The sequence below is a fragment of the Henckelia pumila genome, chromosome 4 (assembly GCF_033568475.1).
Source record: "Henckelia pumila isolate YLH828 chromosome 4, ASM3356847v2, whole genome shotgun sequence".
Taxonomy (NCBI): Eukaryota; Viridiplantae; Streptophyta; class Magnoliopsida; order Lamiales; family Gesneriaceae; genus Henckelia; species Henckelia pumila.
In genome coordinates, this window is record NC_133123.1 from 229,057,873 (window position 1) to 229,129,961 (window position 72,089).

At 35.9% G+C, this 72,089-nt stretch overlaps 2 protein-coding genes and 2 pseudogenes across 2 annotated transcripts; 2 read left to right on the forward strand and 2 right to left on the reverse strand.

Moving 5' to 3' along the window:
• Positions 1–16,322: 16,322 nt before the first annotated feature.
• Positions 16,323–20,558, reverse strand: LOC140864447 (vacuolar protein sorting-associated protein 60.1-like). Its single transcript, XM_073268640.1, has 7 exons — positions 20,343–20,558; positions 20,021–20,172; positions 18,452–18,545; positions 17,396–17,467; positions 17,187–17,298; positions 16,821–16,966; positions 16,323–16,545 (listed from the first exon to the last, which is right to left on the reverse strand). Exons 1-7 carry the CDS (start codon positions 20,409–20,411, stop codon positions 16,492–16,494), a joined length of 699 nt encoding a protein of 232 aa, XP_073124741.1. The 5' UTR covers positions 20,412–20,558; the 3' UTR covers positions 16,323–16,491.
• On the forward strand, positions 20,448–22,286 carry LOC140862869 (uncharacterized; annotated as a pseudogene).
• Positions 22,287–23,051: 765 nt separating this feature from the next.
• Positions 23,052–26,715, forward strand: LOC140864616 (large ribosomal subunit protein mL101 (rPPR4)-like; annotated as a pseudogene).
• Positions 26,716–34,791: 8,076 nt separating this feature from the next.
• On the reverse strand, positions 34,792–41,070 carry LOC140862870 (uncharacterized). The gene is made up of 5 exons (XM_073265904.1): positions 40,350–41,070; positions 39,104–39,771; positions 38,643–38,766; positions 35,443–35,879; positions 34,792–35,004 (listed from the first exon to the last, which is right to left on the reverse strand). Exons 1-5 carry the CDS (start codon positions 41,068–41,070, stop codon positions 34,792–34,794), a joined length of 2,163 nt encoding a protein of 720 aa, XP_073122005.1.
• Positions 41,071–72,089: the final 31,019 nt, after the last annotated feature.

Consider the following 72,089-nt stretch of genomic DNA (forward strand, 5'->3'; position numbering starts at 1 on the left):
ATATCAACTGCATAAATGACGTAGCCCTCCCCACTTGACTCTAAGACATGACATGCCTTCAGAGCCGATACAAGTGGCATCGGAGGTCATGCACCCTCACCATAGAAGTACCAGCTATCACCCTCATCCAGATGAAACTGTACCAGACGCTAATAACAATCCACAGTAGCGTGATACATAGTCAGCATATCTATTCCCAAGATACAATCAAAATCTGCCATCTCTAGAATCATCAGATTAGCAGACACACATGACCCTCAAACTCTAGAAGTCTATCCATCACTAAACTCTTAGTTACTATCCTCTGTTCCAAGGGAGTAGATACAACTAAATCCAGGTTTAATGATACATAATGCAATCAATGTTCTTTAACAAAATGGCTAGAAATAAAGGAATGCGATGCTCCAGTATCAATTAAAAAAAGTGCAGGAATACCATATAACAAAAAGGTACCTGCCAACATGCGATCGCTTCCCTCTGTAGCCTGCTCCTGAGATAGAGAAAATACCTGCCCCTGAGTATGTGGGCGAAAACTGGAAGAACTAGGTGGTGCTGGCTACTGACATGGATGGGTAGAAGCCTTAGATCCCATCTTTGATCCCGATCCACTCGCAGTTCCCGTACGCTGAGGACAATCTCTCCGCAGATGTCCTTGCTCATCGCAAATAAAACAAGCACCAGAAGCCTTCCGACAAGAAACCAAAGGATGCTTCCCACCACAGTGAGTACAAAACTCCTCTTTTTTCTTCTTCTTTTCGAACTGGAACATACCTCGTGAACCACGAGATCCAAAAGAAGTAGAAGTAGTAGCAGAAGACGTAGTACCAGATGGTACAACAGATTGAGCTCTAGACCCAAAAAATCCACTAGGTTGTCCTGACATCATCCACTGTGCATGTCTATTGCTATTTTCCACTTGACGACACCGATTAACAAGAATTTCGTATGTTGTCGGATCACCACAAACAACAACCTGTGAATAGATATCCTGATTCAAGCCTTGCAGAAAGATATCATATTTGGACGCATCACTCTCATTCATATGGGGACTGTAGGCTAGCAGATCAATTAATCGTTGCTGATATTCATCAATAGTCATAGAACCCTGCCTCAGCGTAATCAACTCCATAGGTTGCGCCTGACGAACTGCTGGGGGAAAATAAAGCTTCTGAAACTACTGACAGAAATCCTCCCAAGTCACCCGTCCTCTCTCAGTACGTGCCTGAGCAGACTTGGCGTCCCACCATAATCGTGCTCGTCCATCGAGTACAAACTCAAGAACCTCCATTTTCTGCTCCTCAGTACATCTGAAAGCTCAAAAAACACTTTCAATTATGGCCATACAATTTCTTGCTACTTCAGGATTATAGCCTCCCATCAAAGGTTTCGGTCCTACTAGCAAGAATTTATTGATAGTGTAGTGATGTCTACCATCGTGATAATGGTGATGCCTATCATCTCGATGATGACGATGATGATGACCACCTGCCTGGCCAACACTGCCATGACTCTCATATCTTCTATCAGCCATTATCTGAAAAATATTGCACATTTAAAATCCCAAATGCGCAATTTATTAATCAAGACTAGACTAAGTCCTAAGTACTAATCCCAAAGTTTTAAGCATGCTCTGATATCATAAATGTATTGACCCTACATTGAATCGGCTACTAACTGGCAACTATGGCATGCATTTAAATTAATTAAATGTAGAATACTTAACAGAGTAAATCGTGCGGAAACATAACCCATAATTTACATAACTCTTAGTAAACAGTTCAAGACTTATTCCAGTAGTGATACAATCATATCGAATAAAGTTCAAAACGTCATACAGCTAAACAAACTATGTTGTATAGAAACCTAAGACATCTCTGGCTCTCCTAGTCCTGCCTCAAACCACCAGCTTCGTCCATACTGTGACCTGCCCCATGGAATAGGGTGTCCAAAATAACAACTACGACGTGAGCGATTAATGCCCAGTAGATAAATATGAGTAAACATATATATATTATGCATGCAATCGTGATGACTGGTATCGGGTCATCTAACAAGTCATGCTCAGTACCGGCGCCATGTGAGTGTTGTAACCTCACAGATCAACTTTTGGGTACAACCACACTCGTCTAGTACACCGGAGTAGTCAGACATACCGTCCCCGCCATCGCGGTACTCCAAGTGACAGACTATCAAGTATAGAGCTGAGCGGCTCTATATTCAGGGTATAACAAGGAATAGGCTCAATGTGTATATGCACATGACATATGAATATGAAAAGCGGTAAATCATATATCATGCCATATAATAATGTCAAATAAATGCAATATATAGATATGAATACTCGCTGGCAATCTCAGTCAATGTGTACGTACCTCTAGGCTAGTTTGAGTCTAGTAGGATCCTAGGTTCCAAGCCTATATTCAAAATTCACCGTATCACTACACAAGTTCTATAAGTCTTAACTAAGCTAATAATTACTCCCAAAACATAAATAGATTCCTGGACCATACCTTCATCCATAGTAAGCCCTTTGGAGTCGCTAGTCCCGAATGACTATAACCACACTTTGGTTATTCCAGAACCTTATTATAAACCGATAGGGCCCTCAAGTGTATATCTCACACTTATATAACTGAAGAAGGAAAACTCGGAATTCTTATTTCAAAATGAAATCGAATGAGCCCTATTTATAGGAAAATTACCGGCCATGTTCGGGCCCTTCGAACTCGGGTTCGGGCCGTCCGAACCGGCTCCTATCTTGCATGCAATCCACGTTGAGTTCGGATCGTCCGATCACTACTTCGGGTCATCCGAATTGGTTATGCTCAACACTTGTCAAATTCATAGATTAGTCATCTAGGCTCGCTGGCCGTTGGAGTTCGGGCCGTCCGATCCTGGTTCAGACCGTCCGAACGTGCCTTAGTCCCGAAGTCAACAAGTCTACTTCGGAGCCCCCGTGTTGCTAAGTTTGGATCCTCCGAAGTCATCTTCGGACAGTCCGAAATTGCTAAATCTTTGGAAGCCAAATTCTTACTTCTGCAGTCCGATAGAGCCTCGTATTTGGTTAATTACTAACCTTTAATCATGTTTAACATATTATTATCTTGAAATAGATTCTTGGTTACTACATCCTCATACATGAAAAACATGAAACTGTAAATATGAGATCACAAATAACGTATTTAAAACATTATTCGTTCTTATAATGACTAGTGCGTGGATTTCTCCCGAGGTTCTGTCCCATGCTTTTTTTTTTAACGAAATTGAGGTCATAAATTCATTTTTATGATTTTTTTTAAGGTGTTTTAAAAATTTTCAAGAGTTTCTATGCACAAATTTCAAATTTTGAAGTCAAGAATGGAAAAAAAAAATGACTCTTGTGAATCGGTTTAGTTATGTAATGCATTATATGCTAATATGTTATCACAAAAGCTATATTTCTTATGAAAAGTATGAAATATTGTGAAATTTTAATGGATGTGTTTATCTTTATTTTTGTAGTAACCCGATTTTTTTTTAAGTAATTAAGTGCTTGCGTATTTAGAATGATAAATTCTTGATCAAGGAATTCTCGGATGAGATTATTTAATAGAAAATCGGATTCAGGACGTCGGGAAGTAGTCCGGTAGGTTCTAAGGACTAGAGTGATTTGGGATGTCCAAACTTGTGAGCTAGGAAGATCGGTAGTTCCGAAGTATTCGGAAGAGGCATTGTAGTTTGGAAACAGAGGGTGATTTTGGAAGCTCCGGACCCACGATCGAAAGTTCCAAATCCATTAGTCAGAGTAGGGTGTAGGGTTTTGATTGGGTGATTGGATGGGTGACAGTTCGGAAGGTCCGAACTATGTTGGCAGCAGTGAGTTGTCCAATCCAGGACATGTGTTCGGTGGACAGGGATCAAAAGGGTGATCGGAAGCTCCGAAGATCATTCGAAACGTCCGAACTGGTGATCGAAAGGTCCGATCTTCGTCTATAAATATAGGCTAGATTTCTCATAGTTAGTGCATGTTTTAGGTGTGGATTTCGAGCCAATGTCTATTTCTTAGTGTTTTAATCGTCGTTTCGAGGGTCGGGCGTTATTGAGGTACTACGGGACTTGTAGTGGAGTTGTGCTTGAGTCAGGGTCTTCGCCATCAGTGGGCTGACGTCGGACGCATGTATTAGTCTGTACTCTTAGTAGCTATTAGTCTAGTTAAGGTTTTTAGATAAGTATTGGTGATATGTTATTATCTTGACTTGTAGGCTTGGATTGTAGACAGTTGTTTCTACTAGACCAATATTTGAGGTACGTAAGTACTGACGGAGATAGCCAGCGAGTATGCATGTTTATTTGTTGCATTATTATGTTTTGCATTATTATCTGACATGAGATGCATGATATTATTGTTCATGATTTATATGCGGCATTAGCATATCACGTCGAGCCTGTGTATTCTTTCGAGATAGTCTGTTGTTTTTAGGGCCGCTCATCCCAGTTTCTTTGTACGACTGGATACCGTATGACACTCACTGGACCGACGGAACAGCGTGTGCGGTTTTACCCAGGACAGTGATAGTCCAAGGTCATGGTTTTAGTATGTGTTGCACCACTGGATCTTCGGAGCAGCGTGCAAATACTGGAGGCGCCTGTGTTCTGAGCATGATATTCCAGATTTGATCCCAGTGTACCAGAGAATTAATTATGTCATGTTGCATGCATTATATATAATTGTGTACTCGTACTTTGTGTTCTGGACGTTAACGCTCACGTATCTGTTTTTATCTCAATGGAACAGGTTTACAGGTGGACCAGGAGTGTGATCAGCGATTAATCTATGACCAGGGCTTGGGTATCAGGGGTCACCAGAGGTTTCTAGATTAAGCTTTTATTCGGTTTTTATTGTTATTCATTTGGGTTGTATTGATTAGGTGCCCGTGATTTACCGGTTGTATTATGTCGGGTTGTTAGTATTTGATTTAAGATTCCGCAGTTATCTCTGATTATTGTTGTATAAGTTTTAATTGCATTCTTTAGTCTCTCTTAGTAGGTGATTATGGATATGGAGCGGTACATTGATATCATAATTTTTCACCATATAATATTTATTTAGTAAAATTTTGATTATTTGAACAATTGTTCGTTGAGTATGTCTTACGAGATGGTCTCACGAATTTTTGCTCGTGAGATGTGTCAACTATATCCACATTTACAATAAAAAATAATTTTTTATTGATGACCTAAATTAGAGATTCATATCACAAATTTAATTGTAAAACCTTCTCAATGGAGTTTTTGTATTATTTATTTTGTGTAATAAGTACACTTTAAAATTTTTATAATTAGACTTTCAAATTTAAATCCTAGATTTTGTTATCATAAATGATTTTATACGAGTTCATTTTGGAAGGACATTGCAGTAATTACATATCGTCACTAAAAGCAAGGTAAAGTAAGTGAGAGTTATGGCATTCGTTCGACCTTACCTTCATTCTCATCCAGCTTCTCTTTTCCTCCGACGAACGAACACATTCGTTCCATTCTCCTTATCCATGGAAAACCCACCTCAAGGTTACCGAAGAAATGTCGAGATTTGTCTCATCAAGCCATCTAGAAAGTTGGGTCGATGTTTATTTCTTGGATTTCTATTGGGTCTGTGTCTGATGATTTTTATGTGGATTTGTGTTAGATTTTTGCTGCTTCCAAGCTTGATATACCAGATGTTGGGCAGATGCCTCAGGTGTGTTTCAGATTTGGATATTATATTGATGACAATGTGGTTGGGATTTGAGTATGAGTGGTTGGAGTTTAATTAGTTTATATATTCTTTGACATTTTTCAAGTTAAGGGATTGAAAAAGTTAAACAAAAAGTCGAAAAGGTGTAGTTTTTTTGAACAAAATGGAAGCTTTTTATTCTGTCCAAAATCGAAAAATTCTGACCCTTTATTCAACGTGCTTTATGGCGTAATGCATCATTGAGCTAGTTTTAAACCGTATTGGTTAACATATGATTTCCCTCCAGAAGTCAGTGAAAAAATTAAGCAGCAATGGGGTTCAGACTGGAAAGGTCAAGCACAGAAATGGTAAGTACTTGTGCCTACTCGAACCATCATAAACTCAATTTTGAACAGTGGACTCTTTATGTTGCTGGCTGCTGCTTTCAGGGTTGAGCTCACTTAAGTTGCAGTTTTTTATTCCCAATTTTTGGATCGAAGTAGACCATAGATCAAATCTACACCTCTTTTATTTTCCCTTTGAACAGATAGGGATTCGTTATACGATCCTGATAAATTTAAACTCGAAATGCCTCCTTTTCCCCCTCTTTTCAAATAAATTACTCAAGTGAAGAACTGCTTTTATATGAAAGATCAAATAGTGATGGCAATGGTGAAGCTCATTGATATGAATCTTATGTATGAAAGGCAACACGACTACAATGAATCGCACCTCAATTCTATAACAAAAGAATTCAAAGATTTTGTCCCGACTTTGAAACAGGTAACAGATTTTGTAATCTCCACCTCTAGTTGAACCTGTAACTAGCAACAGAGAATTCACGATGAAAACAATCAAAGATTCAATTAGACCTTCAAAGAAACCTGTCTTTGACAACCAAATTGAAAATCGATTGACAAACGCCACGAAGCTATGAAACTTTGATAAGTTTGATTTTGGATAAAGCAAAAGCTTTGATAAAATTCTAGAGAGAATTTTGTATTGAATAATCAATAATCAGAAATCATAATTGTTATTAAAATAATGAATGTTGTAGTATTTACATTACAACCCAAAATATTAAAAGATAACGCAAAATAAATTAAAAAGATATCAAAGATATCTCCTAAAGTTTCCTAATAGGAATAAAAGACTTTAAAAATAACACAAATCAAAATATGCATAATATCTCGCACACACACAAACACCTTCGGTGCATGTAAAAAAGTCATGGCGAGGGCGCGCTAGGAGAGGCATGGGCGCGCCGACATTTCGCAGAGCATGGCGCGGGCGCGCGACAAAGGCAGTGCGGGCGCGCCTAGAGTTTGCAACACTTCGTCAATTTGGCATACGGCAGCGCGGGCGCGCCGTTGGTTCGTGAATCGAAAAGCGCGGGCACGCGGATTCCAGGCGCGGGCGCGCCGCAGCTTCGAACTTGATCTTCAATTTCTTCACTTTCTTGACCCCCTTTGACCTCAATAAGATTATAGCAACCTCCAAACTAACTATCAATCATTCCATCGCCCTCTCGTGAATTTATTATCAATAATTAAAGTGCTTCCTTGAACTTCTGAGCTCGGCCTCTTGTAACTGGTCCTCTTGGTAACTCCAACGGATCCCTGGCCACTTGAACAACATGTGAGCCATCCATGTTCGCATCATCCTCCCCTTCTTGCAAATGATTTGTCCTCAAATCTTGATCATCACCTACATCAAACGGAGATAAATCAGAAACATTAAAAGTAGCACTGACATTATACTCACCTGGAAAATCTAATTTGTAGGCGTTGTCGATGATGCGCTCCAATACTTGAAACAGTCCATCGCCTCTAGGTAAAAGCTTTGAACGCCGTTTTTCAGGAAACCGCTCTTTTTTCAAATGCAACCACACCCAATCACCTGGTTCAAACACAACTCTCTTTTTTCCCTTATTTGCTTTCTTTGTATATTGCAAATTCTTTTTCTCAATGTTCGCCTTTACCCTTTCATGCAAATTTCTCACAAAGTCCGCCTTTTTCTTACCATCTATGTTAACCCTTTCACTCATAGGAAAAGACATCAAATCCAACGGGGTTAAATGATTAAAACCATACACAATTTCAAATGGTGAAAAATTGGTAGTAGAATGCACACTACGATTATATGCAAACTCAACAAATGACAAACATTTTTCCCAACTCTTCAAATTCTTTTTAATTATAGCACGCAACAAAGTTCCTAACGTTCTATTAACAACTTCAATTTGACCATCCGTTTGAGGATGACATGTAGTCGAAAACAGTAGTTTAATACCAAGTTTGCACCATAATGTTTTCCAAAAGTAGCTCAAGAAACGAGTATCTCTATCAGACACAATACTCCTAGGCATGCCATGCAATCTAAAAACTTCATTAAAGAACAATTCAGCAACATGAGAAGCATCATCAGATTTATGACACGCAATAAAATGAGCCATCTTAGAAAATCTATCAACCACAACAAAAATTGAATCCCTCCCCTTCTTAGACCTCGGTAGTCCTAAAACAAAATCTATAGAAATATCTACCCACGGTTCACTAGGAACGGGAAGTGGAGTATACAAACCATGTGAATGTTGTCTAGAATTTGCTTTCTTACAAGTCACACATCTTTCACAAATTTTCTCAACATCATGCTTCATATGTGGCCAATAAAAATGTTTATGCAAAGTTTCATAAGTTTTATCCACACCAAAATGTCCCATTAAGCCACCCTCATGTGATTCTCTAACAAGTAATTCACGAATAGACGACTTAGGAATACACAACTTATCCTCCTTAAACAAATACCCATCATGCATGAAGAATTTATCTTTTGGACCATGCAAACATGACGCATATATCTCACCAAAATCAAGATCACTAGTATATAACTCTTTCACATACTCAAATCCTATTAATTTAGAATCTAGAGTAGATAAAAGTACATACCTTCGTGATAGAGCATCCGCTACCACATTTTCCTTCCCTTGCTTGTATTTGATAACGTAGGAAAAAGTTTCCACAAACGCCACCCACTTAACATGCCTCTTGTTTAGCTTTTGTTGTCCTTTGAGATGCTTCAATGATTCATGATCCGTATGAATCACAAATTCCTTTGGCCTCAAATAGTGTTGCCATGTCTCAAGTACCCTTACCAATGCATAAAACTCCTTGTCATAGGTAGGATAATTCAAGGAAGCCCCACTAAGCTTCTCACTGAAGTATGCAATTGGTCGCCCCCCTTGCATCAAGACACCTCCAATTCCTACACCTGACGCATCACATTCAATTTCAAAAGTGTTAGTAAAATCAGGTAATACAAATAAAGGAGCATTAATTAATTTATTCTTGACAATATTAAAAGACTTCTCTTGCTCCTCGCCCCAATGGAATGGAACGTTCTTCTTGATCACTGCAGTCATAGGTGCCGCCAAAGTATTGAAATCTTACACAAATCTCCTATAGAAACTTGCAAGACCATGAAAACTTCGAACTTGACCAATAGAAGTAGGCGTTGGCCAATCTCGAATTGCACTTACCTTGTCCTCGTCAACTTTGACTCCTTGGGAACTCACAACAAAACTAAGAAATACAAGTTCTTTTGTACAAAGCACACACTTCTTCAAGTTAGCATATAGTTGTTCAACTTTTAGGGTGATTAGCACAATTCTCAAATGTTTGACATGCTCATCCAAATTTTTGCTATATGCCAAGATATCATCAAAATATACCAAAACAAATTTTCCAATATAAGCACGCAACACATGATTCATCAATCTCATAAAAGTGCTAGGTGCATTAGTTAATCCAAAGGGCATAGCCAACCACTCATACAAGCCGTATTTGGTTTTAAGAGTAGTTTTCCACTCATCACCTTCTCTCATCCTAATTTGATGGTAACCACTTTTTAAATCAATTTTACTAAAGACGCTAGAACCATGCAACTCATCCAACATATCATCTAGTCTAGGAATAGGATGTCTGTACTTGATGATAATGTTATTAATGGATCTACAATCCACACACATTCTCCATGAACCGTCTTTCTTAGGAACTAACAAAACAGGCACAGCACACGGTGACATGGACTCACGCACAAAACCTTTATCTAAAAGTTCACTTACCTGTATTTGCATCTCTTTTGTTTCCTCCGGGTTTCTCCTATATGCTGGGTGGTTTGGCAATGCACTTCCGGGCACAAAATCAATTTGATGCTCAATCCCCCTCAAAGGTGGTAATCATTGAGGCAAATCCTCCGGAAATAAATCTTCAAATTCCTGCAAAAGAAAAACAACATTGCTCGGAAGATTTCTGGCTATATCACTTGTGTTAAGGAGAATCTCCTTATAGAAAATCAACACAAGTGAAGTATGCACATGTAAAATCTCTCGCAACTCACTCTTTTGGGCCATAAATATTTTTTTATCGACCTCTTTCCTCTCAATTTCTTTTTCATCTTTTTTTTTCTCAATCTTTTTTTCTAAGGTCATCTCACTTTTTTGTTCACTCTTTTTTTCGGCCTCCTCTTTATTTTTCTTTTTCAAATGGTCCTCCAACACTTGCTTTGGAGTCATAGGTAACAATACAATAGGCTCCTTTTTCAAGGTAAAAGAATAACGATTTTTAAAACCGTCATGTATCACCTTTCTATCAAATTGTCACGGCCTACCCAATAGAATATGACAAGCTTGCATAGGCACCACATCACACAACACTTCATTTACATACTTACCAATGAAAAATGGTACCACCACCTGCTTATGCACTCTCACATCCGAACTATCATTAAACCACTGCAATTTATAGGGTTGAGGATGCTTTATAACAGGCAAACTCAACTTTTCCACCAACTCATAACTCGCTACATTAGTGCAACTCCCACTATCAATAATAACACTACATACTTTGTTATTCACAAAGCATCTAGTATGGAATAAATTTTCCCTTTGATTTTCTTCCTCCTCCTTTTGTTGTACATTCAACACTCTCCTAGTCACTAACAATTATCCAACCACCGCATCATATCCCTCTTCATCGGGATCCTCCAACGCAGGCATAACATCATAATTCTCCTCCTCACTCTTAGACTCAATATCACCACCAGCATTCATAATCATAATTTTTTTATTAGGACACTGACTAGCAATATGACCAAGTCCTTGACATCTAAAATATTTAATATCTCTAGAGCGAGTATTAGTAGTTTTAGGTGTACCTTTACCCACTTGTTTTGGTGCCTCCAATTTGGTGTCAAATTTTGGCTTGGATACCGACTTGTTGTCTTCCCGTTTTGCAACGTTTGGACGCCAAGGAGTCGACGATCCTCCACCGGTAGGAAGTCGACCAGCTCCTCTCCTCTTGAGCTGCTGCTCCACCTTCATGGTCGTCTGCACCATCTCATCCAAAGCAAAACAGTGGCGAAGCTCCACTTGATCATGGATTTCTCTATTCAAACCGCACAAAAATCTGGCCATTGTAGCTTCATTATCCTCCTCAATGTTGGCCCGGATCATCGTGGTTTCCAACTCCTTGTAGTAATCCTCCACGCTTCTTGGACCTTGCTTTAGAGTTTGTAATCACATGTACATGTCACGATAATAATAGTTAGCCACAAACCGCTTCTTCATGACACGCTTCATTTCCTCTCACGTCTCAATAGGCGGCTCTCCACACCTCCTTCTAGTGGTCACTAATTGATCCCACCAGATTAACGCATAGTCCACAAACTCAACCACTGCCAACCTCACTTTCTTAAGGTCAGAATAGTGATGGCAATCAAACACAAACTCCACACGCTTCTCCCATTCCAAATACGCCTCCGGGTCAGACTTCCCATGAAACGCTGGAATTTTCATCTTAATACTACTAATATTTCCATCCTCCTTACTGCACTCCGTATGTTTTCCTCGTACTGCTTCTCGCCTATGTCTACCCCCATGTACTCTTCTCTCTCCATCCCAATTCTCATCAAAACTCTCCTCATCTCCTTCAAAATTATTCCCCTTCCTATCTTTAATTTTTTTTTCCACTACCACTACTCTCCTCCAATCTACTCATCCGCTCATGAAGAGGTTCCAACTCCGACCTCATCACCCTAGTAAATTTCCCCATCAATGCCTCCATTTGAACCTTGGAAATTCCTTGGTTCACACTTTCACTAGCATCTTTATTAGGATTCATGGTACCTGCAAGAAAAAGGTTAGTAGTAAAATTCCTCACACAAGTTCTCACAGTTCACTCCAAACGAATCACTCCAACACTCGTTTTATTTCCACTCAATTTATGTAGGCTTTTGCTTTGTGTAAAATAAAGTGAATCAAACTCTCAAGTTCACAACTTCTAGACGCTTGAAGATCGACTCTCGAAGATTGAAAAAAAAAAAAAAAAGAAGAAATTTATGGATGCTCGAATTTTGACTTGCACCCAAGGATGAACAAGAACGAAAATTGTCCAAAAGTTATCTTGCTTCTACTATATATATATATATATATATTTTTGAAGCTTTTTCGGTCTCTACTTTTTTTTTTTTTTTTGGGATAACTTGCAGCACACGACACGAACGAGAAATAGACTTAGACAAAGAATAAGAAGAAGGACGAAGAACGCGAAGAACACGAAGAATAGATAGTCACAAAGATATGAAAACTTACTTATTTCAAACATTTGCTTTGATACCAACTGATATGAATCATATGTATGAAAGGCAACACGACTACAACGAATCGCACCTCAATTCTATAACAAAAGAATTCAAAGATTTTGTCCCGACTTTGAAACAGATAACAGATTTTGGAATCTCCACCTCCAGTTGAACCTGTAACTAGCAACAGAGAATTCACGATGGAAACAATCAAAGATTCAATTAGACCTTCAAAGGAACCTGTATTTGACAATCCAATTGAAAAACGATTGACAAATGCCACAAAGCTATGAAACTTTGATAAGTTTGATTTTGGGTAAAGCAAAAGCTTTGATAAAATTCTAGAGAGAATTTTGTATTGAATAATCAATAATCAGAAATCTTAATTGTTATTAAAATAATGAATGTTGTAATATTTATATTACAACCCAAAATATTGAAAGATAACGCAAAATAAATCAAAAATATATCAAAGATATCTCCTAAAGTTTCCTAATAGAAATAAAAGACTTTAAAAATAACACAAAATATCAAAATATGAACAATATCTCGCACACACACAAACACCTTCGGTGCATGTAAAAAAGGCATGGCACGGGCGCGCCGACATTTCGTAGAGCAAGGCGCGGGCGCGCGACAAAGGCAGCGCGGGCGCGCCGAGAGTTCGCAACACTTCTTCAATTTGGCATACGGCAGCGCGGGCGCGCAATCAGAAGGCGCGGGTGCGCCGTTGGATCATGAATCGAAAAGCGCGGGCGTGCGGATTCCAAGCGCGGGCGCACCGCATCTTCGAACTTGATCTTCAATTTCTTCACTTTCTTGACCCCCTTTGACCTCAATAAGATTATAGCAACCTCCAAACTGACTGTCAATCATTCCATCTCCCTCTCGTGAATTTATCATCAATAATTGAAGTGCTTCCTTGAACTTCTGAGCTCGGCCTCTTGTAACTGGTCCTCTTGATAACTCCAACGGATCCCTGACCACTTGAACAACATGTGATCCATCCATGTTCGCATCACTCATCCAATTAAACTATTGTCGACTACAAGATCAGAGAGAGACTTAATTGAGCTACCATAGGGGGGAGAGATAGAGTAAATTGAGCTACCATAGGGGGGGTCTTGTAAGTGTAAACGAAATGGTAAATACATAGAGAAAATGGCCTGGCTAATGTATTTTCATTGAAGTGGAGCACTCATGCCATTTCTGGTTACACTGTTCCCACCCCCACCCTTCACTATTGTACTTCTGACTTCTCATAATGATATTTTGTTTGTAGTCTTTACCAAATGCTGATAACTTGCATTACTACAGGTTTCTTTTAAAATTTACCGGACAGGATGAAGAGATCAATCTTTCAGGTGATGGGACTGAGAAGGCCGAGTTTGGTGAATGGTCATGGTTGTCGCCGCAACAAATTGTTGATCTCGTTAGTTTCCTTATGAACTTAAAAAACTTTGAAATGACTATTCAATGCCCTAATGCTAGGTCCAGTAATCCAATGTTGATTTGGATTTGCGAGGTTCAAAGTAAAAAAGTACACTCAATATGACCAAATTAAAAATTGGATACTTGGATCTAGCATGTAGCATCTCATTAAACTCTTGTCATGTTAAATGGAATGTTCTCCTAAAATTTTGTTGACAGGCAGTGGATTTCAAGAAGCCAGTGTACCAAGAAGTTTTGACAGTTTTCTCTCCATATCATGAGTAGATTGACAAGGTTAACCTTATTACGGGATGGTAATATGTTCCCAATGTCGGTTTTCTATTCTGGTCAATTTGTCTGGTTGGTTCATTCACAATTTTGTTTCATCCATTTTTATGAAAAATAATTTAAAAAGTTTATTTGTAATGTGATACATCTGTATCTCCCTCCTTGCATGTTACCTGTATATATATTGTTGTGTTGATTGATTATTTGATTATTTAAATGAAATATTATGCAGTACGAGTATATTAGTACATGCTGTAACAGTGTTCGTGTTCGAAAAGATGGTGTTTTGATAACGAACAAAAATTGGAAACATAGATCATATGATATCCGATTGAGTAATGTTTTGTCATGGTCACTAGTGTCTGAGAGAGTTTTTAGAAAGCATTTCTCAATTTTTTTTAACAAAATTTTGTCATATTTTGTTTACGGAAAACTGAGAAATCTTGAAGTTCTCTCAAAGACAACCTTAGTTTAGCTGCCTCAAAACCAGTTTTTTAAATGGCACGCATTGCCGTTTATATCAACGGTATGACGCAAATAGTGTGCCTTGTTTGGGTCGAAATTAAAGGTCTGATTAGCATATTTTGATAAAAAATTTAAAACCTGAACAAGCAATGTTGGGTCTTGTACATGTGACATGGAATTTCGACACGTAACGATAAATTATTATGATTTTATTACTAATTATCTCACTTATTTTTTTATATTTCTAAATTTTTTTCTCGAATAAATTAAATAATTGTAATACGAATATATGTGTTATGCCATGAAAAAACAATAACTTTAGGTTTAAAAACATTTATCTATATTAATATCAATTATAAAAGTGTGTACAGATAATTAATGAAAATAGCACCACAAAAGTTGCTATTGAAGATGATGAGAAAATTATTTTTTTACAAACAATAAAAAATGGATGGTGAACGAAAAAATGGAAAAGAAAAAAAAGTACAAACTATAAAGGTATGTATTATTATATTTTTTCTCAAATTTTATTTTATTAAATATATCATGACATCATATTCTATATTTTTCAAAATATCTAATTTATATAAAATTATGATATTTAATAAAACTATAGTTTTCAACAACTATTGATTCAATTAGAATTTATAACACAAAATTTTTGATCAAATATTATTTACACTCATTTTATAATAAATGTTGTATAAATTATATTACATTGAATTTTACTATTGACTAAAATACAATAAAAATTATAAATTAGCGGCACATTATACTCTTCTCATCTCAACTCATTTACTTAATAACGCTTATCGATAAAAATATATTTCACACGTGCATCGCACATGCCTTTAACTAATATTAAATATATATCTAAAAGTTCCAAAACTATAGAATTAATATTTCGTAATTTAACATAATAAATGATAGTTTTAAAAATATCACATAAATACGCTAATGATGGGTTTGCAAATTTAGTGATGCTTGACTTTAATACAACACTTTCCGCAACTCAAGATGTTCTTTTAAATTTGATTGCTAAGATCATCTCCAACCCATTGCACTATTTTAGCGCAAGTTTTACATCAAAATAGTGTAATTTTTGCACCAAACTCAAAACTCATCTCCAATCCATCTACTTTAAACTTTACTCTAAAAAAAATATTCCTATAATATTTCTACTTTTTTAATTTATCTACAATATTTAATTTCACAAAATATAAATCCAAAACAATACGTTAATATAATGTTTTATTATTTTACTATTATTTTAATTAATTAAAATAAATATTATAAAATAAAATAAATTAATATTTAAATTAATTATTCTACCATTTTGCAAAATTTTTTAATTTTTTTTTGTTTTCGTTAATGTCATTAAATTAATTAAATTTAAACGATTACTTCATATTAATTTAATTAATTTACATGATGTCTTCATATTAAATATTTAAATAAAAATACAAAGATACATGGCGTAATAAAATTTCATTGACAAAGATAATAATAAACAATAAACAATAAAAAAAAAAAAGGAGGTCTGGCGCAGCACTGAATAAAAAATTTAAAAAAAAAAAAAAAAAAAAGCGCAGCACTGTAGCTGCGCACTAAATTAGCGCAGGATATGGCGCTGGATTGGAGGAAGATTTTACGTTAAAATAGTGCAAAACTCTAAAATGAAGCGTCCGTTGGAGATGCTCAAGCAACACATTTGGTATTTGAACGTAAGATTGATCATCTGGATAGAACTTGACCAGTTAGCATCAATAATACAACGTGAATTTGAGTTTTAAGACAGAATACCACATGCATTTTTTTACCCTTTCCCGTAGTCATATTTTATTCAGCAAAGTAAATTCATTAACATGACAATATATTCATCGGAAACACAAAGTTACCAATACATTGACGTTAGAAGAAGATGATAAACAATAAATTGGTTGTCTTATAAACAGGAATCGACATCATAATCTTCTCTAACCGCGGAGTGAAGCTCGAGGAACAGCTGGTAACCCTAATTCATCCTCACCCTGTCAAACGCAGAACAAATCAGTTATCTGACAATGCCCACGAATACAGAATCACAAGGCATGCCATATTGGTGATGAATTCCTAAAGCATTAATCTTTTAGAGAGAACTACTGCGAAATGAAAACCAACCATTTGACAAGGTCTATTAATTCCTCCAGCATTGTAAAATATCATTTGGGTACGAGGAATATAATTAACTCAAGGATGATGTTTCATCTCAACAATGGGGAAAATCATTGTTCTATTCTGGCTATGAGAGGAATGTGAAATTTACCTGTCGGCCGGCAGGAACAGAAGCATGCCCACTCGGTGCTGACGGCAAGTTGAGTTCTGCATCCAAATCATTGTCAGGTTGGAGATAAGCAGGCACTCCATCACCCTCAGTTTCAAACCCCATGTCTGCTTCCAGGGCATCGAGTTCTGCATGATGGAATCAAATAGTTTCAATAGAAGCAGAGTGATTAAGTAATGACAGCAATGAAATAGGAAAGTCACACAGATTTCAAAAATCATAATTTGAAAGTAGATGACGCAGTGTCTAACACCATAATTAAAGAACCGTGACGAACAAAATTCCCCAAATGGCATCTGGTGTGTTTCATGATTCTAGTCAATTGTAGAGTATAGAATTTAGTATTACCACCCATGAGTTCATCCTCATCGATGTCATCAGGTACATTATAGCTTCTACCCAGGGACTCTTGGATTTCATTACTAACGTCCATTAGGTCCATCATCTCATCTTGTAAGTTCTAAAAACAATAGAAATAACAGTGCAATATCAGAAAATGTATTTAACAAGACATCCTGAACACATAAAGGGAAAAAAATCAAGAGTGAGATACAAACATCGATGTCTTGAATTTTCACATTCTTCATCATTCCTTTAAGCTCTTTGTTTGCTGACTTCAAAGCTGACATCTGAAAGAATATAGCAAAAAGTCGTTGTTGGTTAACTTGAGCCTTCTAAAATTCCATCCAAGGCACTAAACATATTGTGCAAGTATTGACATAGAATATTAAATGGGCAGCACAAAAGGCACTTAAGAAAATATTGAAACAGATAAGCGATATAAATTCCACAAACTGTGCGTCTCTTTTGTGGCAAATGGCTGGTTGGATCCCCACCACTGATGAAGTAGGCAGCAGGGTCCATTCATGTTAAAGATATGATCTGCCTAACAAGTACTAATATTTTTCTCACAGGGTGTAATGACGAAAGTGCATTTACATGAATTACAAGAAACCAGAGTAGCCATACTGACTAAACAATAGAGTAAATCTTTGTCAGCAATTCATATCACCACGAAACTCAAATATCCGTCATACTACACAAAGACCAGCAAAAAATTAGATGCTTCAGCTTAAAATGTAAAAAATGTTCTAAGCCATAGCATCAACCAACAGATGGTAAGCTTTTCAGTGCTGGGAATTAATAATAGCACAACAATTTATATCCCTACAGGCTACACCACAGACATGTAGATACAACAATAATTCTCAATGTTCTACAATTGGTAGGTGAAAAATGTGAAGCGGTGAGAGTTTAAGAGCTACACCTGAAAGAAGAGGATTGAATGATAAAGAAGGTGCCGAGTACTGACGCTCGGTGCCCAAGGTACGTGTCCTTGTTTTTATTTAATATTGTACATTGAGGATAATGAACATATTTAAGTTTGAGGGGCTGTGTGGAAATTGAATTTTTTTTTTTGATGAGTTAGTTTGAGTTAAAGGCATGATGTTGTAAATATGTTGGCCTATGATGAAAATGATAAATCAGAAAATAAAAGTATGATTCCTTCTACCGTTTTTGCTAATCCCTATGAAAATACAAAATAAACTAAATGAACCATGTATATAATGCCATTGGAGAGCAAAACATTTTGGAATATATAAGACACATACAGTTTGCTGAGCATCTTTGATTCCCTCTGCAGCAAATGCAACTTGATCAAGGTTGAATGTCTGATTGTATAACATGTCACGCTGGCCTTCATACCTGTCCAAAAAATAGGAAAATGAACATATTAACCATTTCAACGTGAAAGTTCTGAATGAGGTCAAGTCAACCCAGGATAAATAATAATACCATCATTTCCATCGGGACTAACAGCCATGAAAACATGCAAACAAGTGAATAAGGATACACAGGAACAAGGCAGATAGACACTTCCCAAGAAGAAGATTAACATTTCTTATATTTTCAATTTGAATTTAACAGCAACATGAGTAATCACAGTAATTTTCATGGGTAGACACAATTTTCTTCACCGTGAACAGGAGAAATGTGCAAAAAGAACTTGACCTACAAGAAAAATGCCGATGCCCCTAAAGGAATAAAAGAAGGAAAAAAAGTACCTTCTCGACAAGCAAAATGTCAACTTACTTGACCATCATCAACAATCAACATTAAAACAAAGATTATATGACGATCATTGCACCTATTATAAAAAAGAGGCAGAGAACAAAAGTGCTCAAGTTTATCTTCCCTTGTTGATTCTAAAATAACCTGATGACAAGGATGAAATTTATGAATACGAGGAAGCATTGTTTTTTATTTGGCCTACAATTATACAAATTGGATATATTTTACTGATCCTTGAAAAAATTTATGAAGATGACTTTCATCAGAAGTGCCTTATTTCAGCCGCAGACCATTTTGTATTCCAACAAAACTGTTCAAATTAAACAGAAGACAACAAATTGATTCCCTCACTCTCTCTTGTAAACTTGATCCCACTTTTTATTTATTATAATCTACCTGGCCTTACCTTTCCTTATAGCAGTTATTCAAAACAAAAAACTACCCAGCGATCGGCTTTTTAAAAACAACATAGCCAACATAGCCCTTATTCTAATCTAGCTTTTGCCTAAAATCTGATAAGCACCCCAAAAAAATGCTAGCCATCGTTAAACCTTCGAAATGATTCTTCCACATAAATAATATGACTAATCAATAAAATGATTTCTCAAGTCCAACAAAATTGTTCAGGCTAAGGTTAGATTGTTTCAGTCTTCAATGAAGCTAACTCATATATTTTTGAGCAATTATCTAACTTTCAGAAACACATAATAATGTGACTAATACATTGGTTTCTTAAGCAAAACTAAAATGGGGGCATGCGGCTAATAAGATCAAATTGTTTTAATTTTGATTAAGCTAACTCATATATTCAGAAAGACCAAAATATGTATGTCCTAACGAATTCAAGTACGAAATGACATTAATATAACAAGTGGACCAAATACCGTGAAAGTGCAGGTCAACAAATCAATTAATTGTACTCGAATAACCAACTTTCAACTTCAGCATTTGGCACACCACCGAAAGAGGGTTCTGAACTACAATCATAGAAAGAATAACATGCACTATCGGTGCCATCAATTTACCGCCCGAGACGATGCTCAAGAAGGTTTTGGGAATATGATATCAAGACATATACATTAGCGTGGCTGCTAGGAAAAAAAGCTTACATTTTCTTCTGCTTAAGAACTCTCATAGCTCTAGCTTTGACAGCTTCTTGCGCAGGACCTGGTCGTGTCTTTTTTATCTGCTCTTTATATCTCGCTAGCTCAGAATCAAGTTTCTTGATCTTATCATCAACACTTTCACCTCTTTTACCAATCTGCAACAAAGATCATGAGCAGATATAACCCAACAGTTATTGAAGCCCCAAATCAGAGTACAATTTGGGACCCATAGAACAAAAAGGTAACACAATTCTCAACATAAAACGATCACAAGTCAATCATGATATACATACAAATAAAGAAGCAACGAAAGAAAGTGACAAACCCGATCGGTGGTGTCTTGAATGGATGGAGGAGGTTCTTTATCTTTCTTGGCCCCAAAAACTCTCTTCATTCTATCAATTACAATGATAGGAATTAGGGTTTTGGAATGGATCAGATAAAGATACGCTATGTGGAAGAGAAGAAGATTGTTTGGAGAGCTAAGGAAAGTGCAATTCAAGTTCCATGAATGGTTTGGTCAAATTACAATTAATTGTTTATTTCAAACAAATTTGAAATGCGAATTATTTCACAAAATACATTGGGATAGCGTCCGTCTCCAATAATACCTCAATAATAGTCATTAGTCAATATAGATTCCAAAAAAAAACAACCTCAATATTGAAATTAAATTTGTATTAATTTATAAAGATATTGATTAATCAATGAACTAATAATTTATTATTTTAAAGACTTTATTCTTTATTTAACTAATATATCATGATCCTAACATTTTTTTTAATGTATATTTTGTTTTCTCTCGTACTAATATATATATTAACTTTCATTTCAGTTTCAATTTTAATAAAAGAAGAGAAAAAACTAAAAAAAAATAACATTCCGGGCATTGTGAATTAATTAATTTCTCTTCTTGGGATGGATTCAGGTGAAGTCCATCGCCGGCCAGCATGGTCATTCCTTGTTATTGAAATCCATTTCAATCTTGGTAATCCTCCTGTTAGCCATTTTATTCTCCCAAACAAGCCCTTACAAATTCTTGAAATCTCTTCGAGAAGAGGAGGAGAAAGAGCCATCTCGCTGTGTTGTTTGGATGGCCCCTTTCCTTTCTGGAGGTGGCTATAGCTCTTAAGCTTGGTCTTATGTATCAGCACTTAAGAATCCATTTTTCAAGCTGGGGATTCGGCAACACGGGGATGGGCAAAATCTTAGATTTTGGGAGGGCTTGCCTTTGGATATGAGAAACATGGCTATTGAGCTCTACCAAACTGAATGTCCCATGGATCAGACCATTGTTATTTGCCATAGCGAACCTGGTGCTTGGTATCCCCCTCTGTTCCACACCTTTCCGTGTCCGCCCGCTGGTTATGGTCGTGATAGGGAGGACCATGTTCGAGACTGACCGGGTCAATGTGACGTTTTAATAGGATGGACTTTGTTTGGGTTCCCACTGATTTCCATGTCCATGCTTTTACTCGAAGCGGGGTTGATCCCCTCAAGGTCCGCAAGATTGTTCAGCCTGTTGATTTGGAGTTTTTTGATCCATCATCGGTGGAGCCAGTACTCGACCTGAATCCCATCGCCACTCTGGTGTTAGGCTCGAATTCAAGAAAGCCCTTTGTGTTTCCTGAGCGTTTTCAAATGGGAGTACCGGAAGGGGTGGGATGTGTTGTTGGGGTCATATCTCAAGGAGTTCTCTGGGATGGACCCTATTTCCTTGTATTTGCTGACGAATCCGTATCACATGGGAGGTGATTTTGTGAACAAGATTGTTGAGTTTGTGGAAGACTCTGATTTGGTGAAACCCGAGGATGGTTGGGCTCCGGTTTATGTGACCGATTGCCATATTCCTCATGTCGATCTGCCCAAGTTGTACAAGGCAGCGGATGCATTTGTTCTGCCTGGTAGAGGGGAAGGATGGGGCAGACCCATCGTGGAGGCCATGGCAATGTCGTTGCCGGTGATCGCTACAAACTGGTCAGGGCCGACCGAGTATATGACAGATGAGAATAGCTATACGTTGCCTTTAGCCAGAATGAGTGAAGTGAAAGAAGGAGCATTTAAAGGGCATCTATGGGGTGAGCCTAGTGGTGATAAGCTGCAGGTTGTGATGAGGCATGTTGTGAGCAATCCTAGTGAAGCTAAAGTTAGAGGGAGGCAAGCAAGGGTGGACATGATGAGAAGCTTCTCCCCTCAAATTGTTTCAAACATACTTCTTCAACATTTACAAACATATTTTTGATAATCAACGTTGACAAAAGGAGCCCTTTACTTATATCACATCATATATTCATTGCATTTGTCTCTTAAAATATGTTTTGCATGTACCAATTTTTTATGAGCAAAAACTTTTGATATTTATATGAGTTATCATATAATGTAAGTTAATATGTTAACAATTTGAATCTTCAAATATAATTGTGTTATCACATTAATTGCAACAAAATTACATGGACGGAAGTATTCAAGATGAAGAAAATGATTCTAATTATATGAAATTAATAATGGATTAAGAATGACAAATGAAATTATGTTATTATGGATTTCAAATTAAATGCAATTTTTTTTTATTTAATTTAAAGTCTTTTTTATAACATAGGATCGGGTGAAAGAACTTGCTATCATAGCATTGATATAAAAACTGATGTTGACATTTTTGAGATATAAATAATATACATTGTTTAAAACTGAATTATTTATATCTGAAACAATCGAATAAATATATAGGGTATTTATTATTGATCGAATTTGTGATATTCTTAAAAAATCCTAAGTCATCCGATTTGTGACTACTATATTTTCTGTAAAAAGAAAGCTCGACTCTTCCATTTGGATATTAATAATAATTTTTTTTTAATTAAGTGTTGAGTTTTATATTTTTTATTGATTCTAATTTAACAATTTATTTTACATTCTTTTAACTCGTTCGTCGTAGATTATCGGTCTCAAATTAAATTGATAAAAAAAAATGACTGAAAATAATAATAATAATTAGTAACAAGGGTGGGTTAATTTTCGTCGCTGTCCACCACTCTTCAGTTCACCATTGCTATTACTATTACTCTTGAGCATTTCAATTTAGGGTTTTACAAAAACGATGGCCTCTGCATTTATGCGACAGTTTGAGAAGAAACGGAGCATTTTGAAGAGGTCAAGCAAAAAGTATTTGGAAGAAGCGCTTTACAAGAACCTGTTTAAGAATGGCGGAGAAGATCAGAAGGTTAGGGAACAGCTTAATCACTTTTTGAACTCTCATAAAAGTGCTTACAAATAGGAGGTGGGCAAATCTCTCAAGCATCTTCGCACCCGCAAGCTTTATGGCCCTGCGCTCAAGGTAGGTATAATTTACTTGCATTTTGTGACAATTTTTAGTTGTTTTCTTGAATTTGCTTTTGCTATGTGGCTTGTGTCTTGTTTGTTAAAGATTGGGTTTTTTATGCATATTATGGAATACAAGTGTTAGCGAACACATCCTAGTGAAGTGGTTGGGTATGGGATGTTGCTAGGACAAATTTTGAATCTGGGTAGGTTGTTAAATCATGTTTGAAAAGCTAAAAGCTGCAAAATATTAGTCATTGCTTCTCCGCGTCTCTAGTTATACCACTACTCCATTGAGTACGTTCATAAATTGACACCTACTTTGTTTCTTTGTTCTCTATAGCTGTCAGAAACTATGGAGAAAAGGGGAATGAACAGGACAGTCAGTGATCAAGCAATTCACCTTGATCTAGTTGCAAAAAGTAATGGCATTTCCGCTGCTGAAACATATTTTATCAATCTGCCTGAACCCTCGAAAAATCATCTCACCTATGGTGCTCTTCTTAATTGTTACTGCAAAAACTTGATGACTGAAAAAGCAGTAGCTTTATTTGACAAGATGAAAGAACTTAATTTGGAGTTGACTTCCATGCCGTACAACAGCCTAATGACCCTTTACCTGAAAACGGGGCTGCCAAAAATGGTTCCAACAATCATCAAGGAAATGAAGGCAAGCGATATCATGCCGGATATTTATAGTTTATACCTACAACGTCTGGATGAGGGCTCTTGCTGCTGTGGAAGATATACCTGGGGTTGAGAAAGTTATAGATGAGATGAAGCGAGATGGTCGAGTAGCTGGAGATTGGACAACATACAGTAATTTGGCATCAATTTATGCTGATGCTGGACTATTTGATAAGGCCAACAGGGCTCTTAGGGAACTGGAGAGTAAAAATACTCGCCGAGAACTCTCTGCCTACCAATTTCTGATCACGTTGTATGGACGCACTGGATATTTGCATGAAGTATATCGTATCTGGCGGGCCTTGAAGTTAGCGTTTCATAAAACGGCAAACGTAAGTTATCTAAATATGATACAGGCATTGGTTAACTTGAATGATTACCAGGTGCAGAGAAATGTTTTAAGGAGTGGGCATCTGGTTGCAAAACTTATGATATTCGCATTGGAAATGTCCTAATTGGAGCTTATCTAGGAGAAGATTTATTCAAGAAAGCTGAAGTGCTCATGAAACTTGCCCGGAGGAGAGGATCTAAGCCTAATTCGAAATCTTGGTAACTCTGCCTTGATTACTATATGAAAAAAGGAGAGATTAAATCAGCTATGGATTGTGTCGAAAATGCACTTTCTACTGGTAAAGGGGAAGGTGATGAATGGGCTCCTTCCCCTTTGATTATCCGGGAACAGATGCAACACTTTGAACGTAACAAGGATGTTGAGGGTGCTGAGGCTTTCCTGGCAATTTTGACAAAGTCAGAGTATAAATTACAATCCGAGGTACTTGAATCTTTTGATAAGAATTTATGCATCCTCTGGAAAAAAGAGTTCAACTATGCGTCAACGGATTAAAATTGAGAAAGTGGAGTTGAGCTAGGAAGGTATGAAATTACTGAATGATCTCTGAGATCAATGAGCTATATTGAACGATATATCTGTTGTTGTTGGTGTTTACTATGAAAAGAGGTTGTGCTCTATCGACCTCTAACCTCATTCAATTGTAGTGTCAGCCTTTTGAGCTTGTTTGCATTATTTATTGTTTTCTCGTTCCCAGGAATCCAAATGTAGACTTGTGGTTGATCCAATAATTTTTTGCAACTTCAGCAATTATGACGAGTTGAAATGAAGATTGCACTTGGCTATAATCAAAGTGTTGAATGTTCTGTTGAAGTAGTTAAATTAAAGACTACTGCTGTTGAAGTTGCACTTGTCTGCTTTGTTCTTCCACTTCATCGTCATGCATGTTGCTTTTAAAACTCACATCAAGATGTTAGTTAACACAAGCACATACAGCTAAAATGACCCGTCCCTCGTTGGAATTCTGTTGAGGAATAAGAAATGTGGAATAGAAAGTTTTCCTCTCAAGGGTCTTAGTAGACGACAATGTCAATTCCTCTTATAAACTATGCGAAGCATATCTCTGCACAATTTGTCGAAACTGTCTGGGAAGATTTGATACATTCTAATCGACGAATTTTTGAATAAAGGGGCTGTAAAGTGAGAGGGAAGGAATGTGACCTCTATTTTTGTTTTTTTTTTCATTAAAATACAAGAATGAGAGGTGTCTAGCTTTGAATCATTATGGGGTTGAGCTAAATGTCCTCACTGTAGTCTATGCAGTTAGAAGCTTGGATCAGACAAATGTTTTGTGGCGGAAGGTTTCCTTGGTGATGGCTTACCCTTTCAATAATCTGCTTTGGGGTCTGAAGTGGAAAAGTTGATGGTGGGATTTCATTATTGCTGTTCCTACTTCTGAATATTAAATGTGACGAGTAAACGTTTGTTACAGAGGGAAGAAAAGAAAAAAGCTAGGAATTTAGGAAATGAAACGCTGCAAATGTGTGCTTTTAGCTTGGTCCTCTTAACTCGACAGGGATGGACCATGGTGAAGCATTATGAAAGCTAATAACAGATCATATTATACATATAGTTTATGTTGGATGTACAACACAGTCGTTGGTAGTGAAGCATTTAAGATTAACCATCGTGCAAGATCTTCATCTCGTGAGGAAGCTGTCGTCCAACTAGCCAGAATGACTGTCTACTTCATTTATTGGCATCAAGCCATTCAAGAATGCCCTTTTCTGATTCAGACAGATCTTTCTTTTGCCTAAGTTCGCCTTCCAACAACCCGAAGTAATATCTGTAGTTGCGCTTGTAATAGCTATCCAATCTCTGTTCAAATGACAAAATGGGAAAATTGAGTTGTACGGATTACTTGCATTGGGTTATGAAGATGTGCAAGATAAACGTACATGTACCTCCTTGTCATTTTTCGCCTTGTTTTCTTGCGATTTCTTCAGATATTCTGAGGAGAGAATCTGATTACAGCCTAGGAAAACCAATATTAAGAATGTCCATTCCCGAAAAATCGGAAGTTGGGAGTACCTACTATTAAGGAGGTCAGTCTGTGACTAAGTAGCAACAAGTGCAGTTGAAAGCAGAAGTAGGTCTCTCCTTCTCTCCCTTGTTTGCTTGTGCTATTCTGACTACACCGAAAGCATTCATTCTTGAAGCTGCGGACATAGCCATGAAGATAGCCAGTTCGTTGTTAGAACCACTTCTTTATGGGTTTTTTAGATCAAGTGTTGTGAGGTCCATGTACTGTCATTTCACAGATGAATTACTCTTGGTTTTCATTTTAAAATGAATTCGATAATTTTGTTGTCAGTAGTATAACACCTTTATATTTTTTTTCTATATATGTGTGTGTGTACTATTTTATAATAATTGAGATTTTTACAGAAACTGCAATTGAAGACACCAATTTTTGTTTTAAATTTTACCCTCTTCTCTTCTTCATATACACTATTTCTATCCATTATTCTACTAAACATCTCACTCTACTTATGAAACAATATACGAAAAAATAACTTCTATTTTACACACACATAAGCATGTGCACTTTTTACTAATATATATTTAAACGAGTTGAGAGTGAACCAACAATAATTTTTATAATAGTAACTAGTTATGTATAATATTATTTATTACCTCAAGATGTGTGTGTTTCTCGACTACTTTATGAAGAAAAATTTAATAGCGAAATTGTATGTTTATTCGACATTCTCAATTTTCTACCATCACGTGTTTATTGTTGTATGCCATATATGAAGTTATGGGTAAAATAAATACAATAATTTGTAACATATGAACGTTGCATGCGTGTAAAACAGTACATAAATATTATGAATTTATTTGTAATAAATATTGAAATTGATAAGAGGAGTGTAAGTAAGTTAGATGCATATTTATGGGAAAAGGTTTCAAAATTGCAAGGCTTGTATATATTAGATCAAATATATAATGTTAGATGTTACAAATTAAACAATAATGAATCAGGATTTTGAACATCGAGTAAGTTTGTTAAAAGGGAAAAAAATAATTATCACGATTGCATATTACTTTCTCGTTGTACACCACTTTTCATCTTTTCGTGTTTTTTTAGACCACATTCTCCAACAATTATACTTTTAGATAATTTTTATTAAATCAGTGTTTCCCTTGATGTATGTTTTATTTACTAACAAATACTTGTTTTAGTGATTATACTTATATATTTAAATAATACTAGCAGGATGTACGTGTGTTGCACGTGAAATTGTTTAATTTGTGTTTACTTACAGGTTATGTATTATAATGACTTAGAAATAATCCGACTTGTTTGTTAAGCGATTGATAAAATGGATTTAATATTGGAGTAAATTTAGATAATATTGATCGAATTACAATCAATCTATCAAAATTCATACAATCCAAAATAATTCTCTCAATTTATTGAGGAACATAAGGAGCATTTACATACATATTACACATTCTTGCCGTGAGAAGCTTTTTATTCTTGTTTTTGCTTTGACCTTGATTGGGTCAAGTACAATGTCATCCTTTGATGCAGTGTTTTTTTATTCTTCGTGTATAATATCTCAATAGTTCATTGTTTTTTTATATCAATCATCTTTTTTTTCCTTATCTTTGTTGTTAAGAATGTCTGCGCGCGGGAGCGTCTATATATTTTTCTTTTTTTATTTTGTTATATAATTATCCCTTGGAAATTGCATTTCTTTCTTCAATTGCTTAGTTGATTTTTGGGCACCATCAATCAATATAACTAATATATGTAAAAAAAATTAGTATTTTCGTCCTGTAAATTAATTTATTTTAGATTTTAGTCATGTAACTTGTCAAAACTTTATTTCCATCTAATAAGTAATAATATGTTTTTTTTAGTCTTTTTTTCCCCCAAAATAACTGAATCAAATTACTATGTTTATTTAATTGGCATCGAATGAAAGATTTTTTCCTGCCATTGTATTAATGAGTGTTATTTATTTATTTTTTATCTTTATTTTTCCTTAGATGAGTTTTAATATTTGTAACATGAGGTTTATTTATACAATATTAGTCACGTAAGAGATAATTGATGTCAAAAAAACAATATTCATTTGAATCAAATGATTTAAGGCAAAAGACCAAAACCAAAAATAAAAGTTACTGGATGAAAACCAAACTTGAACAAATTACACGACTAAAATACAAAAAAGACCAACTTATAGATAGATATATCTTTGTGCTATCCATCGAATTGTGAAATTTGAACATGAAGTTGTTGTCATTTTTTGCATATAGTTTAATGGATAATTGCTTTGTGTATTTGGTGCAGATCTCTTCACAGGAAAACGGAACAATTATATTTTGTATATAGAGCGAATGAATGAATGAATTAGGTGGAGTGTGTCATGCGTAACTCACGATGCTCCCATTATTTTGCAAATTAATGTAATCTTCAAGGGATATTCAATAAATTCGGTAGCAAAATTATACATGGTAATTTTAGCAACATTATCTCCAGCCTCAACCAACGACAACTTCATCGATATTCTTTCATTTAATCTTCTCCATGCTTCAACTTTGTATTTAGTGTTATTTGAAATTTTAACTTGACACAATTTAGACAAAATAGATCATTTGTTCAAAAATGGTTGACTCCCGAAAAGAACCACATCCCACATGAGTCAGAGACACATTGACTCATGCGGGATTAAATCGAGAAACGTACACGAGTGGTAGGGACCTGAGGGAGCAAGCAACATGGCCAACCCTCAGAGCATACCTTCACAATATTTCAGCAGGGATTATGCTCCACACGAGAATCGAACCCGCAACGCTGGAGAATTTCTTCCCACGTCACTTCAGACCTGACCAACTCGTCTATTTCTCTGTGGAACATAAATCATTTGTTGTCTTTATTGCTTCCTCGTCATCTCATTGAGAGTTGAGATCATGATAGCACACATCGTGATAGGATCGGTTGAAAGTCTAGAGGGGGGGGGGGTGAATATACTTTCAAGCAGTTTTTAGCTAAGTACAATGGAACTCGATTCTTTAAGAATGAGTTCAAGGTTTATCTTAGTGTCAAATGTAGTTTGGCAAACAGAATGTGTGCGGAAAGATGTCAAGCTACAGATTTAAAACACTTGGTGAAAATCAGTTTAGGAGTATGAAGTATGAGGATGAATGGTAAACTGAAATGACACAAGAAATTGTTTATGGATGTTCAAAGATTTCAAATACTCCTACGTCACCCCTACTTCCACCTCGGAAGGATTCACTAGAAGACTTTGATTTATACAAGCAATTTGCACAAACCCAATCCGATTTAGGACTTAACACTGCCTAAATAAGAACTCCTAGTATATCACCTTGGTTTCAGTACTAGACTGATTTTACAGTAGAGTAAATACAACTCGAAATCGTTTAGAACAAAGATCGACCCTTCAATGGTCAGAATGATGCTTATCAATGTGTGAGCTTTCGAGTTTCTTGATCAAGTCTTGAGCGTAAGATGTTTTTGAAATTCTTGCAGTGGCAGTGTATCCACTCTTGAACTTTGATCAAGATCCCTATTTATAAGCTTTGGTTTGCAACGGTCATAATTTCAAAATGTTCTTCAAATAGGATTCAAATTATTCCCATTGGATTTGTCACTATCATCAACGATCTCTGATGCTGACATTCTCTTAGTATCGCGGAACTATATTCTGCAGATGTGTCAGAGTACGGACTATCTTTATCTGTAAATACATTTGCGCAATCAGTTGAGCAATGGTACACTGAACATGACTGCTGATAGATTCAGTTTAGTAGGGTAAACTGCTTTATTCTCTGAGATGATCAGTTGAGTAAAGATGTACTGATGAATTCAGTTTAGCAAGGTAAACTGAGTTTTAGTCGAGGTAGACTGAATCTTTCTTTGCATTTCAGTTTAGTGCTGATGTCATCATTTCTTGAATATCAGTTTATAGTTTGGCTTTCTTTTATAAATACCAAAACTAAATTTCCCAAAAATTTCCCCCTTTTTGGTGTTTATCAAAACATTTCAGTTTGTCATATCATAAGCTTATATTCATTTGTTATGCAGATTTAATCATAGGAACTAGAACTCGTAAGAACACTTCGTAAGAACTCTTTCCCCCTTTTTGATAAACTGAAAGATATAAGAGTAGATAATATAAATTTCTTGATGTAAGAAAAGCAAATTATCGCCGATCAAAGGATGGTCTGTGAAATGCTGAACTACGAGCTGGTGGATGAGCCGCTGAATGAAAGCGTTGTAGAGCCTGAGATTCATGTTGAGCTCGCAATATATTCTGAGATAAGTCTGCTAACGAGTTCAGCTGCCGAGAGATCCCTTGGAAATTGGACTTAACTGAGTTGTGAAATGATTGAACAAAGCTATTCAAGTTGTCAACTTTTGTCTCCAAAGACTGATGAGAGTTTTGCAGATGAGACAATGAGCTAGTTGATTGAGTTGTATCTACTAGGAGCTTATCCAGTAGTGCAAGTTTTTCCTGAAGTTTTCCAAACTCAGCATTCATTGTTTGTCTCAAAAAGGAGATGTTGCTGTCTGTAGTTTGTTGATTTTCTTTAAGACTTGTGATAGTCTTAGACATGGCATAAACTAAGTTCTCAATTTGAGAAAGTGTTTGATACCAATCATCTTCAGCTGTGGAAGTTGGAGAGTGAAGTCCTTTGTCAGTGACTGAAAGGAATTCTTTGGAAAAATCTTGTTTCTGTCCTTTAGGAGGAGAGGACGGAGTAATTGCAAACATTTCAATCTTTCCTTTTCCCTTATCCAGATGAGTTGATGATTCAGGAGCTGTTTGAACAACCATTGCTAGAGTTTGAGATGAAGTCTCTGTCTCAATAGCTTTGGCAGGAGGAGATGAATCTTTGATAAATTGATCATGTGGGGAAGATTCATTCATTGGTTCTTGAAACTCCTTGTCCTGAAGATGCACTGAGTAAATAAAAGTATCATCAATTGAAGTGAGTTTAGAAGGTGCTTCCTCTGCAGCAAACTCGGTTGGAGTAGGTGTGTCCTTGAGTGGAGATGGATTGTGCAAAGGCTGAGTGACTTCCTTAGATTCTGTCATAACTGATTCGATGGGGATTGATAACTCATCTACTTGAGACAGATGTGGTTCTGAGATTTCCATCTGAGTTAAAGTGAGTGACTCGTCTGTTTGATCATGAATTGGAGAAGATTGTGCTTCCAAGAAGAGTTGTTGAGGTTCTTCAAGTTCTTTTTGAAGGAGAACGGGAGACACAAATTCTTCTGTAGCTAGCGCTGATATCATCAGAGTTGAGTTATTTTCTTCCTCAATGTGTGAGATAACTTCATCAACGTTCATAAGTTGAAGCTCGGGTAGAGCTTTATCAAAATCTGAAGGGTGTAGTTGCTGCTCGATGGTTGTATCCGGAGCAATTGAAGTTTCTTTTTGAAGTTCATCAAATGCCTGATCAATAGACTGATTGGAGGATTTAGTTGAGGCATGACTTTTCTTGTTCTTCTTGAGTTTGGATTTTGATGAGGAATGATTTTTGTGTTTCTTCCATTCAAATGCTATTGGAATCTCCAATTTTTGATCAGTTTCCCAGAATTTGACTTCTGTTTGGATGTTGATGAGATCAGTCTGTAGTTGAGTGAATACAGCTCTGTCTTCATAAGAAATTCTAGCCCGAGGATCATAATTTTGTTGGAATTCATCAAAAATTTCTCCTAGCTTCTTTATCCGCAGAAGATCATAGAAATATTTTCTTCTCATCAAAGCTTCTTGAATATTGGCAGTCTTGACTACTCTTAGCACAATCTCTTCAGTTTTGACAAACTTAGAGAGCTCAGCTTTCTTGGTGAAGTGCCTGGCTAAGGTAGAAGTCCTGTATTGATGCCAAGTATCAAATATTTCAGCAGTGCGTTTCTCAGCATATTCAATTACTTCATCCATGGTCAAGTCAATCTGTAGTTGAATGGAATTGGATGGTCTGTCAGGATCTGAGGATGAAGCGATTTGTGAACTTCCTGCTACCAATTCCAAGCCAGAGTGAGTGTATTCAACGATTTGTTTCGAGGATAGACCACCGATTGGTCTTGCTGGAGACAGAGCAATAATTGGTGAGATAGACTGCAGGGTGGATTTTTGAGTTTTAACAATAGTTCTCAAATCTTCGGATGTTGGGATTTCTAGCGATGATTGACGACTCCGAATTGTTTCAATCATCAAAGGTTTCTTTCCCTTTGGATCAGTTTTGGTTGTTAATTCCTCAGCTGTTTTATCAGTGAGATGAGTATCTTCAGTTTAGACCAAACTAGCTGGTTTAGGAATAATAGGAATGATCAGTTTAGAGGGAGAAGTCACAGCCTTTGCTTGTAACGTTCTTGTTCGCTTGGTTTGAGGCAATTTAATCACTTCTTCACTGTCAGTATCATCACTATCATCAATGACAAAATTTCTTTTCTTTTTGGTGGACTTCTTCGTTGGTGTTTTCTGCACTTTTGCGATTGTTGAGTCAGCCGATTCTTTGGATGGAAAGTTTGTGAGATATTCATGATTCAGAATTCTGAACTTGTGCAGTTGGGATGAAGCTTGGAGAGAAATTCCCAGGGCTTCGAGAAGTTGACTTGCTTGAAGAATATAACCAGAGGATTGCTTTGTAGGTGTCATCATTTGAACAAAGATATTGAACAGAATGTTACTCCAATTGATCTTTACACCTTTCATGATAGTCGTCATTACTTTAAACTTTCTAACAGTTAGCCTAGCAAAGGATCCTCCTTTGGCCAAAATACTTTTGGCAACAATATCAGCTAACATTTGATATTCAGGTTTAAGATCTCTTTTGAGTCCAGATAAAGAAATCGGTTGACTAGAGCCCGAAAATAAATGCTGCATCTCGGTGATATCAGTAGTTGAGATAATGTTGAAATCAGTGTTACCTGAGGTAGGTAAACTGAAAGTGCTGGCGAAGAATGCTTCACTGATCTGAACAGAATGTCCTCCGAGAGAAACCAATAAAATTCCATCATCGCCGAGCTTACAGTGATGATATAGTGACAATATATCGTTTTGGTAGATGCTCAACTTTTTGATATCTAAAAATTTGCGAAGTCCAGATTGTTCCAAAGCAGTGCAAACCTTGGATATCTCTGGTTTTTCCATTTCGTATAGGGATTCAAAATCAACGGCAAGAGCATTGAGAATGTAAACTGCAGATGAGGTAGCCATTGATATTCTTTCCTGTGAATCAATAGAGTAATCAGAAGAGAAGTTAGACTGAAGTTAGGGTTCCTTGAAGAACTTAGTTGTTTGTAAAATGAGATGAAAGACTTGGTCAATACGACACAGGAGTGACGTGGCTTTCAGAGGAATTTAAAATTTAAATTTAATAGTACAGTAAGGCGGGAGAAAGTACATGTATTTCCCTCTAAACACGCAACAGATAATCCTATAAAAAGGTGAAGCTTGTTATACGATAGCCATATAGAACAAATGAGTGATAATATTCCTTTGTTTGGTTTTGATCAAAATCCGTATGTGGTATGTGAAGCATGTCGTGACAAATATTTTGAATCTGAGAAGAGGAAGATTGAAGAACGTGTTTTTGAAAAAGTAATGAAGGTATGGCTAAAAATTGAAGAACTTCATATGTATAATCATGCTCAATTTCCTCCGAGAAAATTTGAGGATGCTGAGGAGATAGGTCAAAGGGCAATGTATTACATGATAGCACTGGATACTTTTGCACCCAAAGATATTTTTAAGGATAAAAATATTCTCTATATGATGCTTAGTAAAGAGTACATCACGTTGGTTCGCATTGCAACTGATGAGCTAACTGATCCTACTGTTGTTTCTCTTCGAGCATGGGTGACAAGCTGGAGTTATGAAGTTTTTCTCATGATGAGGGAGATAAAAAGTGTGTGATTGTAACCTTTTTGATTCTGAAGTTTTAATAAAAATAGGTAATTTATCTAGACTGATTTTGTTCATCAACTGATTTTTCCTAAACTGATATGGTGCATAAACTGATTTTTCCTAAACTGGTATGGTGCATAGACTAATTTTCCTAAACTTGTATGGTGCAACGTAGTTAATTGAGTGAAGGTAAACTGAACCACTAAAGGGCACGAGAAACTATGCTATTAGGTGATGATTACATGCAGTCAGTATTTCAAAGAATTTCTTGTCATAAACAGTGCCTTATTTTGTGAAAATTTATACGTGAGAGACTCTCGAAATTCCAAATACTTAAATTTAACATATAATAAATGTGAAAAAACTCTTCGATAACTGGAATTCTAGTCTATATATGTATAAAAAAAATAAAGAAGTTCAGATAAACACTAGAGTAGAAGAAATGGAGAGCTAGAAAATTGCTCATGATGATTTTATCGAAGAAAAAGTTGCTTGACTGCGAGCAAAGCTGATCCAAATGCAGTTCAGAGGTCCAGATGCACTCGATCCTGATGAGGTGCTACATCTGGAGAAATACGAGCAAGTTCTTGGAATAAATGATGCTGCATATGTCCTTGGCCGGGAAGGCATATGACTCCTGCTCTTGAAGAAGGAGTTAAGGGTGGTAACCCTTTTCCATGGCCTGGAAGAGGTGGAAGATGGCCCATTAGAGGAGCATCTTCGCCTGTTGAAAATGGCTGTGAAAATAGAAATAGATATTGTAAAAGGAGTTTATTAATAAAATGAGTTTTTATTTTGAATGTGTTGTTTTTTGATTTTTTTTTTTTCGTTTTGTTTGAAGCAAGTCTATATGATGTCCTGCAAAAGAAATTCCCCCTTAAAATATGCGTAAACCTTTTAAGATAGAGAAGAATTTATCAATACTTAAAATAACAACTAGAAAGTTAGTTTAAAGACCTGCAAATAATTCAGTTTAGGTCATACTAAACTGTTTGGACAAAATAAATAAACTAATTTTACTCTAAATTGATAAGTCCTAAAATATTTCGAAAGTAAGAAAACTTAGACTCTGGGAGAGGTTTTGTGAAGATGTCTGTTGTCTGTTGTTCTGTTGAAATGTACTCTAGTCGAATGTTCTTCTTGAGTGCATGATCTCGGATAAAATGATGCCTAACTTCGATATGCTTCATTCTTGAGTGAATAATAGGGTTGTAAGTAATTGCAATTGTGCTGGTGTTATCATAGAAGATTGGTGAATCCTGTTCTTCAATTCCATAGTCCCTCAACTGTTGTTGAATCCAGAGCAGTTGAGCACAGCAACTTCCTGCAGCTAAGTATTCATCTTCCGTCATGGAGGTTGCAATGGATGTCTGTTTCTTGCTAAACCATGAAATCAGTCTATCCCCAAGGAATTGACATGATCCACTGGTACTTTTTCTATCCAGTTTACATCCAGCATAATCAGCATCTGAGTATCCAACTAGATTGAAGGAGTTGTGCTTAGCAAACCATAGGCCAACATTTTGAGTTCCCTTTAGATACCTTAGTATCCTCTTTCCAGCTATGAAGTGGGATTGCTTAGGATTTGATTGAAATCTTGCACATAAACATACTGCAAAAACAATGTCAGGTCTACTGGCTGTTAAATAAAGCAATGACCCAATTAGACCTCGATACATTGTAGCATCAACTGATATTTCATATTTTATCCAAGAGGGATGAATGAGTTGTCAAAACACATCTATAGACAAAGGGCTACGTGTTATATGTTTTGTGCAGAAGCAAAATCGGAAGTCTAAGGCATCAAACATGCCAATTAAAGTTGGGTCAATGTATTGACATTCAAGGAGACAAGCACCCACCAACTTTACTATTCCATATTTAATGAGTCTTGGACCCTTGCTCTCATTTGGCCTATAAATAGATGTGTTGTATAAGCTTTGTAGTGTGCAATAGTGTAGAAAAGTCCTCATTTGTAAAATAAATATTGTGTGTGTGAGAATAAAAGTTTGAGTGTGCATATTTCTCAAGTTCAAGTATGAAATTTATTTTATCCTTACTCTTGAGTTTCATGTTCATGGCAAGATAAATCTTTTTATGTCAAGGTGAAAAGGTTTCATTGTTGGTCAAGTAAGATTGTTTATATTTTGTATATTCTTCTCTTTTTCTATTTCTATTTTGTTTTTCTAATTGATCCTTATTTGTAGGTATAATTTTGGAAGATTTGTTGTTATCTATTTACATCAAATGCTTGGTACCTTGAATGTGGTTACCTTGATTTGTTGTCAAATATGATACAATAAATACTACAATAATTATATACTATAAATATAAGTATCTATTTATAATAAAATCATATATATTATTTAGACGATAGCGTGACACTGTCGGTTGTTCTAAATAATATATTGTGATTTGAACTAACATTTACTTTCTCGCATCTAACTTTTACTTTATCGCAACTAACATTTACTTTTTCGCAACTAACATTTACTTTCTCGCATATAACATTATTTTTTCGCAACTAACATTCACTTTATCGCATCTAACATAAAGTCATATATTTTATTTAGACGATAGCGTGGCTCTTCCGGTTGTTCTAAATGAAATATTGTGATTTGATCTAACATTTACTTTTATGTCAATTTATATTTATGCATTTATATATATATTATGGGTACCATGTATTAAATATCGGCTGATATTAATATAGTGGGAACTATATTATATGATATACTTGTTTAAATATTTAATTGTTCTTTTTATGTTTATTCTTATTTTAGTTTCTTTTATTTATTTATATTAAGCAATCTTAAATAAACCAACAATGAACCTTTGAAACCTTGACAATTTTATAATTTATGTATTTGAAGTTTCATAATAATATTTCCATCTATAATATATCATGCTAAAATTAAACTTACAACATCCTCTCCGTGGATCGATCTCGTACTCACGAGTATATTACTTGCAGACAACCTACACTTGGGTGAATTACAATTTAAGTTGTAGCAAGTTTTTTGGTTGTGGAAAACCAATTTAACCGACTGTAAGAGCCACGCTATCGTCTAAATAAAATATATGACTTTATGTTAGATGCGATAAAGTAAATGTTAGTTGCGGAAAAATAATGTTATATGCGAGAAAGTAAATGTTAGTTATGAAAAAGTAAATGTTAGTTGCGATAAAATAAAAGTTAGATGCGAGAAAGTAAATGTTAGTTCAAATCACAATATATTATTTAGAACAATCGACAGTGTCACGCTATCGTCTAAATAATATATATGATTTTATTATAAATAGATACTTATATTTATAGTATATAATTATTGTAGTATTTATTGTATCATATTTGACAACAAATCAAGGTAACCACATTCAAGGTACCAAGCATTTGATGTAAATAGATAACAACAAATCTTCCAAAATTATACCTACAAATAAGGATCAATTAGAAAAACAAAATAGAAATAGAAAAAGAGAAGAATATACAAAATATAAACAATCTTACTTGACCAACAATGAAACCTTTTCACCTTGACATAAAAAGATTTATCTTGCCATGAACATGAAACTCAAGAGTAAGGATAAAATAAATTTCATACTTGAACTTGAGAAATATGCACACTCAAACTTTTATTCTCACACACACAATATTTATTTTACAAATGAGGACTTTTCTACACTCTTGCACACTACAAAGCTTATACAACACATCTATTTATAGGCCAAATGAGAGCAAGGGTCTAAGACTCATTAAATATGGAATAGTAAAGTTGGTGGGTGCTTGTCTCCTTGAATGTCAATACATTGACCCAACTTTAATTGGCATGTTTGATGCCGTATACTTCCGATTTTGCTTCTGCACAAAACATATAACACGTAGCCCTTTATCTGTAAATGTGTTTTGACAACTAATTCACCCCTTTTGGATAAAATATGAAATACTTATGATATTTTTACTCCAAGCTGGTCATAGTAAAAGTAAATCTGTCTCCATTTTGATGTTTGATTATTTTGATCATCTTAATGAAGTTTCTGGAATTTCTTGTCTTCTACAAAGTTGAAGATGCCTCTTTTGTGATTCTATAGGTTTTGAGATTACTCCATTATGACCTCTGTAGCTTGAGTAATTTTATTTTTACCAAACCTGTGCAAACCGTAAAATACAACATTTTAGTAAAACATTTAAATATAAACACATAACACTAAAATAATACAACTTCATAATTTTAATTAAACTTAAATTTTAAAACACACTTTTTAACAAATAAATAATTACAAATTTTAAGTTTCATCAATATTCCCCCTTCGTCTTTGTCAAGTTTGATTGATGCACCCATGGGAGTTGTTGTAACCGTGCAATTTTCCATACCAAACTTTTTGACTAATTCCTTGGTATAATTAGTTTGTCTTATAAATGTTCCACTGTCCATTTGTCGAACTTGTAATCCAAGAAAGAAATTCAGTTCACCCAACATGCTCATCTCGAATTTTTCCTGCATTAGCTTTGAGAATCTAGTGCATAATTTGGGGTTAGTTGACCCAAAGATGATATCATCAATATATATTTGAACTAATAGAGTGTGATCACCTTTCGTAAATTTGAACAATGTTTTGTCAACTGTGCCTATAGTAAATTTGTGTTCAAGAAGAAATTTGGTTAGAGTGTCATACCAAGCTCTAGGAGCCTGTTTCAGTCCATAAAGAGCTTTATTTAAATGATACACATGATCTGGGAATTGATGATTTGTGAATCCTGGTGGTTGTTCAACAAACACTTCTTCTTGGATTTTTTCCATTCAAGAAAGCACTTTTAACGTCCATTTGATAAACCTTGAAGTTCTTGAATAAATCATAAGCAAGAAATATTCTTATTGCTTCCAGTCTAGCTACTGGTGCATAAGTTTCGTCATAGTCAATTCCTTCTTCTTGTCTGTATCCTTGAGCTACTAATTTTGCCTTATTTCTAACCACAGTTCCTTCTTCATTTAGCTTGTTTCTAAAGACCCATTGAGTGCCAATGACTGATTGATGTGTTGGTCTTGGAACGAGATCCCAGACTGCATTTCTAGTAAACTGATTTAGCTCTTCTTGCATTGCATCTATCCAACAGCTGTCAGCCAATGCTTCTTCAATTTTCTTTGGCTCTTCTTGAGATATGAAGGCTGCGTGAAGAAGTTCTTTAATAATTTGTCCTCGAGTCCATAGAGGTGCTAAAGGATTACCAATAACAGAATTGAGTGGATGCTTTTTGGACCATTTCAGTCTAGTATTAGACTGATTTCCACTGATTACTTGAGCTTCTGGATCTTGACTAGTTATGTTAGTTTGGTCAAGCTCTGTGGTCTCATGGTGCTTTTCTCTAATATCCTCAATTGTGTGAGTTTGGTAAGTATCAACTGTTTGATCAATGTTAAGATCCTCAACTGCTGGATCAACTAGTTCCGGTTCAGGAGATTGAAGAGTTCTTGTAGGTGTTGAAGCTTCGTCTTCACTTCGTCCTGATTATCGTTGTCCAAATGTATTTCTTGAAATAGATCTGAGAGTTGATGAGTATTAGTTGTAACATCAATAGTAAGATCTTCATCAAAAATAACATGGATTGATTCCTCAACATTTAGAGTTCTTTTGTTGAAGACTCTGTAAGCTTTACTGATTGAGGAATACCCTAGAAAAATACCCTCATCTGACTTTGCATCAAATGCGGTCAGATGATTTTTACCATTGTTGTGAATGAAGCATTTACTCCCGAAGATCCTAAAGTATGATACATTTGGTTGTCTGCCATTCCAGATCTCATATGGGGTTTTAAAAAGTTTCTTGCATATCATTGATCTGTTCTGAGTGTAGCAAACAGTGTTTACAGCTTTTGCCCAAAATTTTTGAGAAATCTTGGAGTCAACTAACATGGTTCTCGCAGCTTCTTTAAGAGTATGATTTCTCCTTTCTGCAACACCATTTTGTTGTGGTGTTCTAGATGTTGAGAATTCATGTTTGATTCCATAATGCTCTAGAAATGAAGATAAAGTATGATTGACAAATTCAGTTCCTCTATCACTTCTGATTCTATCAATATTACTTGATCTTTCGTTAAAAAGTCTTTTAAAGATTTTTATGAGTTGAGAAGCAGTTTGATCTTTAGATTTCAAGAAAATAACCCAGGTAAAACGTGAGTAATCATCAATGATGACAAGTGAATACTTCATTCCCCGTAACCTTGTTACTGGGATTGGACCAAATAAGTCCATATGTAACAGTTCCAAGCATCGGGAAGATGAGTTATAACCCTTGTTTTTAAAAGATGATCTAACTTGCTTCCCAAATTGACAAGCTGAGCAGACTTTGTCTTTTGAAAAATCAATTTTGGGCAGTCCTGTTACTAGCTCGAGCTTACTCAGACTGGCAATTGATTTGAAGTTAAGATGATTCAGTTGCTTGTGCCAAATCCAGTTGCGCTTAGAATTGGAGGCTACTAGGCAAACTGGTTTGCTAGACTGAATATTCCAGCATACTTTATAAGTATTTTCATATCGATTTCCTGTCAAAATAATGTTACCAGAGGCATACTTAATAATGCAGTTTAACTTTTGAAATTCAACAGAGTTCCCATAGTCACACATTTGACTAATGCTGAATAAGTTATATTTGAGAGTTTCAACCAATAGGGCATCTTGAATGATAATGTTTTCGTGGATAATCTTACCCTTACCCACGGTTTTACCCTTTGAGTTGTCACGAAAGGTGATAATGGGACCATTGAATTCAACAAGCTCAGATAATAGCTCATCATTTCCAGTCATGTGTCTCGAGCATCCACTGTCTAGGTACTGAAAGTGTGGGTGCCCGGTGAGCCAACTTGTGGCTAAGGGCTTTGATGACTCTTTGTATAAACAATCTTTTGTTTAATATAATTTACACTTTTATTAATGGCAATGACTTTATCTTTATACATATTGTTATATTGTGATATACTATTGTTGTTTTGATAAAGACCTTGAATATACTATATTGTATATAAGATGTGGTAGAACATGGGGATGTCTATCATGAAACACATCTTATAGTCACTGTATATTCTAAACTGTTCCTAGTCGATTGAGCCGTCCGATAATAAGGATAAGGATCGCTCGAGTTTGAGACTAGCATTTGCGATGCAGAGTACCACGTTTCATTGGTAAGGAACATAGAGATGTTCGAAGCATGCAAATGGATATTCATAGGATGAATGATCGAACTACCCTATCCGGACTTTCCAAGTGGTTATCACTTATCGAGTGGATAAAGTCCGCGGTTTTGGTTGTACACCATTAGTCCTTCCTACTTGAAACATCATTGAGACTCTATATGCTAGTACTGTGCTTTGACTCGTTTACCGACTCTATTGGGGTCATCAGGTGTCGGGATTGGGTACAGTTACAACACATATAGGAGTCGATGCTTTGTTGTCAAGGATTCACCACATACTTGCGAGTGTGGATATCCTATGCGATCTGAGGAGATATTAGTGTGAAGAATCTCTGGCCAGAGTACATGATGTGATTTAAGAAATGGTTTCTTAGTAGCACATGCGATGTCACTATTTGATCTTCAAGATGTATTGCATAGTTATCGAATCTCGAACGACTCTCGATTTACCAATGGTTGTTGATTCGATCGGGATATATGGATGAAGGGACCGTACTGTACGCTAACCAAAATCTACTGGTTCTTGCAGGCACTATCAGTGATACCTAGGGAATCATGGGGCGATGTTGCTAGGCGCTCTTACCATGATTCGTTGGGCAAGTCGGAAATCGTTGTTCCGAGTCACAAGGAGTTGTGAGCCCACGGCTAGTTGTATCCCTGAACCATTGAGGGTCACACAGAGTAATGGATTTTTAATCCCCGTTGAGATAGTTAAATTTAAAGAGTTAAATTTAATGAACAAAGAAGTTGGACTTCTTAATTATGAGTAGAGGAGTAAGATTTCCTAAAATGACATAGGTATGGGCATTTTTGGAAATCACTGAATTCGGATTCAGAAAAATTTATCTTGACTTTAAAAGGTGCAGAAATGGTTTCTGTGCACATTGGTGAAATCGGTTTATCAATCGGAGTCATGATGAATTTTATATTAATTTCTGAACATGCGGGCTTTGCTTGTCGGGCTTGAACTTATGACTAATGGGCCCTAAGCTGTTAGTGGCCTACATTATAAATAAGTTATTGCAGTACAGAAATTACACACAACAGGTCACAAAATTTTCGAAAAACCCTAGTATTTTTCCTCTGAAGTGGCCGCCCCCTTTTCCCCTCTGCTCGGTAAAATCCAGTCTGTGAATTTTGAATTACAGTCTGGTTTAACGGATCAAATTCATTAATCTCTTTGTAGAAACTTCTGATAGATTTTCTAGTGCAATCTATCAGAGGGATTAAATATCTGTTCGTGGACCTGATTGAAGAACAGTTCGTCCATCAGTTCCAGGGATATACAACAAGAGCAGAGCAATCTGTTGGTGTCCATAATCTCGCTTCGAGATTGGAGGTAAAAATTTATAATTGTTATTTAATTTTTACACACACAATTTAATCGTAAGGTTGATACCCATTATGGAATCGTTCCATATAAAATTTTTAAACTTCCGCTGCACCGGGTATCAATCCTGATTGATCTGATCGCCGCGTTCTCCAACAGTGGTATCAGAGCCAGGTTGCTCAGATCAAGCGATTAAATTAATCGATTGTACAAAAAATTTTTAAGCCTCGGTTTTTGAAACAAAATAAATATTTTAAAATTAAAATTTTTTTTTTCGGGCAAAACCCGGGCAGCGATTGGATCGCTGCCTGGGGGGGGGGCAGCCGGGCTGCCCGGCCCGAGCCCTTTGGGGCGCGGGCAGCCCGGAAATGTCCCGGGCGGCCCGCGGGAAAAATTAATTTTTTAATTTTTAAATTAAATTTTAATATGTTAAAATTCTATTTTTGGTCCGATCGAAAATTGTTTTTGATTGGTCCACGAGGCGTCGGATCGAATTGTTCGAGTCCAAAAATTTTAAAATTGATTTTTGGATAAATTTGAATTTTTTGAAAATTTAAATATTTTATCCGTTAAATTGAATTTTGAAATTAATTATTTTTAGTACAATTGATGATAAGATATGATCTTATGGATATATTGAGTAAAATATGATTTTATGTATAAAATTGGATTTTATAGATAAAATATGATTTTATTTGATAAAAAGATAAAATATGATTTTGTATGTAAAATAAGATTTTATATATGAAATATGATTTTATCCTTTTAAATTTAAATTGTCATTGCATGTTATCCAATAAAATAATTTTGAATTAAATGTTATTGGATAAGGATGATCGATTGTCATGACCAATTTTGTAGGTGTATGTTAGGAATTTACATTTGTTTTTATTGTTGTTGGATTTATTAATGGGTCTGGTTTATGACCCAATATGAATTGTCATATGTAATAAAAGTGGGCTTGATTTATGGCCCGTTCCCACCCCTTAAAAATGTATCCCCTACTTGTCATTGTTATTTATTGTAAATACATTAGATTTAGTGGGAGATGAAGATTTGAAGACGGTGGTGGGCCCAGCAGACAATAAAGACAGAAGAAATGTAAATTGGAAGCAAAATGTAATAGGATTGCATTGCATACTGCATATTACCTAGGATTGGACTAAGACTCGTGATTGGCAACCACGGGTCGATTAGAAATGGAATCGATCATCCTATATAATATGTGATATTATTGTTGTATGCATGTTTTAGGCAAAATTGTGTGAATCCGGCAAGCATACAAAATTTTAAAAAATGAGATTTAAAATGAGGGATATCAAGATAAATAAAGGAAATTTAAATTTGTTTAAATGTTCCTACCTTTCATCAACGATCAATGTATGAGATGCTACCCGCGGATACGGTCCGGCTCATATTATTGGGGGGGCCCGTTCGTCGGAAAGCTGTACATTGGATCGACACATGTTGTAAGTTGGGTGGAACTCCCATGGGATCGGCTCATATTATTGGGGGATCCACATGGCGACCGTCCATCACAACTTAATATTGATGGATCATCTTGACATGTCACAATAAACGGCGTCATATTATTGGGCCCTTATTGGACATGAGGTAAAAGCGTGGAGGTTGCTTTGGAAGCAATTGGGCTCTACCTTTTGAAAATTATGGTTGGCTGATATTATTCGGGACCATAGTTTGTCAATTGGACTCCATGTTCTCACTAAGGAAAACAGTTTCCCGTTTTCACTAGAGGGTAGTGAAATCGTTAAAATAGTGGGAGTGAGATTCATAAAATAAATTTCGCCTATTTTATGTCTTAGTAAATTGCTTAAACAATCACTGATATTTGTCTGTTTCTTTTCAGTATTTCATAAAGATGAATTCGCGTAATCCACTTTTCTCGATCCTCGAACAAAATAAATTGACTGGCGCAAACTATACGGAATGGTTCCGTAAGTTGAAGATTGTCTTGACTTCGGAGAAGATGCTCTACGTGTTAGAAAAATCTCCTCCGAAGGAAGCACCAGCTGACATAAGTCCGGAAGAGTTAGCCAAACCTGATACATGGTGGGACCATGATATCAAGGCCAAATGCTATATGCAAGCCTCGATGTCTTATGAACTCCAGAGGCGATTTGAGGATACCGTGAATGCTGCTGACATTCACGTACAACTCAAGCAAATTTTTGGGGCTCAATCGAGGGCGGAAAGGTTCGCTACTGTAAAGGAGCTAATGACGTGTCGCATGCGTGAAGGGACTTTGGTCCGTGATCATGGGGTACGAGTGATTTGGCTCATACAGAAGTTGGTAACCCTTGATTTGGTGTTGGAGCATGAACTCAATGTGGACTTACTACTTCTATCTCTTCCTTCTTCGTTTGATGGATTTGTGGTGAATTTCAATATGAACAAGATAGAGGCCTCCCTTGAAGAGATGGTCAATATACTTGTGACATATGAATCCACATTAAATAAGGATAAACCGACTTTCTTGGTGGGCTCCTCTTCTTCTGCTAAGAAGGGGCCAAGTACAAAGGGTAAGAAACGTTCTGCCCCACCCAAGAAAATCGAACCCGAGAAGAAGTACAAGACAAAGGCTTCAAACATGGAAAAATCCAAGGATGTTTGCCATTTCTGCAAGAAGCCCGGTCATTGGAAGCGTAACTGCAAGGAATATCTAGAGCAGTTGCGAACTGCGAAGGGTATGTTCTATATTGAAATAAATGTTTCACTTAATACTACTTCTTGGGTATTGGATACCGGATGTGGATCTCACATTTGCAATGATTTGCAAGTGATGACAAGAAGTCGCAGGCTTAGAATGGGTGAGACCCAGCTGAGGCTCGGAAATGGTTCCAGAGTTGAAGCTAAAGCTGTGGGAGATATTTATTTAATTTTGCAGAACGGTTTTAAGTTACTTTTGAGAGATGTTTTATTTGTTCCGGATTTGATTAAAAACATTATTTTTCTGTTTCTATGCTTGATAGAGATGGTTATTCTTGCAATTTTGTGAATGGGATTTGCAATATTTACAAGAATGAATGTTTGATTGGAAATGGACAACTTGAAAATGATCTATATAACTTAAAACTAAAAGACGTTCCGATAAATTATGTTGATAAACCGGCAACAACAAACAAAAGGAAAATCGATAGCCAAAACCCGGCAAACCTTTGGCATGCTAGGCTAGGTCATATTTCCTCAAGGAGGATGAACAAGCTAGTGGGAGAGGGCATGTTTGATATGTCTGATATTAACTCTCTATCTACTTGTGAATCCTGCCTGAAAGGAAAAATGACTAAATCTCCTTTTAAGGGAAAACCTGAGCGTAGTCAAAATCTGTTGGATTTGATCCATACAGATGTTTGTGGTCCATTTAGAGTTGGTACTCAATATGGCCACACCTACTTCATTACCTTTACTGATGATTATTCTAGGTATGGGTATTTATATTTAATGAAATATAAGTCTGAAGCATTTGAAAAGTTCAAAGAATTCAAGGCTGAAGTAGAAAACAAGCTAGGTAAAAGTATTAAAGCACTTCGATCGGATCGAGGTGGAGAATACTTAAGTACCGAGTTTTTGGACTATCTAAAAGAGAATGAGATTCTCTCTCAGTGGACTCCTCCTATGACACCTCAGCTAAATGGTGTATCGGAGCGTCGTAATCGAACTTTTTTGGACATGGTTCGATCCATGATGAGCTTCACTGAGCTTCCACCTTCGTTTTGGGGCTATGCGCTTGAAACGGCGGTATTGTTGTTGAACAACGTCCACACCAAAGCAGTGGACAAAACACCATACGAGTTATGGAATGGCAAAGCTCCTAAGTATTCGTACTTGAGGATTTGGGGATGTCCTGCTTACGTGAAGCAGACAGTGGGAGATAAGTTGGATAGTCGATCCACCTTATGTTATTTTGTAGGGTATCCGAAGAATTCAATCGGATATTATTTCTATTATCCTGCTGAAACGAAGGTGTTTGTTTCAAGGAATGCCACCTTCTTGGAGAAGGAGTTCTTATTGGATAAGAAAGGCGAGATGATGGAACTCGAAGAAATCCGAGAAGAACCCGAAATACAAAATAACGATCCTACACCTCAGGAACCATTGATAGACACGCCTGTACCTAGAAGATCCGAGAGGACTTCTAGACCTCCTATTCGATATAGTCTTCTTCTTGAAGGGGATCAAGATGAACCCGATGTTGGATATGATCCAAGAAACTTCAAGGAAGCAATTTCTGATGCGGATTCAAATTTATGGCTTGAAGCTATGCAGTCGAAAATAGATTCGATGCATACAAACCAAGTTTGGTCTTTAGTAGATCCTCCCGATGGAATTGTTCCAATAGGGTGTAAATGGATCTACAAGAGAAAGCTTGGGCCTGATGGTAAGGTATTGACCTACAAGGCGCGATTGGTGGCGAAAGGTTATACTCAAAGACAAGGAGTTGACTATGATGAAACCTTTTCACCAGTTGCAATGTTCAAGTCCATAAGAATCCTTATTGCCATAGCTGCGTGGTATGACTATGAGATATGGCAAATGGATGTGAAGACTGCTTTTCTTAATGGAGACATTAAGGAAGAAATCTATATGAAGCAGCCTGAGGGGTACACATCCATGGGAAGCAAGCATAAGGTATGCAAGCTTCAGAGATCAATTTATGGTCTAAAACAAGCATCAAGAAGTTGGAACCAGAAATTTGATGAAACAATAAAGGATTTTGGTTTCATCAAGAACCCGGAGGAACCATGCGTGTACAAGAAAGTAGTTAGGAATGCTGTGACATTCTTAGTACTTTATGTTGATGACATCCTACTCATTGGGAATGACGTAGGGATGTTGCAGTCAACAAAGATATGGTTATCAGGTAGATTCTCGATGAAGGATTTGGGTGAGGCATCCTATATTCTTGGGATACAGATCTATAGAGATAGATCTAAGAGAATGATAGGACTCACTCAATCAACCTACATCGACACCATATTGAAACGGTTTTCAATGGATGGGTCCAAAAGAGGACATCTACCCATGTGTCATGGAGTTTCTCTATCCAAGTCTATGTGTCCCAAGACTGATGAAGAGATAGAGAAAATGACACATGTACCATATGCGTCAGCCATAGGTAGTATCATGTATGGGATGATATCTACCAGACCGGATGTAGCATTTGCTCTGAGTGTCACGAGCAGATATCAAGCTAATCCCGGTCAAATGCATTGGAAAGCTGTGAAGGACATTCTTAAGTACTTACGAAGGACTAAGAATATGTTCATGGTATATGGAGGAAGAGAACTAAAATTGGAAGGCTATACCGACTCTAGCTTCCAAAGTGACGTGGATGACTCGAAGTCAACCTCTGGATTTGTGTTCATGCTCAATGGCGGTACTGTCTCTTGGAAGAGTTCCAAGCAGGACACCACAGCGGATTCCACCACTGAGGCAGAATACATTGCAGCATCAGCTGCTGCTAAAGAGGCCGTTTGGATGAGGAATTTCGTCCAAGAGTTGGGCGTCATTCCTGAAGTTGTTGGTCCAGTCCCGGTGTACTGTGACAACACGGGTGCCGTTGCTCAGGCAAAGGAACCAAGGTCTCATCAAAGATCCAAACACGTACTGAGGAAATACCACATCATCCGGGAGATTGTGGAAAGAGGAGACATCACTGTCGAAAGAGTGGCCTCTGCAGACAATATCACTGATCCACTTACTAAGCCCTTGCCAGGACCATTATTTGACAAACATCGCGAAGCAATGGGTCTACGTAGTATGACTAGTTGGCTTTAGGGCAAGTGGGAGATTGAAAGAGTGGGTGCCCGGTGAGCCAACTTGTGGCTAAGGGCTTTGATGACTCTTTGTATAAACAATCTTTTGTTTAATATAATTTACACTTTTATTAATGGAAATGACTTTATCTTTCTACATATTGTTATATTGTGATATACTATTGTTGTTTTGATAAAGACCTTGAATATACTATAGTGTATATAAGATGTGGTAGAACATGGGGATGTCTATCATGAAATACATCTTATAGTCACTGTATATTCTAAACTGTTCCTAGTCGATTGAGCCGTCCGATAATAAGGATAAGGATCGCTCGAGTTTGAGACTAGCATTTGCGATGCAGAGTACCACGTTTTATTGGTAAGGAACATAGAGATGTTCGAAGCATGCAAATGGATATTCATATGATGAATGATCGAACTACCCTATCCGGACTTTCCAAGTGGTTATCACTTATCGAGTGGATAAAGTCCGCGGTTTTGGTTGTACACCATTAGTCCTTACTACTTGAAACATCATTGAGACTCTATATGCTAGTACTGTGCTTTGACTCGTTTACCGACTCTATTGGGGTCATCAGGTGTCGGGATTGGGTACAGTTACAACACATATAGGAGTCGATGCTTTGTTGTCAAGGATTCACCACGTACTTGCGAGTGTGGATATCCTATGCGATCTGAGGAGATATTAGTGTGACGAATCTCTGGCCAGAGTACATGATGTGATTTAAGAAATGGTTTCTTAGTAGCACATGCGATGTCACTATTTGATCTTCAAGATGTATTGCATAGTTATCGAATCTCGAACGACTCTCGATTTACCAATGGTTGTTGATTCGATCGGGATATATGGATGAAGGGACCGTACTGTACGCTAACCAAAATCTACTGGTTCTTGCAGGCACTATCAGTGATACCTAGGGAATCATGGGGCGATGTTGCTAGGCGCTCTTACCATGATTCGTTGGGCAAGTCGGAAATCGTTGTTCCGAGTCACAAGGAGTTGTGAGCCCACAGCTAGTTGTATCCCTGAACCATTGGGGGTCACACAGAGTAATGGATTTTTAATCCCCGTTGAGATAGTTAAATTTAAAGAGTTAAATTTTTAATGAACAAAGAAGTTGGACTTCTTAATTATGAGTAGAGGAGTAAGATTTCCTAAAATGACATAGGGATGGACATTTTTGGAAATCACTGAATTCGGATTCAGAAAAATTTATCTTGACTTTAAAAGGTACAGAAATGGTTTCTGTGCACATTGGTGAAATCGGTTTATCAATCAGAGTCATGATGAATTTTATATTAATTTCTGAACATGCGGGCTTTGTTTGTCGGGCTTGAACTTATGACTAATGGGCCCTAAGCTGTTAGTGGCCTACATTATAAATAAGTTATTGCAGTACAGAAATTACACACAACAGGTCACAAAATTTTCGAAAAACCCTAGTATTTTTCCTCTGAAGTGGCCGCCCCCTTTTCCCCTCTGCTCGGTAAAATCCAGTCTGTGAATTTTGAATTACAGTCTGGTTTAACGGATCAAATTCGTTAATCTCTTCGTAGAAACTTCTGATAGATTTTCTAGTGCAATCTATCAGAGGGATTAAATATCTGTTCGTGGACCTGATTGAAGAACAGTTCGTCCATCAGTTCCAGGGATATACAACAAGAGCAGAGCAATCTGTTGGTGTCCATAATCTCGCTTCGAGATTGGAGGTAAAAATTTATAATTGTTATTTAATTTTTACACACACAATTTAATCGTAAGGTTGATACCCATTATGGAATCGTTCCATATAAAATTTTTTAACTTCCGCTGCACCGGGTATCAATCCTGATTGATCTGATCGCCGCGTTCTCCAACAGGTACCATGATTCTTCTTCCCTTTTATTGATACCTGCTTCCTGCATTCACAAAGTTGAATAACTTTTGGTACCCATATCTATTTGGGTCCACGAGGGATTAATCCTTTAGGAACCCAAACCTGGAATACTTTAACCAGTTTGCCAGTTTGTGTGTTCCTATAGGTATGCACTAAGTTAGATGCTCTAGATAGTGAAGTGTAATGTGCTTGTGAAACTGTATGTTGTTTGCCTTTTCCAATATCCTTGATATTTCTATATCGCTTTTGAACTGGATGTTGATTATGGTATTGACCCCTATTTCCTCTCATGAGATTAGGTTGAGATGCATTAGTTTGTTCAGGACTTTTAGCAATCTCTGCCTTAGATTCATGAGGATTGAAGCCAATACCAAATCTTCTTCTGTTCATCTGCTCTATTTGTTGCCAAAACATCAGAATAGGTTTTTCATCTTCATGTTCCCTAACTGCTCGTACAAAGTTTATGTATTTACCTTTGCACATATTCAGTTTAGGTAGAGTGCTTGATTCACCAGTTTCCACTGTCTTACCAAATCCAAGACCAGTTTTGTCATGGGTTGGTCTTTGTGAATCATTCATTTCTGTCAACAGTCTCGAAGATTTATTCCATGATTTTATTATTTCATCCATATTATGTTTTTCGATTGTAAGATTCTTGATATCGATCTTGAGCTGTTCATTCTCAGTTCGGAGCTCAGCAATCTCTGTTTCAAGACAGCTTATCTCAACTGATTGTTCAAAGGAGAGTTCAGTTGAGTTGTCTTGCAGATCCTTTTGCTTGGCTCTAACTTCATTGAATGCTAAGGACAGTTGATGATATTCATTTACCATATCATGAAGAGCTTTGATTAGTTCTTCTCTGGTAAATTCCTCAGGACTAAAATCAAATACCTGTTCACTGGTGAATGGAGATTTATGATCATTTGCCATAAGACATTTGACTTCTTCTTTATCATCACTTTAGCTAGAGGAACCATTTGATTCCTCTGAGTCACTGTCTGTTTCTGCCCACTTGGTCTTGCTGTCCTTTGCAACCAATGCTTCATGCTTCTGTCTTGAGGTATGTCTGTCATTCCTTGAACTTTTCCTTTTGTCAAAGTTCTTTGGTTTGGGGCAATCGGCAATGAAATGTCCTGTTTTTCCACAGTTGAAACAACTTCTTGGTTCTTCAACTGAATCCTTCTTTTGTAAACTTCTTCTGTGTGATCCTTCTTGGTTTCTTCTGATAAATTTGCCAAATTTTTTTACAAACAAGGACATGGCATCACTGCTCAGTTGTTCTGCTGACTTTTCTGTTTTGGCCGGTGACTCAATTTTTACTGCAGTCAAGGCCTTGGTCAATTGTGAGGTAGACTGATCTTCCTCTCGAGTTTGTAACTCGAATTCATATGCTTTTAGATCTTCAAACAGGACATGCAGTTCTAATTTGTTCAGGTCCTTCGATTCTCTCATGGCCATTGTCTTCACATCTCATTCTTTAGGAAGGCCTCGAATTACTTTGAGAATGACTTCCCTGTTGGGATATGTTTTGCCCAATCCGTTGAGCTCAATAACAATGCTACTTACTCTTTCATCAAACTCTGTCATTGATTCTCCTGGTCTCATTTTGATGTTGTCAAATTTTTGAGTAGCTACAGATAGCTTGTTTTCCTTTGTTTGTTCATTTCCTTCACAAAGTTGGATCAATTTTTCCCAAATCTCTTTTCCAGTCTTGCATGTCTTGATTTTGCTAAAGGTATTCTTGTCAAGAGTCTTATACAAGATATCCTTAGCCACATTGTACAGATTTGCCTTCTATTTGTCCACCGCAGTCCATTCGATTCTAGGTTTCTCAATGTATTGTGGAGAACCTTCAGAGAGGGCTACAACAGTATTGACCTTTGTGATCTCAAGAGGTCCATCAGTGATAACAAACCACATGTCATCGTCTAGTGCTGATAGATGTGCTTGCATGCGAATTTTCCAGTCATCAAAATCTTCCTTTGAGAACATAGGAATTTTTCTGAATGAAGTCATTTTGTTCAAGTGTTTTAAGAATAAGATAATAACCTGTCTCTGATACCACTTGATAGGATCGGTTGAAAGTCTAGAGGGGGGGGGGGTGAATATACTTTCAAGCAGTTTTTAGCCAAGTACAATGGAACTCGATCCTTTAAGAATGAGTTCAATGTTTATCTTAGTGTCAAATGTAGTTTGGCAAACAGAATGTGTGCGGAAAGATGTCAAGCTACATATTTAAAACACTTGGTGTAAATCAGTTTAGGAGTATGAAGTATGAGGATGAATGGTAAACTGAAATGACACAATAAATTGTTTATGGATGTTCGGAGATTTCAAATACTCCTACGTCACCCCTACTTTCACCTCGAAAGGATTCACTAGAAGACTTTGATTTATACAAGCAATTTGCACAAACCCAATCCAATTTAGGACTTAACACTGCCTAAATAAGAACTCCTAGTATATCACCTTGGTTTCAGTACTAGACTGATTTTACAGTAGAGTAAATACAACTCAAAATCTTTTAGCACAAATATCGACCCTTCAATCGTCAGAATGATGCTTATCAATGTGTGAGCTTTCGAGTTTCTTGATCAAGTCTTGAGCGTAAGATGTTTTTGAAATTCTTGCAGTGGCAGTGTATCCACTCTTGAACTTTGATCAAGATCCCTATTTATAAGCTTTGGTTTGCAACGGTCATAATTTCAAAATGTTCTTCAGATAGGATTCAAATTATTCCCGTTGGATTTGTCACTATCATCAACGATCTCTGATGCTGACATTCTCTTATTATCGCGGCACTACATTCTGCAGATGTGTCAGAGTACGGACTATCTTTATCTGTAATACATTTGCGCAATCAGTTGAGCAATGGTACACTAAACATGACTGCTGATAGATTCAGTTTAGTAGGGTAAACTGCTTTATTCTCTGAGATGATCAGTTGAGTAAAGATGTACTGATGAATTCAGTTTAGCAAGGTAAACCGAGTTTTAGTCAAGGTAGACTGAATCTTTCTTTGCATTTTAGTTTAGTGCTGACGTCATCATTTCTTGAATATCAGTTTATAGTTTGGCTTTCTTTTATAAATACCAAAACTAAATTTCCCAACACATCGTAACAAGGATATGACTATATATTCTCAATCGATTTCCTTGATCGCACATTGCAAATGATAAATATGATTTTTACATGTGAATAAATAAATAAAAAACTTGTTTTCTCTAAGTCAACAAAAAATTGTTTTCTGTTTTCTATTGTTTTTTTTTTAAAAAAAATTTGGCAATAAATTATATATTTTCACACGTTTATAGAAGATTTTGAAGATCCCCTCTACAAGACCGAACCCGAGATAAAATTTTGGTATCATCAATATCATTTTTAGTTATTGAACTTGAGATTTATTGTACTATTATCACAAGTCATAGTTCTTGTATTTTGTGAGAAGTTTGCAAAATACGTCAGCACTAAGAATGAGGCAAAAAATTTTTAAGAAAATCATGTTTAATACAAGTATTAACTTTTTTCATATGTTTCAATCATCTTCAAATTCTTCCCACACCATATCCAATTAATAAAAAATTTCCAAGGCATCTTCCCACCTTGAACATGTGAAGTGTGAACATTAAATCTTTCTGCGCGCTATATGGTCCATATCACGGAGGCAGTGAATAAGTAGTTTGATCCTTACTTACTTACTGTTTCGATCAATCATATTATTCATCTGTTAGTCTAACTCATTCTGCACTTATTTAAGTTGGTTAACTAACATCGACACACGAAAAAAAAACAGTTCAATTGACTAATATTCTCATGAATTGAACCAAACTAAGCGATACAAGAGTTAACTGCTACAGTAACATTGAGAGATCAATTTATCATAGCAGTTCACCACCCTCGAACCGATCCTATCGGTGTTTGTATATGAAGATGTGGGAAAAATGAGAGGTAGAACTTAGCCAGTGTTATTTCGTCATTAGGATTAGTTATTAAACAATCCAAAATTATATAGACTCTTCTAAGATGTTGACTGAAGGATATAAAAATCTCATGCATAATCAAAATAAAATTAGCGACCGAGACTAACTGAAGGATATAATATAAAATATGACTTAAATCATGTTGTTTGATTGTTCACTAAATTTATAACTACTTTATCACTAAATTTATGTTCTTGGAATATTTATCTTATTATTGAATAAATTTAATGGATGAGATTTTTTTTTTAAAAAAAAAGTAGTGTAAAATAAGCTAAAAAAAACTGAGAGTGACCAAAATATACACTATGAAATATGATTTAAATCTTGTTGTTTGATGATTAACTAAATTTATAAATATTTAACGTTAAGTTTATGCTTTCAGAATATTTATCATATTATTGTATACTTTGTATGAATGAAAAAAAAATAAATTAAATTAGAGTAAAAAATGAGCTAAATGCGACTTAGACCAACTGAAAGATATATTATGAAATATGAATAAAATCATGTTATTTGATTGTTCACTAATTTATAAATATTTCTCTACTAAATTTATATTCTTGGAATATTTATCATATAATTGTATAATTTAATGGATAAGAAAAAAAAATTTAAAACCAGGTTAAAATAAGCTAAAAGATGACCGAGAGCGCCAAAATGAAGACCTATGCATAAATATAAAATATAAATTAAATCATTTCATTATTGAGTAATAGAAATTTGATTTGACCCATAAAAGTTTACCTTATGGAAAAAAAACAAGAAAGAAAAATAAATTGGAAAAGTTAAAAAAAGGTGTAAAAAGGCATTTAGAGTTGAATGGTTAGTTTTTGAAGTGTCTTTTTGCCTAAATTACCAATACTTTAGAAATGGTTTTTTTTAAAATTATTTTGCAAGGGTTTTTATCCATCCGATTCGGTAAAAAGGGTATTTGTTTTTTAACCAAGGTTAAAAAAACTCGTAATAGGGGTTTCGTCTTCTACGCCGGCCGCCGTCGATATGCCTAAGCACTATAGAGCCGCCGTATGTTGAAAGACCTCACTTTCGTCTCTCTTGCTGAGTAATAAATTTTCAGTATGTATTCTTATTTTGAAGCGCAAGAAAAATGAAGGACATGCGGCCAAATATGTCACCAGATCCCAAGCGCTCAAGCACCTTCAACTCGGCCTTTCATATTTCAGGTTCTTCAATGAAGAGATGTTCTATATCCAAAATGGAGGGATGCGCTCATTTTTTTTCCCTGAAATTTTATCCATTCTTATACGTGTATCACTTGCTTGGGTTGTACCTCTATTTTTTTAAAAAAAAAATTAACGTTTGTGATATGCACTCATTTTTTACTGTAAAAGTCTTCACACTTTGTATTAAAGTTTATTTAATTTAAGCTCGTTCCATGAAATTATGAATCCTAAAAGGTTGCAAGAGAACTTCTAAGAGCTGTATTCATTCTAAACTTTTAATGACTTTTTTTAAAGTTATTGAATTTTGTAGAGTTCATGGACTTTTAATGACTTTTATAGACTTTTCTTGACTTCTTTCAAGATTTTTGTAAACTTTTGTAAACTTTTTTTAATAGAATCTTCTTGAATTTTTATGCCTAACATTTTTCATATAAAATTTTATTGCGAATTTTTAAGTTTATATATTATTTTTATTAATCTCAAAGAAACAATTAATAAACCACTATATATTTCTCTAAAGTTTTTATATCTTCTGATTTGTCTTCTTCCATTTTTTCATTTGTGTGATGTGTAATGATATTTGACATTTAAATGAACTTCCTGACATATGAAAAAATTATTTATAAAAAAGCTCTTCGAATTTAAGGAAAAAAAAATCACATGCATAATCAAAATAATTTTTTTCTCAATAAACAATTCAAAATTATATAGACTCTTCTAAGATGTTGACTGAAGAATATAAAAATCACATGCATAATCAAAATAAAATTTGCGATTGGGACTAACTGAAGGATATAATACGAAATATGACTTAAATCATGTTGTTTCATTGTTCACTAAATTTATAACTACTTATCACTAATTTTTTGTTCTTGGAATATTTATCTTATTATTGTTTAATTTTAATGGAGAAGATTTTTTATAAAAAACTAGAGTAAAATAAGCTAAAAACATCTGAGAGTGACCGAAATATACACTATAAAATATGATTTAAATATTGTTTTTTGATGATTAACTAAATTTATAAATATTTACCGCTAAGTTTATGTTTTCATAATATATATCATATTATTGTATACTTTTTATGAATGAGAAAAAAATAATTATATTACATTAAAAAAATGAGCTAAATTCGACTTAGAGAAACTGAAAGATATATTATGAAATATGAATAAAATCATGTTATTTGATTGTTCACTAATTTATAAATATTTGTCAACTAAATTTATATTCTTGGAATATTTACGATATAATTGTATAATTTAATGGATGAGAAAAAAAAATTTAAAACCAAGGTAAAATAAGCTGAAAGATGACTGAGAGCGCCCGAATGACGACCTATGCATAAATATAAAATATAAATTAAATCATTTGATTATTGTGTAAAATAAATTTGATTTGACCCTTAAAAGTTTACCTTATGTAAAAAAACAAGAATGAAAAATAAATTGAAAAAGTTTAAAAAAGGGTAAAAAGGCATTTAGAGTTGAAGGGTTAGTTTTTGAATTGTCCTTTTGCCTAAATTTTCAATATTTAAGCAAGGGTTTTTTTGACATTATTTTGCAAGGGTTTTTATCCATCCGATTTGGTAAAAAGGGTATTTTTTTAACCGAGGTTAAAAAAACTCGTAAAAGGGGTTTCGTCTTCTCTGCCGACCGCCGTCTATATGCCTAAGTGAAAGAGTGGGTGCCCGGTGAGCCAACTTGTGGCTAAGGGCTTTGATGACTCTTTGTATAAACAATCTTTTGTTTAATATAATTTACACTTTCATAATGGCGTTTACTTTATCTTTTATTATATTATTATGTTGTGACATATTATAAGATGTTTAGATGAAGACATTGAATATACTATAGTGTATGTAAGATGTGGTAGCACATGGGGATGGCTCTCATGAAACACATCTTATAGTCACTGTATATTCTAAACAGTTCCTAGTCGATTGAGCCGTCCGTTAATAGGGATAAGGATCGCTCGAGATTGAGACTAGCATTTGCGATGCCAAGTACCACGTTTCATTGGTATGGAACATAGAGATGTTCAAAGCATGCAAATGGATATTCATACGATGAATGATCGAACTACCCTATCCGGACTTTCCAAGTGGTTATCACTTATCGAGTGGATAAAGTCCGCGGTTTTGGTTGTACACCATTAGTCCTTACTACTTGAAACATCATTGAGACTCTATATGCTAGTACTGTACTTTGACTCATTTAACGACTCTATTGGGGTCATCAGGTGTCGGGATTGGGTGCAGTTACGACACATATAGGAGTCGATGCTTTGTTGTCAAGGATTCACCACATACTTTATAGTGTGGATATCCTATGCAATCTGAGGAGATATTAGTGTGACGAATCTCTGGCCAGAGTACATGATGTGTTTTAAGAAATGGTTTCTTAGTAGCACATGCGATGTCACTATTTGATCTTCAAGATGTATTGCATAGTTATCGAATCTCGAACGACTCTCGATTTACCAATGGTTGTTGATTCGATCGGGATATATGGATGAAGGGACCGTACTGTACGCTAACCAAAATCTATTGGTTCTTGCAGGAACTATCAGTGATACCTAGAGAATCATGGGGCGATGTTGCTAGGCGCTCTTACCATGATTCGATGGGCAAGTCGGAAATTGTTGTTCCGAGTCACAAGGAGTTGTGAGCCCACGGCTAGCTGTATCCCTGAACCATTGAGGGTCACACAAGTAATGGATTTTTAATCCCCGTTGAGATAGTTAAATTTAAAGAGTTAAATTTAATGAACAAAGAAGTGGGACTTCTTATATCAGAGTAGAAGAGTAAGATTTCCTAAAATGACATAGGGATGGACATTTTTGGAAATCACTGAATTCGGATTCAGAAAATTTATCTTGACTTTAAAAGGTGCAGAAATGGTTTTTGTGCACATTGGTGAAATCGGTTTATCAATCGGAGTCATGATGAATTTTATATTAATTTTTGAACATGCGGGCTTTTCTTGTCAGACTTGAACTTATGACTAATGGGCCCTAAGCTGTTAGCAGCCCACATTATAAATAAGTTATTGCAGTACAGAAATTACACGACAGAGGCTCATAATTTTCGAAAACCCTAGACTCCAGTCTTGAGAATTCGGCCGCCCCCCTCTGTGTTTTCTCTCTGAAAATCCAGCCTGTGAATTTTGAATTTGCAGTCTGGTTTAACGGATCAAATTCTTTAATTCTCTTCGTAGAAACTTCTGATAGATTTTCTAGTGCAATATATCAGAGGGATTAAACTTCTGTTCGTGGACCTGATTGAAGAATTGTTCGTCCATCAGTTCCTGGGATATACAACAAGAGCAGAGTAATCTGTTGGTGTCCATAATCTCGTTTCGAGATTCAAGGTAAAAATTTAATTGTTATTTAATTTTTACACGCACAATTTAATCGTAAAGTTTTGATATCCATTATGGAATTGTTACATGCAAAATTCGACAAGTTTAAACTTCCGCTGCACCGGGTATCAATTCTGATTGATCTGATCACCGTTCTCCAACAGTGGTATCAGAGCCAGGTTGCTCAGATCAAGCGATTAAATTAATCGATTGTACAAAAAAAATTTTAAGCCTCGGTTTTTGAAACAAAATAAATTTTTTAAATAAAAATTTTTTTTTTTCCGGGCAAAACACAGGCAGCGACGGGCTGCCCGGGATCGTCCCGGGCGGCCCGGGAAAAATTAATTTTTTATTTTAAATTAAAATTTTAATATGTTAAAATTCTATTTTTGGTCCGATCGAAAATTGTTTTTGATTGATCCACGAGGCGTCGGATCGAATTGTTCGAGTTCAAAAATTTTAAAATTGATTTTTGGATAAATTTGAATTTTTGGAAAATTTATAGATTTTATCCGTTAAATCAGATTTTATGAAATTAATTATTTTTGGCACAATTGATGATAAGATATGATCTTATGGAAATATTGAGTAAAATATGATTTTATGTATAAAATTGGATTTTATATGTAAAATATGATTTTATTTGATAAAAAGATAAAATATGATTTTGTATGTAAAATAAGATTTTATATATGAAATATGATTTTATCCTTTTAATTTAATTGCCATTGCATGTTATCCAATAAATTAATTTTGAATTAAATATTATTGGATAAGGATGATCGATTGCCATGATCAATTTTGTAGGTGTATGTTAAGAATTTACATTTGTTTTTATTGTTGTTGGATTTATTAATGGGCCTGGTTTATGGCCCAATATGAATTGTCATATGTAATAAAAGTGGGACTGGTTTATGGCCCGTTCCCACCCCTTAAAATGTATCCCCTACTTGTCATAGTTATTTATTGTAAATACATTAGACTTAGTGGGAGATGAAGATTTGAAGACGAAGGTGGGCCCATCAGACAATAAAGACTGAAAAAATGTAAATTGGAAGCTCAATGTAATAAGATTGTATTGCATACCTGCATATTACCTAGGATTGGACTTAGACTCGTGATTGGCAACCACGGGTCGATTAGAAATGGAATCGATCATCCTATATAATATATGATATTATCGTTGTATGCATGTTTAGACTAAATTGTATGAATCCCGCAAGCATACAAATTTTAAATGATGAGAAAAATTTTAAAAATTAAAATCCCTCATTTTAAATATGATTTAAAATTGATATCAAGATAAATAAAGGAAATTTAAATATTGTTTAAATGTTCCTACCTTCCATCAACGATCAATGTATGAGATGCTACCCGCGGATACGGTCCGGCTCATGTTATTGGGGGGGCCCGTTCGTCGGAAAGCTGTACATTGGATCGACACATGTTGTAAGTTGGGTGGAACTCCCATGGGATCAGCTCATATTATTGGGGGATCCACATGGCGACCGTCCATCACAACTTAATATTGATGGGTCATCTTGACGTGTCACAATAAACGGCGTCATATTATTGGGCCCTTATTGGACATGAGGTAAAAACATGGAGGTTGCTTTGGAAGCAATTGGGCTCTACCTTTTGAAAATTATGGTTGGCTGATATTATTCGGGACCATAGTTTGTCAATTGGACTCCATGTTCCCACTAAGGAAAACTATTTCCCGTTTTCACTAGAGGGTAGTGAAATCGTTAAAATAGTGGGAGTGAGATTCATAAAATAAATTTCGCCTATTTTATGTCTTAGTAAATTAATTAAACAATCACTGATTATTGTCTGTTTCTTTTCAGTATTTCATTAAGATGAATTCGCGCAATCCACTATTCTCTATTCTCGAACAAAATAAACTGACTGGCGCAAACTATACGGAATGGTTCCGTAAGTTGAAGATTGTCTTGACCTCGGAGAAGATGCTCTACGTGTTAGAAAAATCTCCTCCGAAGGAAGCACCAGCTGACATAAGTCCGGAAGAGTTGGCCAAACTTGATACATGGTGGGACCATGATATCAAGGCCAAATGCTATATGCAAGCCTCGATATCTGATGAACTCCAGAGGTGATTTTAGGATACCGTGAATGCTGCTGACATTCACGTACAACTCAAGGAATTTTTTGGGGCTCAATCGAGAGCTGAAAGGTTCGCTACTGTAAAAGAGCTAATGACGTGTCGCATGCGTGAAGGGACTTCGGTCCGTGATCATGGGGTACGAGTGATTTGGCTCATACAGAAGTTGGTAACGCTTGATTTGGTGTTGGAGCATGAACTCAATGTGGACTTATTACTTCTCTCTCTTCCTTCTTCGTTTGACGGATTTGTGGTGAATTTCAATATGAACAAGATAGAGGCCTCCCTTGAAGAGATGGTCAATATGCTTGTAACATATGAAGCCACTTTAAAGAAGGATAAACCAGTTCTCTTGGTGGGCTCCTCTTATTCAGCTAAGAAGGGGCCAAGTACAAAGGGTAAGAAACGTTCTGCCCCACCCAAGAAAACCGGACCCGAGAAGAAGAACAAGACAAAGGCTTCAAACATGGAAAAGTCCAAGGATGTTTGCCATCACTGCAAGAAACCCGGTCATTGGAAACGTAACTGCAAGGAATATCTAGAGTAGTTGCGAACTGCGAAGGGTATGTTCTATATTGAAATAAATGTTTCACTTAATACTACTTCTTGGGTATTGGATACCGGATGTGGATCTCACATTTGCAATGATTTGCAGGTGATGACAAGAAGTCGCAAGCTTAGAATGGGTGAGACCCAGCTGAGGCTCGAAAATGGTTCTAGAGTTGAAGCCAAAGCTGTGGGAGACGTTTATTTAATTTTGCAGAATGATTTTAAGTTACTTTTGAGAGATGTTTTATTTGTTCCAGATTTGATTAAAAACATTATTTCTTTTTCTATGCTTGATAGAGATGGTTTTTCTTGCAATTTTGTGAATGAGATTTTCAATATCTACAAGAATGAATGTTTGATTGGAAATGGACAACTTGAAAACAATCTATATAACTTAAAATTAAAAGACGTTCCAATAAATTATGTTGATAAACCGGTAACAACGAACAAAAGGAAAATCGATAGTCAAAACCCGGCAAACCTTTGGCATGCTAGGCTAGGTCATATTTCCTCAAGGAGGATGAACAAGCTAGTGGGAGAGGGCATGTTTGATATGTCTGATATTAACTCTCTACCTACTTGTGAGTCCTGCTTGAAAGGAAAAATGACTAAATCTCCTTTTAAGGGGAAACCTGAGCATAGTCAAAATCTGTTGGATTTGATCCATACAGATGTTTGTGGTCCATTTAGAATTGGTACTCAATTTGGGCACACCTACTTCATTACCTTTACTGATGATTATTCAAGGTATGGGTATTTATATTTAATGAAATATAAGTCTGAAGCATTTGAAAAGTTCAAAGAATTCAAGGCTGAAGTAGAAAACAAGCTAGGTAAAAGTATTAAAGCACTTCGATCGGATCGAGGTGGAGAATACTTAAGTACCGAGTTTTTGGACTATCTGAAAGAGAATGGGATTCTCTCTCAGTGGACTCCTCCTATGACACCTCAGCTGAATGGTGTATCGGAGCGTCGTAATCGAACTTTGTTGGACATGGTTCGATCCATGATGAGTTTCACTGAGCTTCCACCTTCGTTTTGGGGCTACGCGCTTGAAACGGCGGTGTTGTTGTTGAACAACGTCCACACCAAAGCAGTGGACAAAACACCATATGAGTTATGGAATGGCAAAGCTCCTAAGTATTCGTACTTGAGGATTTGGGGATGTCCAGCTTACGTGAAGCAGACAGTGGGAGATAAGTTGGATAGTCAATCCACCTTATGTTATTTTGTAGGGTATCCGAAGAATTCAATCGGATATTATTTCTATCATCCTACTGAAACAAAAGTGTTTGTTTCAAGGAATGCCACCTTCTTGGAGAAGGAGTTCTTATTGGATAAGAAAGGCGAGATGATGGAACTCGAAGAAATTCGAGAAGAACCCAAGATACAAAATAATGATCCTACACCTCAGGAACCATTGATGGACACGCCTATACTTAGAAGATCCGAGAGGACTTCTAGACCTCCTATACGATATGGTCTTCTTCTTGAAGGGGATCAAGATGAACCCGACGTTGGATGTGATCCAATAAACTTCAAGGAAGCAATTTCTGATGCGGATTCAAATTTATGGCTTGAAGCTATGCAGTCGAAAATAGATTCGATGCATACAAATCAAGTTTGGTCTTTAGTAGATCCTCCCGATGAAATTGTTCCAATAGGGTGTAAATGGATCTACAAGAGAAAGCTTGGGCCTGATGGTAAGGTATTGACCTACAAGGCACGATTGGTGGTGAAAGGTTATACTCAAAGACAAGGAGTTGACTATGATGAAACCTTTTCACCAGTTGCAATGTTCAAGTCCATAAGAATCCTTATTGCCATAGCTGCTTGGTATGACTATGAGATATGGCAAATGGATGTGAAGACTGCATTTCTTAATGGAAACATTAAGGAAGAGATCTATATGACGCAGCCTGAGGGATACACATCCATGGGAAGCGAGCATAAGGTATGCAAGCTTCAGAGATCGATCTATGGTCTCAAACAAGCATCAAGAAGTTGGAACCAGAAATTTGATGAAACAATAAAGGATTTTGGTTTCATCAAGAACCCGGAGGAACCGTGCGTGTACAAGAAAGTAGTTAAGGATGCTGTGACATTCTTAGTACTTTATGTTGATGACATCCTACTCATTGGGAATGACGTAGGGATGTTGCAGTCAACAAAGATATGGTTATCAGGTAGATTCTCGATGAAGGATTTGGGTGAGGCATCCTATATTCTAGGGATACAGATCTATAAAGATAGATCTAAGAGAATGATAGGACTCACTCAATCAACTTACATCGAAACCATATTGAAAAGGTTTTCAATGGATGGGTCCAAGAGAGGACATCTACCTATGTGTCATGGAGTTTCTCTATCCAAATCCATGTGTCCCAAGACTGATGAAGAGATAGAGAAAATGACACATGTACCATATGCGTCAGCCATAGGTAGTATCATGTATGGGATGATATCTACCAGACCGGATGTAGCATTTGCTCTGAGTGTCACGAGCAGATATCAAGCTAATCCCGGTCAAATGAATTGGAAAGCCGTGAAGGACATTCTTAAGTACTTACGAAGGACTAAGAATATGTTCATGGTATATGGAGGAAGAGAACTGAAATTGGAAGGCTATACCGACTCTAGCTTCCAAAGTGACGTGGATGACTCGAAGTCAACCTCTGGATTTGTGTTCATGCTCAATGGCGGTGCTGTCTCTTGGAAGAGTTCCAAGCAGGACACCACAGCGGATTCCACCACTGAGGCAGAATACATTGCGGCATCAACTGCTGCTAAAGAGGCCGTTTGGATGAGGAATTTCGTCCAAGAGTTGGGCGTCATTCCTGAAGTTGTTGGTCCAGTCCCGGTGTACTGTGACAACACGGGTGCCATTGCTCAGGCAAAGGAACCAAGGTCTAATCAAAGATCCAAACACGTACTGAGGAAATACCACATCATCCGGGAGATTGTGGAAAGAGGAGACATCACTGTCGAGAGAGTGGCCTCTGCAGACAATATCGCTGATCCACTTACTAAGCCCTTGCCAGGACCATTATTTGACAAACATCGCGAAGCAATGGGACTGCGTAGTATGACTAATTGGCTTTAGGGCAAGTGGGAGATTGAAAGAGTGGGTGCCCGGTGAGCCAACTTGTGGCTAAGGGCTTTGATGACTCTTTGTATAAACAATCTTTTGTTTAATATAATTTACACTTTTATAATGGCGTTTACTTTATCTTTTATCATATTATTATGTTGTGACATATTATAAGATGTTTAGATGAAGACCTTGAATATACTATGGTGTATGTAAGATGTGGTAGCACATGGGGATGACTATCATGAAACACATTTATAGTCACTGTATATTCTAAACAGTTCCTAGTCGATTGAGCCGTCCGTTAATAGGGATAAGGATCGCTCGAGATTGAGACTAGCATTTGCGATGCCGAGTACCACGTTTCATTGGTATGGAACATAGAGATGTTCAAAGCATGCAAATGGATATTCATACGATGAATGATCGAACTACCCTATCCGGACTTTCCAAGTGGTTATCACTTATCGAGTGGATAAAGTCCGCGGTTTTGGTTGTACACCATTAGTCCTTACTACTTGAAACATCATTGAGACTCTATATGCTAGTACTATACTTTGACTCGTTTACCGATTCTATTGGGGTCATCAGGTGTCGGGATTGGGTGCAGTTACGACACATATAGGAGTCGATGCTTTGTTGTCAAGGATTCACCACATACTTGATAGTGTGGATATCCTATGCAATCTGAGGAGATATTAGTGTGACGAATCTCTGGCCAGAGTACATGATGTGTTTTAAGAAATGGTTTCTTAGTAGCACATGCGATGTCACTATTTGATCTTCAAGATGTATTTCATAGTTATCGAATCTCGAACGAATCTCGATTTACCAATGGTTGTTGATTCGATCGGGATATATGGATGAAGGGACCGTACTGTACGCTAACCAAAATCTATTGGTTCTTGCAGGAACTATCAGTGATACCTAGGGAATCATGGGGCGATGTTGCTAGGCGCTCTTACCATGATTCGATGGGCAAGTCGGAAATTGTTGTTCCGAGTCACAAGGAGTTGTGAGCCCACGGCTAGCTGTATCCCTGAACCATTGAGGGTCACACAAGTAATGGATTTTTAATCCCCGTTGAGATAGTTAAATTTAAAGAGTTAAATTTAATGAACAAAGAAGTGTGACTTCTTATATCAGAGTAGAAGAGTAAGATTTCCTAAAATGACATAGGGATGGGAATTTTTGGAAATCACTGAATTCGGATTCAGAAAATTTATCTTGACTTTAAAAGGTGCAGAAATGGTTTCTGTGCACATTGGTGAAATCGGTTTATCAATCGGAGTCATGATGAATTTTATATTAATTTCTGAACATGCGGGCTTTGCTTGTCAGGCTTGAACTTATGACTAATGGGCCCTAAGCTGTTAGCAGCCCACATTATAAATAAGTTATTGCAGTACAGAAATTACACGACAGAGGCTCATAATTTTCGAAAACCCTAGACTCCAGTCTTGAGAATTCGGCCGCCCCCCTCTGTGTTTTCTCTCTGAAAATCCAGCCTGTGAATTTTGAATTTGCAGTCTGGTTTAACGGATCAAATTCGTTAATTCTCTTCGTAGAAACTTCTGATAGATTTTCTAGTGCAATATATCAGGGGGATTAAACTTCTGTTCGTGGACCTGATTGAAGAATTGTTCGTCCATCAGTTCCTGGGATATACAACAAGAGCAGAGTAATCTGTTGGTGTCCATAATCTCGTTTCGAGATTCAAGGTAAAAATTTAATTGTTATTTAATTTTTACACGCACAATTTAATCATAAAGTTTTGATACCCATTATGGAATCGTTCCATATAAAATTTTTAAACTTCCGCTGCACCGGGTATCAATTTTGATTGATCTGATCACCGTTCTCCAACACTAAGCACTATAGAGCCGATGTATGTTGAATCTTTACTTCATTTTCGTCTCTCTTGCTGTGTAATAAATATTCAGTATGTATTCATTCTTATTTTGAAGGCAAGAAAAAGGAAAGACATGCCGCCAAATATGTCACCAGATCCCAAGCTCTCAAGCACTTCAACCCGGCCTTTCATATTTCATGTTCTTCGATCAAGAGATGTTCTATATCCAAAATGGATGGATACACTCATTTTTATTCACTGATGTTTTATCCATTCTTATTTGCGTATAACTTGCTTGAGTTCTGCCTCTACATTTTTTTAAAAAATCAACTTTTGTGATATACACTCGTTTTTTACTGTAAAAGTCTTCACACTTGTGAGGACCTCGGGTTACTAATCTCATCTTAGGGCAATTAAAGATTAATAAAACAATTAATCAACAATAGAAAATAATACAAACCAAGAGCTAAATTTTTTTTTTTTTTTAATTTTCAGAGCCTCGCTCGATCCGTCAAAGATCTCCGATCGAGCGAGCATGGTTTCCAGAAAAAGTTCAGATCACTTTGCTGTCAAAACTCAGAACAATGGCAAGAATCTTCATTCAACTCGATCATAAACATGTTATAGTATCTCAAAACATGCATATATACATATAGCCATGCTCAAGCATCAAATATTAAAATTATTACATCAAATAGATAGCATAGAATCATGAAACAATAAGCTACACTAAATCTTCACATGTGAGCTTCTAAGTTTCAAGTTTCATATCAAAATTCAAGGCTATCAAACTACCATTCCTTCTCTTAAAACCCGAGTCCACACTGGCTATGTCTCGCTCTCGAGCTATCAATGTCATCTCCGACTAGCTCCTGCCCCACCTGTTGTGATGCACACATACAAAACAAAACAACAGCCGGATAAACTCCGGTGAGAAAACAATCTCAGTATAAGAAACATATATAAAGCGTTAAATAAATCATAACAACTCTATCTCAATTCAATTCAACATATAGAGTAACTAACGCTTCTGTCATTAAAGAATCAATTCATAAAACATCGTTGCCATCAAGAATCGTATCCGATCTTGACATGGATATCCATTTATCAAAATCATTCCGGATTCGAATAAAGTCGTCCTCCGACCTTGGTATAAGAAAATAAAGTCGTCCTCCGACTTGGTATAATCAAATAAAGTCGTCCTTCGACCTTGGTACAGAATCAATTCGTAAAATCATCATATCAAAAATCATATCGACTCAAAATTAAAGATCCACTACCTGTGATGGATCGACAATATCATAATCAAATCAAAACAATAAATACGTATGTGATTTTGACGGAAGAACTCAAGAAGAATCGTTCTCGAGTTTCAAACTTCCTGACTCTCGATGTCGTCATTATACCTTCGTCGTTCTTCTGTTCTGAATGCTTCAACTCTTCACTTCTTCTTCTCTCAACGAAGCCCCGGTTCTCGAGTCAATAGACTTCAAAATAATCTGAAATTGAAGAATAAAGATGCTACAACATCAGCAACATCTCAATGAACATCTCGGTTCAATTATCAGCTATCCAAAACATCCATCTACTATCAAACAACTCATCCAAAACCGCAAGCAAACTTTCTCGGTTCAAAATTCGATCTCTTGAGTTGATTGAGCTCATAACATGTTTGAAATGTAAAGATTATCATCTAACAAAATCAGTATAAGATCTTCATATCATTGGCTCAATCGTAAGCTAAAAATCTGGTTGCAAAACATAAACGAGCATCGTAGTGATTCAAATTCGGGATTCGACTCGGTATTGAACTTCAATTCTAATCTCATATCAACTATATAAATCACATATCAGCTACTTCACAGCATATTCTCGGCATATCAGCAGCTAAAATTTCGATAATACATGCTGGAGAATCCATACGATTCATTCACAACTAAATCTTCAATCCGGTTTCAATATAAACAAGACAACACATCAAGAACAAGATCATATGCTCATGTACTGATATCTGCCCAATTTTGTTCTACAAAACATACTTAAAGTACTCAGAAACTTACATCAATTCGAAGTACTTATCGCAAGGATTCCAGAACATCTTTCGGAATTGAAATCGGACGACCGACGCAAAAGTTACGGCATTTTGAAAATCGTCGAAGCAACGAAAATGGAGGAATCGAACTCCCCTGTTCGTGGCTCTATATTCTGAAAGAATTCCCGATCATATTACACGTATTCCATCTCACATCCATATATAAAGTCGGATATACATGCATAAATTGCACTATGGCCCCTGGTCTTTTCCAAAAGTTGCAATTCAGTCATCGGCCTTCTATTTAATTCAATTTCAATCCAAAATAATTTAAGAATATTAGAATTTAAATCAAAACTCTAAATATTCCCAAATTAAATATACTCGTATTAAAATTAAATAAATTCGGATTAAATAAATAATCCTGACCATTTGCACTTTAGCCCTTGCAACTTCGATATTTGCAAATCAGTTCCTGATCGGGTTATATCTTCAAAATTCATCTTCTTTAATTCCCGAAACATGGAATTAAATCTTAAATCCCATAAATATTTAAATCGAATATTTATTGGAAAACCACTAGAAGAAATTTAAAAAAGTAGTGACTTTATTTTCTGTCTACTTGTTAAGGCCTATCCTTTTACTTCTTTATGTTTTTTAAATAATTAATGTAGTTAGCATAATGCTTTTAAAGCGCTAGTAAAGGCATATGTGGTTGTTTATGTAATGTAGTGCTTTATGTAGTAGTAATGAATAAATCTTTTGGATAAATGTTTTTTCTTTTAATTTAAGAATTCTTGGAATTTAATTCTCAAAATCCATAAATTCTCAAATTAAATATTTTCGGCTCGGAAATTAAATCTATCATTTCCATAATTTCTCAAATCAATATTAGCCCATAATATGGAATTTAATTCTCAAATCGCATAATTAATAATTTAATATTTTAGGGCCTTACAATTCCTCCCCTCTAAGAAATGATTTCGTCCTCGAAATCATAGTCAAGTCAAATATCAAGTCTAATAGACTAACTGATTATCTGAAATTATTCTCACTTCAATCATCGGTTGTACTCAAGTACTGAAAAGAATTTTCTCTGAGTTGTTTCTAATCTCAATCAAAAAATCTGTCGAATATTCGACTTAACTCAGAATCTTTTCATTAGTCTTCTTGTCTGATTCAAGTACACAGAAGAAATCTATCAATACTTCCTTACTTTAGATATATGAAACAATTCAGATTCATTGTATCAAGCTGAAAAGAATAAATCTTTCCCATCGTCAATTCCATCTGATATCTTATTCAATAAAGTTCAGTATTTGTGTCGACTTGTTTCTTTCTGAATATCATTCAATGTTCTGTATGAACATATCAAGTCTACACTGTCATTCATTTCGTTGTTTCAAGATCAGTATTCAACCTTATAATCTGAATCGGTAAATTAAATTCTGTTTTTTCTCTATTCTGAATTGAATGATGTTTCAAGAATAACTTTTCCGCTTAACTAATCAGTTTCAGCTTCACAAGTTATATCTATCATTCAATTACTAATTCTGGTTCTTCTTTTCCGTTTTCATTTCCTACAGATTCATCTTCATAATCTTTGTGTCTCAAATCAAATCTAATCTGATATCGACAAATCATGTCTGATCTGATGTCATATACCTCGGTAATATCATTTCGATACAAAAATTCGGATTTCTTCCATCATAACATCATAGCATTATCTTAAAATCGGCTCAATAGCTGTTACAGGAATTATAATCCTCAAGTGGCAACAAATCAAATCAAGTAATACCGAATCAGGTATTAAAGTTCTGAGAATATCCTCAATATTTGGAAAATCGACTCAGATAATCCCTCAATCGAAATCAACTATCAGAACATCAGTCAATCAGTCGATGCCACATTCTATCAAATAAATCTAAAGTCTTAATTCTGACAATAGATTTTAATCATTCTCGCACCTTCATCATATTTTTATCTTCTTCACAGATCTGCATAGATAGCTGTTCGTCACATCTAATACCATGTATTCTGCAAAAGCTAAGTAATCCATTCAGACTATTCTTTAATAGAAAAAGATTCTATATTCACAGATTTCAAAATATTCAGAGCTGTTGATAACCGGTATTATATCAGATAAAAATTCATTCTCAAAAATTCGATTCGTCTTCTCTGACTATTCTTCTAATTCAAGGATCATATACTGTACATTTACCTCAAAACAATACTCAAAGTCGTCAGATCATCTGTATAGAAATTTAATAGTAAACCCAATGTTTCAATCTGAAACATTATTTCGTGGCCTACCGTTCATCTTGCAACGAATCTAATCACAATTCAGTGACTTAATCATACAGACAAATCATCGTATACAGTAATGTTCATGAATCAGTTCATAACTACCACCTGTTTACCTCATCTATCCTGTTTCATCACGGTAGTTTTTGAAAACTATTCTTTCAAATTATAATCTCGTTTCAATGTTTGGAGTTTCCAAACTAACATTGAACTCATTCGATTAACGATTTTTAACTTCATCGGAAAATCTCTGTATGTTTAACTTTCAAAAACGTACTAATTCTGTTACTTCTATTTGCTTTATCTTCTGATAAAACAATTATCGAATGAATATTAAATTCATTGTTGTGCAATTCTTCAAATTCTGATATCTCTTTTCGCAAATATCAAGCACAATCAAATAATCAATCATACTAGAATTCATTCATTCAGATCTGAGACTTCATTTCATATCTTCATCTGGCATTCTTTCCTGAATTCTCATCACTTCAGTTTACTTTTTGTGTTGCTTTCATCTTCTGAACAATTCTGCCTTACTTCCAATCGAAAAATCATTCTGATTGGTGATATATTCATCTGAATATTCAAACCAAAATACACAGAAATCTGAAATCAATTCATAGGATGACTATTTCATTCCTTATTCCTATCTCCAAATACCGACAATTCATATCATCTAACCCAAAAATCATGGATCATATTCAAATTCTTCTATCAATTACAAGTCATGATCTTAAAATACGCTGAAATATCATCAAAGGATCAATAATTCTCAAAATCAAAAGAAATAAATCAAGATTGAGAAAATTCCTCAATCAAGGTCATCCAAAATCAAATCTTTTGGATAACAAACTCTGCAAAGTGAAAACAACTTACTTGCATCACATAACTCAGAATGAGTAAATCACTCAGGCTCTATGAACAAAACAAGAAGAGCCACTCGAAATCAAACATTTCAATAATTAAATATCCAATTGATGTATTCGATTCAGCATAATCAAAGAAAAGACTCATCTTTAACCGATTGTCATATCATCATTTATCTTCTAAACCTCAAGATTAATATCCAATTCATAATCTCATCAAGTTGGTAATTTATCAATTCATCAATTCTTCAATTCAATATTGAATTCCAGTTCACAACTTAAACTATAGT

Coding starts and splice junctions, on each gene's coding strand:
- LOC140864447 (XM_073268640.1), bottom strand. CDS start 20,411: ATGAAGAGAGTTTTTGGGGCCAAGAAAGATAAAGAACCTCCTCCATCC. Junction 20,173..20,342: donor TTCAAGACACCACCGATCGG/GTTTGTCACTTT, acceptor TCTTTGTTGCAG/ATTGGTAAAAGAGGTGAAAG. Junction 16,967..17,186: donor TGAGGATGAACTCATGGGTG/GTAATACTAAAT, acceptor TCCATCATGCAG/AACTCGATGCCCTGGAAGCA.
- LOC140862870 (XM_073265904.1), bottom strand. CDS start 41,070: ATGACTGGAAATGATGAGCTATTATCTGAGCTTGTTGAATTCAATGGT. Junction 38,767..39,103: donor ATTTATTCAAGAACTTCAAG/GTTTATCAAATG, acceptor AAGCTAATGCAG/GAAAAATTCGAGATGAGCAT. Junction 35,005..35,442: donor CAAGAATGAAGCATATCGAA/GTTAGGCATCAT, acceptor CTATTTTCACAG/CCATTTTCAACAGGCGAAGA.